Source organism: Cynocephalus volans, chromosome X (genome assembly GCF_027409185.1).
Source record: "Cynocephalus volans isolate mCynVol1 chromosome X, mCynVol1.pri, whole genome shotgun sequence".
Classification (NCBI taxonomy): domain Eukaryota; kingdom Metazoa; phylum Chordata; class Mammalia; order Dermoptera; family Cynocephalidae; genus Cynocephalus; species Cynocephalus volans.
In genome coordinates this window covers 124037132-124109220 of record NC_084478.1, presented here as the reverse complement: position 1 = coordinate 124109220, position 72089 = coordinate 124037132, and positions in this window count along the sequence as shown.

Here is a 72089-nt window from a genome sequence, read left to right as displayed (position 1 = left end):
GTATTGAGCAATGTGCTGGAAATTTGTCAGGTATTCAAGGTTGGCAAAAAGTATTCTAGACAGACAGAAAGCATGTTGCAGAAGCACAGAACCATGCCCTATTGGACATCCTGACATGGAACCTAGCTTTGACGGTTCCTAAGAAAATGCTACTTTTAGCCTCTGTACTGCTCATAGATTTATTAAATTATCAAAATTATTTTCTATTTAGTTGGGGGCTCCACTGGCCTCATTTTTAACTAAACACTATATAAAAGTGTCTTTCAAACCCAGATATTTATATAAAACTATATCAAAGTAAAATAAAAGGAAAGCACTGCAATATCCAGAAAAACAAAAAAAAAAAATACTAAACTAAACAACCCAAAGTAGTTCAGTATATTTTGATTTGTAAATCAATTCATATTGCATGTCCAAACCAAAAGCACCTTGTAGGCTCTGCCAAAACACACACAGAAAATTGTTGTTCTAATTCAGCATGTAGCTGGTGTTTCTGCCTTCCCTTGTAACCTTTATATACCAATTATCATTCCCGATTTTCCCTCTTGAACCAATCATTTTCCATCCTCCCTGGCTACTCCTGTCATCCTTCCCTCTTCCCTCTTCACATTTGCCCAATTTCCTTTTTTAAAGTAGTTCTTTCAAATTCCTCAGCCCATTCTCAATAACAACCAACAGTGCCAGCATGATAAAGCAGAGAACACAAAACTGGGAGGTTGCTTTTTATGCTGATGTGTGACAGAGCAATTATTACATTTCACTTAGCTGACTAGTACAGAAATTAGGTTGGAGATTGGCTGTCATACCCAAGTTTAGGTTCTGAAATATTTTCTACTGTTGTAGGAGTGAAACAGAGTAAGACTAGGCCTGTGAACCAAATCAACTCCATTTTCTCTGTGGAGGACACTTTGTAACTTTTCCACTTCTCAGTCATGAGACCCCTCAGGGTAAATGATTACCCCATGGGCCACCCTAATAAAATAGACTGAGATAAGAGAGGAAACAGATATTTACTGAATTGCACAACCCCTCCCCAAGGCTTGTTTACCATAATTGTAGAATTTACAGATTAACCTTAAGACCCATTTAGGAATTCCCACTCACACACAAAGCATCGGGGTGACTGCTACAATGACCCTCCTGGGGTAACAATGATGAACACCACTGCCATCTTGGACCTACTGAGCATGCACCCATGATGAAACCAGGAAGAACAGAATGGACAACCTCCAGTGACACTGGCCTGTACCCCTTAACTCCTTTCCCTATAAAACATCCTGAACAGCTCTCCTCTAGGGGCTAGCTTTACTGTCGCTACTCCCCTCACGCGTAAGTCTATCTCTTTTAATAAAGCGCTGCTTGCCTTACTGCTGGGTACATTGTTCATTTCTATGACTTTGGAATTGAAGAGTCTAATTTAATCATTGGAAAGCTTTGGGTACCAGAGAAGACTCTAGCTGCAAGAGGCAAGTGGCCACTGGGAGTATTTTGCTCCCATGTCTCTGCTGCTGGTAAGTCTCTCCTGGAGTCCCCAGCCTAAATTCTGATAAGGCAATGCTTTATTCTCTTTTACTCTCCTTTCTTCCCCTTTTCTTCCTCTTTAAAGTGACTGCCAGACAACTACAGCTTAAACTCCTCTCAACCCGTGAGAAGCTGCTCCCTCTGGCCGGCAGCAGCTTGCCTTGATGGGTGACTAGCAGAGGTGGGAAGGCCAGTCCTACACTGTGCAGATCTCACTTCAGCAGGTTCCCCCTGACAGGGGATTCATGAGAGTGGTGGGATTCAGTCCCATGCCCTGCAGTGACTGGAAGTCCGGAAGCTGCTAAAATTCTCTTTACCTTTCTCTGGTTTTCTGAGCCCTCTTCTGCTGTTTGGCTGGATTATATCCACTACTATGTAGGTGCACCCTTGAGGGCTCCCAGCTATGCTTTGTTTCTGATTTAAATCTAGTGGGTAATTTTCTTCTTTGTGCTGACAACAGTGGGGAGAACTGCTTTTACCAATTACTGTCAGTGGACTAGGTTGTTCCTGCCAATTGGGACTAAGATAAACTGGACCCCACTGCTCCTCTTTTCTCTTTGTTTGCTTGCTTAGACATTTAGTTGAGTATTGGTAATCTGAATAAACTTTCCAATCTTTGTACCAACTTTTGGACTTTCAGGTCACTTGTTTAATGCAAGAAGGCAAGCTGAGCCTGATCTGGTGGTAACAGGAGTATTCTACCTGAATTTCTCTTTGATAATTTTTCTTTTTCCCATAGAGAAGGTGATAGAATGAAACTGTTTTGCTGCATCTTTAATATTTTTCCTCTTTTTCTGCTTCACCAGCCTTGTTTCAACAATTGAATTAGGAATGAATTTGTGTGTTTGCCTATGGAAAAACACTCTTTATAGTAGTGACAGTTGTCAAGAGAGGAGGAAGAAAAGACTTCACAAATATTTATTGTACTTCAAAATGGCTCATATGCTAATAAAGCAAATGCCTTAGGGCTAGTTGAGAACCTATGCATAGATTAGAAAAGGATTAAGAGCAGCAATTAATTTTGTAAGGAGGATAAGTAAAATGGGAGTTTGTCTTGAGGGAACTGTTTTTAGGAAGTTTATTTAATTCATTCCCAGTTTCAAGTTTCCTTTTGTTACATTTACCTTTTGGCTTTTAGAAATTCAGAATAAAACATTGTCCTCTTACATTCAGCTTACCTTATCCCTATGCTGCATATGTTTGAGTTCAAGAGGGACAGTGTACCTATTCTCAAGAAGGTTCAAGTCACAGAAGGGAGATATTACATCTTATAACTACCTGTTTATTTGTTGTTAAAGAGCAACAGTATGTTACTGTAAGGCATAAGAAGGCCACCTAAAGTTCCTTGCAATATCCTGGAGAAAGTGATTTCTAAGAGAAACCTTAAAGAATGATTCTGAGTTAGCCAAGGAAAGAGAAGTGTAGGGCAATAGTTAGCTATCCATCAAAAATTATTGCACCTGACTCATACTGTAGTTGTATGGCTGGACAGTTTCTGCCCAGGTGAAGACTATATTTCTGGCTCTCTTAGAATTAAATGGAATGATTTGATTGAGTTCTGGCTAATGAAAACAGGGCTAAAGCAGTTTCTGTTATTTCCATACATGATCCATGGTCCATAAAATCTTCCTGTGTAATAGTACACCCTCTCTTTCCCCATCTGCCAGCTGGTTGTTGAATTCTAGGGTAACATTAGAGGCTCCACGTTGAAGATGAGAAAGCCTCTGACATCCTGAGTCCCAGAATAACTACAAGGGCATACCTTTCCACAACTACCAATTGTACTTTATATGAGTGAGAAATAAACTTCTATTGTTCCAATCCACTGAGAATTTTCAGTTTAATCTTCTGTCACCAAACTAGCAGACACAAATTTTATTATGTTTCTTATTGCTCAAGGTGTCATATCTTGTTTAGCCAAAACATAAGTGTAAGACTGGCCCGAAAGCGTGAATCTAACTTGTTGGGAAGGCTCATCTCGCAAAGACCAGGAGGGTCTGCAATAAGCAAGAGGTTTTTATTCCAGCATGCTGGGGTCACTCTGTTTTCAGGACAGAAGCAGCCCCCAGCTCTTAACACAAGCATTTTTTATACAGTTTGGTAGGCAGACTTTGGCAACAGGATTAGTTGTACACAGCTTATTGGCCACCTGGGGTGACTTTTAATTTCCTTGGTGGTCTTCAGTGGGGTGGTACATAGACGAGGAACTGGGGAATTGACTAATAGCCCACCCCTTTTGTGGTTAGGCCCCTCCTGGAACTGGGTGAACTTTGGGCTCTTTGGAAAGTCCCTTCCCCCTGGCAGTGGAAAGTCCTAATCTTCTGGTGATGGAAAGTCTCAAGCACCTGGTAACGGAAAGTCCTAAGTATCTGGTATTGTTTACCAAAAAGTTTGGGGGTTATCTCTACCTCTACATAAGTCCTAGATTTACTTTGCAAGGTTTGCCTTAAAAACTATCTTGCTAATTTACTATAATCTTTTTATTTTTCTATTTTTCCCCTGATTTTAATAAATGTTAATCTTTCTACAAACTATGGAGTGAGATTAATGGAGCTATTAATGTTATAATTAAATTCCAAGGCTTGTGCTGGTTATTTCTAGATTGTCATATGTTGAGAAGTGAAAGAGGAGAGAGGAGGTGAGACTTAAAGACTCTTTTCTTCAAGGACAGGGTCAATGTCTTACTCAGTTTGGTAAGTTTAGCATCTAGTACATGATAGGGTTCCTGACTGAGTAATTCCTCCAGTAGATTTATAAGATCAAAGTGGCAACACCAGGTACTTCCAGACACTTTCTTTGAACATGGAGAGATGATCATAAAATAACACTTAAAATTATGTTAGTTTAGGAAAGAAAGCTATGATTCACTGTTAATGTTTTGATTCTTTTGTTGTCTGCTGAATGGGGCCTAGCTTAAAATATTTTTATAGCAAAATAGTCTTTTCTTTTGAAGTATAATTTGCTCTTTGCTTGAATTTTACTGCTATTAATATGTCATTGCCCTAAATTGAACTCAATTGCATCCTGCAAAACATTCAATGTACCTTTTCATTTTCATCATTTTTATCATTTTTTTTTTTTAACATGGTCCTTCCTGCCTGGATATGTTCTCCTCTATTTTCCCTGTATCTCAATTCTTCCCTTATTTCAGAGAGTAGCTCAAATCCCATCAATTTCCCCAAATCACTGAGGACCCAAATGACTTTTTCCTGCCCTAAGTTCCTCTGACTCTACATTCCCTATATCATCCACGAATTGCAAATCTTAAACTACTTTGCTTTCTTATCTTTATAAGCATACATTTTCTTTCTTCAATTACACTAAAAATTTCATGAGAGTAGAGCCCCTGTCTTAGACTATTTTGCATTTCTAACACCTAGCAGAGCACCTTTGTCTTATAGATGGTATGAAAGAAATGTTTAAAAAGAGGCAGACATAAGGTAATGGAAGAAAAATACTCTAACTGAAAACAAAAGATGTAAGTCAGAATTTGTAAGCCAAATTCCGATGTTTAGTAGCTTGGAAAGGCCATTCAACCTCATTGGTTCTCAGATTTTTCCTCAATGAAATGGTGATTTAAAATACCTACTCAGCCTACTTCACAGACTGATTCTAAAGATCCATTGGGGCAGAATTCATTTGAAAGTGCTTTGTACATTGAACAGAGGTATGCAGAAGTATTTTTTCACTAAGTATAGTATAGCATAGCATAGCATAGCATAGCATAGCATAGCATAGCATAGCATAGTATAATATAGAAGAACCCCACAATGCCTAGCACTTAGTAGGCCCTCAATGCATATTTGATGAAAGAATGAATGAATAAATAATTTACTGATTAGAAAATTAAAACAATTAATTATTTCCACTTGAGATCCCTAGGCTACCTTGTTGAGACAACCATCTGTTATTTCAATTTTTATCTTTCCTCACTGGGGAACAAATAGCTTACCTGGCTCTTCATTTCTTCTCACTCAGATGTTCAAATAGGAGGAATGTGTTGGCCCAAAATATGACTGTAGGAAACCAGAATATGACACCCCAAAATACACCTTTTTGGCACATTGATTACTTCTAGCTGGTTGCTTTGAGAAACTGCAAACACAGGAGTAGCTCTGGAAAGCTGCCATTTTGTAAAAGAAATCTAGATTTGTAAAGAAAAATTTCATTAGTAAAGGTATCTACCAGGAAGAGAGCTACTCCAAAACAACTTTTATCACCTGAAAGACATTTATCTGCACAACAAGACAACCTTAACTCACCATACATTTCCTCCCCTTACCCTCCCATAACATGTCTTCACCACCCCCCAGAAGCTCCAAGCCCCTATTCCTTTCTGTATCTCAGGGTGCTATATAAAGTTTCAATCATCTGGCCCCTTCCTTGAGACTCATATCTTTGTGGGATTTACATGTGCCCATGTATAATTAAAATTGTTCCCTCTTTTTAATCTGTCTTATGTCAATTTAATTCATAGACCAGCCAAAGAACCTAGAATGGTAGAAGGAAACAATCATTCCTCCCCTATAGCTTCTATCAAATATTATTTCTCTTCACACATCCTGCTCTTCCAAGCTAACTTTCTTTCTTTTTAAAAATTTTGTTAGTCAATATAGAGGTAGCTTTTTCTACCATAGTAAGTGCTTCTAGCTATTATAAATCTCACTTTATAAGATGCTTAGAAATTTATTGTAACCACAATTGTTCAAAAGCAATAGAAATATAGTGCTTAAATGTGTAGACTCCAGAATCTGGGTTGCCATGTTTTATGGACCTGCTCTGTAAATTAGCAGTGTGTGACCTTGGCCAAGGTACTTAATCTCTGTGCCTCAGTTTCCTCAGCACTAACTTGAGGATGATAATAATAAACTTCACAAAGTTGTCATAACATTAAAATTAAATAATACCTATAAAAACCCTTAAAATATTGCCAGACTGATAGTAAATGTTGATAAATGACAACCATTATTAGAAAATAAAGTAGAAACATAGTGTAGGGGAAAAACGTTTCCTCAGCCTTTTAAAGTTACTGGCTATGTCTGAAAATAAAACCGACAAGACAGATTAACAGGAGAAGGCATACAAATTTATTTAATAAAAGATACAGGTGACACGGGCACCTTCAGAAATGAAGACCCAAAGACTCAGCAAAAACTGTATTTTTATGCTTAGTTTCATTGCATAATGGAAAGTAATGCAGAAATATGATTCGACAAAAAGGTATGGTCTAATATACCGAGGGGAAAAAACCAGCAATTCTTCTAGGTCTCACGGTGCAGGATTCCTTCATTTCAGTGTTTTGAATGAAACTCTATCAACTTAGCTGGTAATTACTGTCCCCAGCAGCTGAGAGGCCTGCACAAAGAGCACTAGCAAGATATCTACCTGCATGAGTCCCTTTGGGGTTTCCTCACCATCAGGGGTCGGATTGTGGGAACGAATGTGATGTGAAAGTTTAAGAGTTTTTAGTTTTGGAGACCCTGGGGGTAAACAGCATGCCTGGAGTAGGCCACATGCACATGGAGGTCAGGGAGAGCAGGCAGAGAGACAGCAGGGGCCAATGCTTTCAAGGGGTCCAGGAAGTTATACAAACAGGTTTTCTGTAGGGAGCTTTAATTGGTGAGTTTGAAGCAAGCAGGCACTGGTTCCAGGAAGTCATGCTATTACTGAGAAGTGGTCACTTTAAGTTTGTGGGCAAATGTCTAAATGGTTCATTTAAAGAAAGCTGCAGAGAGCCCAGCCTGCTAGATGGCAGAAATACCTCTAAGTGTTTATCTCTGACAACCAGCTGGAGTCATTCGGGTGGGGTATAGTGTTGGAAACTGTGTTAAGGGTGACTGAGTCCTGCTTCTGGTATAAAAAGTTAAACTTATATTTAAAAATGGATACCAAGGCAGTATAAAATTATAAGCACTCACTACACCTGGCTATGGGGCAGGACCTCTCTGGAATGAGGTTCTACATGGGAGAAGGGAAAAACGTGACCTTTCTAGGTTTTGTGGTTTGCTTTGGGGAAGAGGGGTTCCAGTTTCTATGACCAGCCTTGCGGGAGAGGGATTCTGGTTTCTATGACCTGGTTCAGGTAAGAAAGAGGGGAGCAAGACAGGAGGGCAAGAGATGTTCAGAGAGACCTTGCTTCCGAGGCCCCTTTGATTTTCTGCAGTTCAAATTATTCATCATGCCAAGGTGCCATACTTTGGGATATTGTGTTCTGAACCCTAACATTAGAAAGCTTTAAGCAATCTCTACTTTAATTCTTTCATTCTTAAAAAAGATTTCCTATAATACCAGCTGAATCTTTAAAACAAAACACTCTTTTCCTTCTCCCCTTCCCCACCTTATCTAGTTTAACAATATGAAGTACAATTTTGTACTAGAAACATAGCCTTTGAGCATAGGACAGACCTATGTTTTAAAACTCCTTTTGCTATGCTGTCTGATCTTGGGAATGCTATTTAATTTCTTTTAGCCTTAGTTTCTTCATTTGTAAGATGGGGACAGTACCATATCTCATAGGGTTGTGCTGAGGATTCAATGGTATAATTTTTATTTTAAATAAAGTAGGTGCTCGGTCTAGTGGCTGGTACATAGTAAATGCTCAAATATTATAACCATTGCTGTTAAATATCATAGCAATTTTAAACCATCTTCTGATAATTTTTTCACAATAATATCTCAGTGCCAGTTTATTACATATTACACAGTAAAGGAAACACTTGATTTGGACAAGAAAATAGATGTAGCAAAATAATTTAATCTCTCTTCCTCTGCATGATCCATCGATTAAAAATTATTGCCTGCATATTAGACTAATTTGATCATATTTAAATTGAGCTGGTGGGTGTTCTGTTGGGTGCAATTGGTAGGTGATTTGAACTTATAATAAGCAATCTTTACCACAATGAAATTCAAATACAAGAATTTGGAAATTCCCTTTTAGGTTCACTGTAGCATGATTTGAAGTATTAATTAACTCAACAAGTATTTATTGAACGCAAATAAATTTTAAATGCTGAACTAGTTCTTGGTATATAGTGGTCATTAAAACAGACATGCTTACTTTAACACTCATTTTCCAGGCATATTTCATTTTAATGGATCACAGGGAAAAATGGAAACGGCTAACATAGTAAAATTGTTAATTTTTATAGTAAACCTTCAGATGTGCTTTTAAAAAAACACTATATAAGCTATTATATAATAACTAAGAAACATTTTGTTCAGATTAGGAGAGCATGATATAATTTAAAAAACTAACATCTGCAAAGGTTACCTTTGGCTCACAAAAACTGAAAGTCAGATTTAACAATTTAAAACCATAATTCAGCTAAAATTAAATACTGTGAATAACATTGATTATTAAGAAATAATTTTTACTTGAAGATTGAATGGAAATTATTACACTGTTAAAGACATTTTTAAAGTATAAATGCTCAGGAAGTGTGCTTTCTGATACATATTATAGCTTACGGGGAAAAAAAAATCAACATGGACGTTGATCCCAATTGCACCTACGTTGCCAGCTTCATTCTTTGCCTCATCTGCTGCCTTTCACAGATTTTCACTTTACAAGGGCTTAAATATGGGCTTCCTTTATAGTCTGAGGGAGAAAAACTAGTCTTTCTTCAGCTTTTCAACCAACCTCTCATTATCACTTATCTGTATGTGTTCCAGCTGCCCTACTATGTACAGTCACAGGCAGAATGGCAGACCTCATCTGATGTCATCATGGTGATACAACTACATTCAAACATTTTTCTATGATCAATTTGAAAATTTGATTTGAAAATTTCAAAGTATTTCAAGTATTTTCACTCCCAGGAATTGTTGTCATATGCGAGCAAAGAAATATGTGCAAGGATACTATGTGTGTACTTTTTTGTACTAAAGATTAGAAACAAGTTAGGTGCCTATCAATAGAGGACTGGTTAAATGAATTCTGGTACATCCATGCAACAAAGTATTTTGCAGCAATTAAAAGAAAGAAGTCTGCTTTTTATATACGTGCAGGGAAATATCTTCAAAACATATTAAGTGAGGAAGAGATATCAAGATAGCATGTATAATACTCTTTGAATAATAAAAATTACACTTTTATAATCATAGAGATTTCAAAGAGGACATACAAGAGACTGTTAGTAGTAGTTATTTCTGGGGATTAGAAAGGAAGGCAGAAATAGCTATAGTTCTTAAATTCACAGCAAAATTCTGGTTAGGCAATTTGCCTGATTTATTATAGGAACTAGGTACATGAACGTGCCTATATACATAGTTAATTGACAACCGTCTCTCAATGTGATAATCAACAGGTACAAAAGGAGCATTAAAAACAGCCCTGTTCTCAACTGAATTATTATGTCAATTGGATTGATAGTAAATGCAATTTTAAACCCACACTCAAAAACGGTTCATTAAAAACTGTAAAAGCTAAGCACCTTAGCTAATAAAATTACTGAAGGACTGAGCTGTTTAACCATAGACCTCTCTTGATATTTAAGGCTTTTGCCATAGTCCTCTCCTGCCCCCAGCTCCTACCACTGGTTAAGAAATTATAAAGTATAACATCTAAACATTCAATGGAGAAAAGATCTACTAAGGAGTTCCTATGTTAAAGGAAATTATGTTTGTCCCTCCTTGTTTTGACAACAAAAGAGACAGAATACAATTCTGGAAAACATGATTTTGTGCAAAGCCAAAGGAAAAAAGTATTGAATTGGCCACTAGATGGCGCCCATATATATTTTCCCACTATTATAATGATAACGTGGAAGAAACGAGTGAAAGAGAAATATTTAATAAAATAATCTATGTTTCTTTACCTTTCACATGAGTAATCCCATACAGAAATTATGAATCCTCATTTACTACTTATTTAGCATAACTTCACATTTTGGAACTAGTAAAACTCTCCTGAATTTTATCAGTAACATTTCCAGTGGTACCTATGAAAATATCTTTTTTTTTTTTTTTTTTTTTTTTTTATTTTTATTTTATTTTTATTTTTTTTTAATTTTATTTTGTCGATATACATTGTAGCTGATTAATGCTCCCCATCACCAAAACCTCCCTCCCTTCTCCCTCCCCCCCTCCCCCCCAACCATGTCCTTTCTGTTTGTTTGTTGTATCAACTTCAAATAATTGTGGTTGTTATATCTTCTCCCCCCCCCCCCCCGGTTTGTGTGTGTATGTGTGTATGTGTGTGTGTGAATTTATATATTAATTTTTAGCTCCCACCGATAAGTGAGAACATGTGGTATTTCTCTTTCTGTGCCTGACTTGTTTCACTTAATATAATTCTCTCGAGGTCCATCCATGTTGTTGCAAATGGCAGTATTTCATTCGTTTTTATGGCTGAGTAGTATTCCATTGTGTAGATGTACCACATTTTCCGTATCCACTCATCTGATGATGGGCATTTGGGCTGGTTCCAACTCTTGGCTATTGTAAAGAGTGCTGCGATGAACATTGGGGAACAGGTATACCTTCGACTTGATGATTTCCATTCCTCTGGGTATATTCCCAACAGTGGGATGGCTGGGTCGTATGGTAGATCTATTTGCAATTGTTTAAGGAACCTCCATACCATTTTCCATAGAGGCTGCACCATTTTGCAGTCCCACCAACAATGTATGAGAGTTCCTTTTTCTCCGCAGCCTCGCCAGCATTTATCGTTCATAGTCTTTTGGATTTTAGCCATCCTAACTGGGGTTAGATGGTATCTCAATGTGGTTTTGATTTGCATTTCCCGGATGCTGAGTGATGTTGAGCATTTTTTCATATGTCTGTTGGCCATTTGGATTTCTTCCTTAGAGAAATGCCTACTTAGCTCTTTTGCCCATTTTTTAATTGGGTTGCTTGTTTTCTTCTTGTAAAGTTGTTTGAGTTCCTTATATATTCTGGATATTAATCCTTTGTCAGATGTATATTTTGCAAATATTTTCTCCCACTCTGTTGGTTGTCTTTTAACTCTTTTAATTGTTTCTTTTGCTGTGCAGAAGCTTTTTAGTTTGATATAATCCCATTTGTTTATTTTTCCTTTGGTTGCCCGTGCTTTTGGTGTCGTATTCATGAAGTCTGTGCCCAGTCCTATTTCCTGAAGTGTTTCCCCTATGTTTTCTTTAAGAAGTTTTATTGTCTCAGGGTGTATATTTAAATCCTTAATCCATTTTGAGTTGATTTTAGTATATGGTGAGAGGTATGGATCTAGTTTCATTCTCCTGCATAACGATATCCAGTTATCCCAGCACCACTTGCTGAAGAGGCAGTCCCTTCCCCAGTGAATAGGCTTGGTGCCTTTGTCAAAGATCAGATGACAGTAAGTGTGAGGGTTGATTTCTGGATTCTCTATTCTATTCCATTGGTCAGTGTGTCTGTTTTTATGCCAGTACCATACTGTTTTGGTTATTATAGCTTTGTAGTATAGCTTAAAGTCAGGTAGTGTTATGCCTCCAGCTTTATTTTTTTTGCTCAGCATTGCTTTGGCTATTCGTGGTCTTTTATTGTTCCATATAAATGTCTGAATAGTTTTTTCCATTTCTGAGAAAAATGTCTTTGGAATTTTGATGGGGATTGCATTGAATTTGTATATCACTTTGGGTAGTATGGACATTTTCACTATGTTGATTCTTCCAATCCAAGAGCATGGAATATCTTTCCATCTTCTTGTATCCTCTCTAATTTCTCTCAGCAGTGGTTTGTAGTTCTCGTTATAGAGATTTTTCACCTCCTTGGTTAACTCAATTCCTAAGTATTTTATTTTTTTGGTGGCTATTGTAAATGGGCAGGCTTTCTTGATTTCTCCTTCTGCATGTTCACTATTGGAGAAAAGAAATGCTACTGATTTTTGTGTGTTGATTTTGTATCCTGCTACTGTGCTGAAATCATTTATCAATTCCAACAGTTTTTTTGTAGAGGTTTTAGGCTGTTCGATATATAGGATCATGTCATCTGCAAACAGGGACAGTTTGACTTCATCTTTTCCAATCTGGATGCCCTTTATTTCCTTCTCTTCTCTGATTGCTCTGGCTAGTACTTCCAACACTATGTTGAATAGGAGTGGTGAGAGTGGGCATCCTTGTCTAGTGCCTGTTCTTAAAGGAAAAGCTTTCAGCTTTTCCCCATTCAGGATGATATTGGCAGTGGGTTTGGCATATATGGCTTTAATTATGTTGAGATACTTTCCCTCTATACCTAACTTATAGAGGGTCTTTGTCATGAATGAGTGCTGAACTTTATCAAATGCTTTTTCAGCATCTATAGAGATGATCATATGGTCCTTGTGTTTGACTTTATTAATATGGTGTATCACATTTATTGATTTGCGTATGTTGAACCAACCTTGCATCCCTGGGATGAATCCCACTTGATTGTGATGAATAATTTTTCGTATGTGTTGCTGTATTCTGTTTGCTAGTATTTTAGTGAGGATTTTTGCATCTATATTCATCAAGGATATCGGCCTGTAGTTTTCTTTTTTGGTTATATCTTTACCTGGTTTTGGTATCAGGATGATGTTTGCTTCATAGAATGAGTTTGGGAGATTTGCGTCTGTTTCAATCTTTTGGAATAGTTTGTAAAGAATCGGTGTCAATTCCTCTTTGAATGTTTGGTAAAATTCTGCTGTGAATCCATCTGGTCCTGGGCTTTTCTTTGTTGGGAGCCTTCTGATAACAGCTTCAATCTCCTTTATTGTTATTGGTCTGTTCAAATTTTCTACGTCTTCACGGTTCAGTTTTGGGAGCTTGTGTGTGTCCAGAAATTTATCCATTTCCTCCAGATTTTCAAATTTGTTGGCGTATAGTTGTTTATAGTAGTCTCGAATGATTCCTTGTATTTCAGATGAATCAGTTGTAATATCGCCTTTTTCATTTCTAATTTTTGTTATTTGAGTCTTCTCTCTTCTTTTTTTTGTTAGCCATGCTAATGGTTTGTCAATTTTATTTATCTTTTCAAAAAACCAACTTTTTGATTCGTTGATCTTTTGAATTGTTTTTTGGTTTTCAATTTCATTCAGTTCTGCTCTGATCTTAATGATTTCTTTCCGTCTGCTAACTTTAGGATTGGATTGTTCTTGTTTTTCTAGTTCTTTAAGGTGAAGTGTTAGGTTGCTCACTTGCCATCTTTCCATTCTTCTGAAGTGAGCATTTAATGCAATAAATTTTCCCCTCAATACTGCTTTTGCAGTATCCCACAGGTTTTGGTATGATGTATCATTGTTTTCATTAGTTTCAATAAACTTTTTGATTTCCTGCTTGATTTCTTCTTGGACCCATATGTCATTAAGTAGAATGCTGTTTAATTTCCATGTGTTTGTATAGTTTCCAGAGTTTTGTTTGTTATTAATTTCTAGTTTTAATCCATTGTGGTCTGAGAAGATACATGGGATAATTCCAATTTTTTTGAATTTATTGAGACTTGATTTGTGACCTAATATGTGATCTATCCTGGAGAATGATCCATGTGCTGATGAGAAGAATGAATATTCTGAGGTTGTTGGGTGGAATGTTCTGTAGATATCTGCCAATTCCAATTGGTCTAGAGTCTTGTTTAGATCTTGTGTTTCTCTACTGATTCTTTGCCTAGATGATCTGTCTAATATTGACAGTGGAGTGTTCAGGTCCCCTGTTATTATGGTATTAGTGTCTATTTCCTTCTTTAGGTCTAATAGAGTTTGTTTTATAAATCTGGCTGCTCCAACATTGGGTGCGTACATATTTATGATTGTTATGTCTTCTTGATGGATCAGTCCTTTTATCATTAAGTAGTGTCCCTCATTGTCTCTTTTTATGGTTTTTAGTTTAAAGTCTATTTTGTCAGATATAAGAATAGCCACTCCAGCTCGTTTTTCTTTTCTGTTTGCATGGTAAATCTTTTTCCATCCTTTCACTCTTAGTCTGTGTGAATCTTTATGGGTGAGGTGGGTCTCTTGTAGGCAGCATATAGTTGGGTCCTGCTTTTTGATCCAGTCAGCCAGTCTGTGTCTTTTAATTGGGGAATTTAAGCCTTTAACATTAAGAGTTGTTATTGAAAGGTGTTGATTTATTCTTAGCATTTTATTGGTTGTTTGGTTGTCTTAGGTGTCTTTTGTTCCTTGCTTTCTGATTTACTGTTTGGTTTCTTTGTTTGTTGGTTCCTTAGGTTGTAGATAGTGTTTTTGTTAGCTTGTTTTCTCTTCATGAATGCCATTTTTATTGTACTAGCGGGTTTAGATTTTTCTTAGGTTTTTATGGCAGTGGTAATTATTTTTCAGGAACCAAACCCAGTACTCCCTTGAGGATTTCTTGTAAGGGTGGTCTTGTGGTAGTGAACTCCCGCAGTTTTTGTTTGTCTGAGAAATATACTATTTGCCCCTCATTTCGGAAGGATAGCCTTGCAGGGTAGAGTATTCTTGGCTGGCAATCTTTGTCTTTTAGTATTTTGAATATATCATCCCATTCCTTTCTAGCTTTTAGGGTTTGTGATGAAAAGTCTGATGTTAACCTAATTGGTGCTCCCTTATAGGTGATTTGACGCTTCTCTCTTGCAGCTTTTAAGATTCTCTCTTTGTCTCTGAGTTTTGCCAATTTGACTATGACATGTCTTGGAGAAGGCCTTTTTGGGTTGAATACGTTTGGAGATCGTTGAGCTTCCTGGATCTGAAGATCTGTGATTTTTCCTATACCTGGGAAGTTTTCTGCCACTATTTTGTTGAATATGTTTTCAATGGAATCTCCATTTTCCTCCCCTTCTGGAATACCCATGACTCGGATATTCGAGCGCTTGAGGTTGTCTGATATCTCTCTCAGATTTTCTTCCATGTCCTTGATTCTTTTTTCTTTCTTTTTGTCTGCTTGTGTTATTTCAAACAGCCCATCTTCAAGTTCAGAGGTTCTCTCTTCAACTTCGACAAGCCTGCTGGTTAAACTCTCCGTTGTGTTTTTTATTTCGCTGAATAACTTCTTCAGTTCAGCAAGTTCTGCTACATTTTTTTTCAGGACATTGATTTCCTTGTATATTTCCTCTTTCAGATCCTGTATACTTTTCCTCATTTCATCATGATGTCTAGCTGAGTTTTCTTGTATCTCATTCAGTTTCCTTAGAATTATCACTCGAAATTCCTTATCAGTTATTTCAAGGGCTTCTTGTTCTATAGGATCTAGAGTATGAGATTTATTAACTTTTGGTGGTGTACTTTCTTGATTTTTTGTATTTCTGGTGTCTTTTTTTTGGTGTTTATTCATTGTGGCAGGGGGTTTCACAGTCCACCGGTTTGAGACTAATGACTAACTAGGATGTTGCTGTGGTTGCCAATTTGGTATGGCTCCCGCCGTGACTGCTCAGTTGGCCTCTAGTGTCTTGTGTGTGTGGTTGCCTCGGGTCTTGGGCTTCTCCGGGGATCCACCTTTCTGGTCAGCTTGTACTCTGCTGGGCTGGTGGATCACGTACCACAGGGTGTGTGATCTCTGTTGAGCTTTCACTTTCTGTACAGGACTTCTCCCCGTTCAGTGTGCTCTGGCCCAGGCTGTTAGATCGTGCAGTGGCGACCCCACCGGGTGTGTGGTTTCTGTCGAGTCTCCGCCTCCCTGGCTGCACGTCTCCCCCCTCTGTGCACACTGTGCTGGGTTGGGGCGTGTCTTCTGCACCCCTCGTCTATCAGCTGGGCCTTCAAGACCCTGCTCAGCACCGCCTCGCCCAGGAAGTCTACCAGGTTTCTGCTAGGCACAGACGACCAGTCTCTCTGGGTGCCTTTGTAGCACTGTGTAGATCTTTCTCGGGTCTTGTTCACCTTTGTATCCCCCCGGTATAAACCGAGTCTAGTGCCCGCCTGCAGCCTGCTCTCCGGCAGGTTCAAGCAGACCTGGGAACTCTCCAACCACACTATTCCCAACCAGAAATTCGTTAGGCTTTTTTCCAAACTGGTGGTCGCAGAGATGGTATCTGCCTCCCAGTAACAGGAAGTTTACCGGGGCCGGAGTCCAGGGTGTGGTGGAGTGACAGTCGGCCCGCCCGTACTTCCTAGCCCTCCCAAAACTGGTCGGGACGCCCCACACCCCCAGCCCTGCCAGAGAACCGTGGAGGGAGTGGGAGAGGAGGTCGGCCCGCAGGGTCCGGAAAGCCCCGCGCCAGGCCAAGCAAATGGGCTCAGTGATGGCCGAGCAGGGCGGAGCTGCCCGCACCTGGGAAAATGGAGGCAGCACCGGGGCAATGAGTGGCCTGGTGGTGCAGGCGGGGAGCCGCGTGGGCATCCACCCCCCGAACAGAGCTGTGCCAGGGATCACTCACAGTGCTGTGCCAGGTCGGGCGCTCGCTCTGTCTCTGGTTTGTTGCCTTCTGTGTTCTCGGCGCTGCCGCCTCGGGCTGTTCAGTCGCGGCGCCGCTCGGGCGCTCCCAGGAGTCTTCTTTAATGCCGGCCTGAAACCTCGAATCCTGGATAGGGCAGCTGGCCGCCTTCAGTGCGGCCCCAGCCTCCGGGATCCTGGCTGCATCCACAGCAGCCCTGGCGCCGTGTTCCCTGTTTCAAGACTCACTTTTGCAGCTAAGAATCAGTTCTTTTCCTGCTCCACACTTCAAAGCTGTTGCCTGTAAATGAGGCAGCCTCTCCTGCCGGGGGCAAAGTGGCGTTGAGCCCCCACGACCGGCCAGCAGCAGCAGTCCTCCCTTAAGAGATGGCCAGAGAAAGGTCCACAAGTTTCCCGGCTGCCTGAGACCCAGTGGCCACCTTTTCCACCTCAGCTACTCCGCGCCAGCCGCCGCAGCCGCCGCCATCTTGAAACTCCTGAAAATATCTTAAGAATTAAAAGTTCCAATATTTAACTTCTTTTGAGCAAAACCAAGATTCTTCATCTAATTTTGTCCCTGATCGCTAGCAAATAGCAATTTTTTCTTCCTTAGTTTATAGTCACTGTTATGATTCCCACACATGCCACTTCTCTATCTACTTTAAGTAAAGTCTACCCTTTTTAAAACTACGGGTTTAAATTTTGAACTGAAACAAGTCATTTACTTACAGATATGCATAGCTTTCTCTCATTTAACATATTGTATATATTAAAAGCCAATGCATTTTTTTAATGTAAAAATGACAGTTAACTTTGAGTGTAAGCTAATTTGTATTTTGTTTAGCTCGTAACAGATTTAACAATCAGCCACTTCTAAAGAGGTGCTTTCATTATTGTGCATTTATAATGGAAATATCTGATATTCCTAAAAATAGTAAAGAATAAGTGATTGCCTTAATGATTAATCACCTGTAGTTTGGCCAGTTACATAATACTAATGTGTATTACATTTCACTAATGATCATTGTCTTGATTTTTTCATTTTCTGCTTTCCATAAGGAAAGAACTAATCAGTCCCAGGTCCTGTGAAATTTTAAATAGTAAACAAATTTAACTTCCCTTTGCAAATTATATTTTCTCTATATGCTATCCAATTCAGGGACTCAAGTCTGGTTCTGTACAGCCAAAAACATTCCAGAAAAATCAACTGCTTAGAAAATCTGCAATTCTGACTTCACATTTTAACTAGCAATTTCCTGTTATATACTGTTTCCTGAGGGCATTGGGCACTATTGAAAAGACCTGAAATGCTGAAGGCTGCTATTACCACCTCTTTTCCTCTAAAGGTCAGGCTTGCTTCCTTTATTCAGCTCACTTTTGTTTCTCAGCCCTTTAAATCTGCTGAGTTCTGAAGAAGCTTTAGAGTGTGAGAATTAAAAATCATTGCATAGCATAAACACAACAACCCTAACATTTGGCCTTTGGAAAAGGAGAGGCTGGAAAAGTGATGGAAGCAGTTCTCTGAATATCTGAAAGATTTTTTCCCTTGCTATCCTATTAAATTGGCAATGAGATTTCAAAACAGCATTTCAGCAACCAAATCAGCAGGTTTTCTTTCAATGCACTTATATCTCTCTCTTTTCGCACGAGGGAAGTATCACGGGAAGACTAAAATAACCCCAATTTTGTTTGTTTCTTTGTTTTATTTTGTTTTTTTACAGTTAAAAAGTCATTACATGCAGTAAAACATGACTATGAAAAACATTCTCTCTGTATAGATTAATATTGCACTTAGTCCACATTCTCCGTCAAGTTGTGAAAAAAGCTTCTTGATTCTGGCAGGGCACTGGGACACTTGGACCACCTGTCAGTTCCCTGGATGATTTCAATGTCTTTTGCATATAATAACCTATTTTTAGTAATCTGTTTTTCTGTTCTTTTTATTGTTTTATGCTTTTTATTTTTCTTCATTTCTTCTTTGAAAGGTTAAGAATAATATCTGCTAATAGGTGTTTCATCAGGGGAAACATTGTAGAGAGAGTCATTTGAAGGACAGTCTCTTCTCAAAGGGCTTATCAAAAACCATTTGGAGAACACATTCTCTCAGGCAATTTCAATCTACTCAAATTCCCAGAGACCTTTAAAGGAGTTAGTTCCTAAACTGTTTGTTTTACTGTGTAAGGCTTTCAGATGGCCTTAGAGGAAAGGATATTGAAGAGAAAAAAGAAGAGTTCATGCCCCCACCCTCCAAAACTTACAAAGACACCATCTGAGAAATAAACTATCATCTGCATGGGCTGTATTTACCTGTGAACTTCAATTATTGAATCAGAAACTCACAGGGTAAGGGAGAATTGTAAAATTATTTAGTGCTAATTCCTCTCTATAACATCCCTATCAAGTATTTCTCTGGCCTCTCCATAATCACATTCAGTAACAAATAATTAACCACCTTGGAGGTGGAGCTTTCAAAAATGATCATAAATTCAAAGATAAGACTAAAACCTCTTAATCCATGCCCCACCCTTCATTCTATCTTAGTCCCCTCTCCAGAGGTATAACCTCTATTTTAATTTTATTACTCTTCTTGGCCTTTTTCTATGCTTATCATCACATATAAGTACTCATAAAGCATGTATAATATTACTTTTTTTCTCTTTTTTTTGCTATTTTTATTAACTAGTTTGGCTTGAAAAACTTTCCATGTCATATAGATATACTATGCAGTTGCATAGTAATCTATAACGTGAACCACAGTTTATTTAGCTAGTCTCCTTTTAGGTTTATTTTCCCCATTCTTCACTATTATAAACAGTGCTACATTCTTTCACATGCCTCCTTCTGTGCATCTTCACGTGTTTCTTTGGGGTAGATATAGAGATTTAATTTTTGGCAGTGAGTAGAGACGGTAACTAACATTACTGGATCACTTTCATTCAGCAAATCCATTCAAGAAATATTTCTTGAATGCCTACTAAGTTCTAGATACTGTTCTAGGTACTTGGGATATAGCAAGAAATAAGACAGACAATGACCATCCTAACATTTTCTCATTTAATTCTTAGAATTACCTTCAATGTTTACCCATTTTACAGGTGAGGAAATCAAAGCTCAAAAAGCATAAGTAATTTGCAAAGAAAAGAATTGTGATTTGAACACAACATCTATCTGAATCAAAAGTACAGGTTCTATACCTTCCCCCCACATTGTGGAGAGCTCTTACTGTTGAAAGGCTCTTTTGCCTGTTGAGATGCAATTATAACTCCTTATATATTTCTGCTATTTTCTAAAATGCCTTTTTTGGAGGTCAAGTCTAATCTCACTTTCACATTATAGTTCTTAAAACAATAATAGCAGCTATTATTTTTTAGGTATTTACTACCTAGCAGGCCCTATTCTAAGTACCTTATATATACTAAGATATTTAATCATGACACCTCTTGTGGTTTATTTTACTTGTCTTACAAACATATACCACAGTTGATATCTATCAGGTACTGTTTTGAGTGCTTTATAGGTAACAATTCAGTACATCATCATAACAGTTCTAAAGTACAGGTGCTATTATAAGAAAAATTTCACAGAAAAGGAAAATGAGACTTAAATAGAGGTTAAATAATTTGCTCAAGGTCACTGTCAGGGCTCAGAACATGATACCCGAAAGTATGACACCTTGGCATGCTGAGTATTTTGAGCTAAAGGAGATTGGGGGGACTTCAAAAACAAGGAGGTCTCTTTTACCTTTTCCCATCCTCCTTTCTCCCAGAAGTTGGTCATACAAACTAGAATTCCTTTTCCCTGAAGCAAGCCATATAAACTAGGAAGGTCATTCTTTGACCTCATTCGTTTTCCCCTGAAGACCTTCATGCAATGGATGTCCTGCCACGTGTTGAGGGAAAGGAATGTCATAGGCATTCCAGAAATAAAGAATGTGAGCAAACAGGCCTTGCTGAGTTCTTCCTAGTTTATTATCATTAGATCATACCCTTTTTTGTCCAATCATGTTATTCCACAACCATCTGCTTCTTTCATCAGACAGAGCATAAATGTACAGTTTTCTTTGGGCCTTTGGGTCTTCATTTCTGAAGGCTTCTGTGTCACATAAAACTTTGGTTAAATAAATTTTTTTTCTGCTTTTTTCTTGTTAATCTGTCTTTTGTGAGAGGGGTAACAGCCATGACCTTTGAAATGGGTGAGAAAAAGATATTACTTTTTCTGTTACTATAATATACTAGCTTTCTTTAAAATATTTGAGTTTGAGTGACATGTAACCGTCTGCTTCTGCCCTCCCACATTATTTCTATGACAATAGCAATGTCTTTAGTTTGATCTCATCAGCTGATATTAGAAATCAGTTTTGTCATTTTATTTGCTTTTCTTTCAATGCAATGCAATATGTTGATTATCTTTTAGAACTAGTTACCAGAATAGATAGAGTATTCCAGGTGATTATGGAACCAGGCAGAGTTAAGTTAACCTAACTCTAATGAGATCTTAGTTAACCTAAGATCTCATTATCTTTGGTAGCCACATCTATGTTTTCATACATATTGAATTTACTGTTGCTAAAACCTCCCTACTTACCTTTATTATATGTGAGAAATGCCCTCACCTGTCCAATGCCAAAGGATGGACATGGAGACATGAGGTATAATGAAGGGAGACTTTAATTATGGCCTTATAAGGTTTGGGCGCCTTAAGGGCAGGCACATAGAAAAGGGCTGTAGCAAGCAATTTATTTCCTAGTATGCAAGTCCCTCCCCCAACTTTCTCATTGGCTGAGTACTATGGGGCACACAATCTTCCCAAATGATGGCTAAAATTTATTACCCCCTTGCAAGGAATTCCTTTGTCAAGGGGCTCAGGACAAGCCCACAAAAAAGGCCTACCTAAGCCCTGTGAGGGGAGAAAACCAGAGAATGAAGAAAACAACGGGGCTAGTAACTAATTACCATCTCAATAAAACACCCTCAGATAAGTCATTTCTGAAAATGAATCACTTTGATTATTTTCTTACAAATTCCTTCCTCTACTTTTCTAAGAACTACTGATTCCATTTTCATTGTATTTTTTGTTCTCTTCAAATTGTCTTAGCATTTGTTGGCTTTCCTCATCATAGTCTGGGTCAGCTTCCATCAACATGAAGTTATTTTGAGCATACGTCATGTGCATTTGTTTATCAATTGCAGCTTCTATGAGCCTTTGTGTCAGGCCCCTGAGACATGGAGTAATGCGGCACCCTATTGCTGTTAAAACTCCAGCTACAATTATAAGTGAATTTAGGACCAAGGATACCACCCCCTTCCATTTCCCAAACCATCCTTCTAACCAGTCAGTAAAAGGATCATTAATGTCTGCATTTTTAGCCAATTCATTTGCCAATGCTGTGAGCCCTTGTGATGCTTTAGTAATGGTCCCATCTGGGTCAGTATTATTTAGAATAAAGGTGCAGCATTTCCCTCCTAGCATGACATACACTCCCCCTTTCTTGCCAGAATCATGTCCAGTGTGATTTGGTTTTCCCGGGCCATTTGTCTAACGGCATCCAATTGACTAGCTACCTCCCGGAGGGCATCTCTAGTATAGTTAATGAACTCTGTTGATTGTAATAAATATAATTAATTCAGTCTACATTTTTGTTAATTAGTGGACCACTAGAAGAGTGCTGACTTGATTTCTGCAGCTATTTGATTTCTGGCCTTGAATTCATTTGGAACTCCCCTTGGGACTCCTATTGAATCTATGTATACATTAGAGTCAAATGACCCTTCTAATGTCCTTTGCTTTCAATGGTGGGCACTATTATTTTCAACTGAGGGGTGAAGTGCCAAGGTAGATGGAATTGCCAATTGTACTAATGTACAAGTTCCAGTCCAGTTGGATGGCAACAGATTATTTAGGTTCCTTTTCCCACAATACCACCAAACATCTGCCTGGGGGATGTGTAGATTGGAATAGTTGTAACCTGGCTCACCAGAGACATTTAGGATGTGGGTGCAAGTCAATAGATCTCCTACGGGATTATTGAATTTTTTCCCCTGCCTGGAGAGGTAAGAGGAGTGATTCATCACCCCTATGGAGAAGGAAGGGTTCACCCTTGGATGTGACCTTTGTAATACAGGGAAAAGCAACGACAGGCTCCTGCAAGTTTCATTTCCCAATGCATCCTTGTCTTGGTATAGAGCCATCGTACAGCCCATTCCTATTGGGTCTGTGTTGTTAAAACAGAATAGATTGGTCGGGCCCTCGCCTTGGGTCCAGTTGGGTGTGGTTCAGCATCCTTTGTAAGCAAATTGTGTGTGTGGAGTTAGTGCGCATGTGCACCAATATATCTTTTTAGTTTTGTTGCTATTCTTGTGTTCTTTAGAGAATGAGAGAGAGAAAGAGAGTAGAGAGAGGCAGAGAGAGAGAGAGATTGGAGAGAGAGTTTTAGTGAAGCAGGCAGGTGGGCGTTTGCCTTGAGCATCTGCCTGGCACAGCCACGCATTCCAACCTACAGCTTCCAAGGACCTTTTGGCCAGTTACCTAGCTCACAGACCTGCATGAAGGGGTCTGGTGACCCAGCCTGGTGTGTGAGGGGTCTGGTGACCCAGCCTGACATATGAAGGGTTTGTGACCCAGTCTGTGAATGGGCTTGAGGGGTCTGTGGGCTCCAGACCCAGCCTTAGCCCATCAACTAGCATGGCCGCCTAGCTACAATTGGTGTCATGAACAGGATAACAGCACTACAGTTGGCTCTGTGAGGATTTCAGGCCTTAGCCTAACTAGACAGTCTGTATCCCACTCAAGAGGAAATGGAATTAATCTGTGCCTGTGGCCATCCTGTAGCACATGTGAAGCAGTTGCTCTTGTTCAATGTGTACACATAAAATTTAACCCATTCTACCCAGGCATTTGTATCCCCATAGCCTGTCTGTCCTCTAATCCCTGGTGTAACAGTCCATCCAATCCATATCAATTTCCAGAGGTAGTCCCAATCTCCAACCCCCATTTTGTTTTTGTAGAATGAGTCCACCTCCTTTTTAGCAGTTCATATAGCAGTCTTGGTAGTGAGGAGCACCTGGTAGGAATCTTCCTACCTCGGCCGAAGCTTGTCTTCCTTCCAGGTCTTGATTAACACCAGGTATGGTAAATTCAAGAGGAAGGGTCTGAGCAAGAAGCCTTTTTAATCTGGGGAAAGACAGAGTAGAGGATATGGCCAGTATAGAGTTTTTAAGAAATTGATCTTTGGTTTTTCCTGTGTCAAAATGTTGCCTCTTCTTCTTTAGATTCCACCCTTAAGTTTATCAAGAATTCCTGGTGGGACCTTACCAAAGGGTGAGCCTGACCCCCCTAATCCTCGTCAAAAGTCATGAGAGTTATCACCTGTTCTTCCTTTTCCCATTTGGGGCAATCTCTTTTAAAATGACCAGTTTTCCCACATTTATAGCACCAGTTGCTAGCTTGAGGTTTTTCTCTCTGAGGGCCCCTTTGGTCTACTTGACTGGCATCTAGAGTTCTTTCATCCCCAGTGAGGAGGGTTTGATTCCAGATTATACCATGATCTTTGCTTTTTGTTTCTGTTTCTCATCTTCACTCTTCACAAACACCTTTTGGGTCTCCCTGATAGTTCCTCAGTTGGTTTTTCATTCCAACCATCTAATTTCTTTCTTTCTTTTTTTTTTTTTTAAGATGACCAGTAAGGGGATCTCAACCCTTGTCTTGGTGTTGTCAGCACCACGCTCACCCAGTGAGCAAACTGGCCATCCCTATATGGGATCTGAATCTGTGGCCTTGGTGTTATCAGCACCGCACTCTCTCCCGAGTGAGCCACAGGCCGGCCCCCCAACCATCTAATTTCTGTAACTTTTCAGTAATATCAGGCCAGCTTTTAGTTACAAAATTAACTTTCAAGAGACCCTGTCCTATTGGTCTTCCAGATCTAACCCAGAGTATTTCCTCATTTGGTCTCTGAGCTTCTGCAAAAAGGCAAAAGGAGTTTTCTCTTTTTCTTGTTGAATATCAAAGGCCTTGGAGACATTTTGTGACCTTGGGGTGGATTCCTTAATTTCTTTGATGATTAACTCTTTGAGGTCTTGCATTTGGGCCCTATCTCTGGGATCATTATTATGCTATTTGGGATCCAAATTTGGGAACTTTTGTTCTTCAGACAGGACCCCCTGTCCAGGAGGGTGTTCTCTCTCCCAGATGGACATAGCCACTCTCCTAATCATTCCTTTCTTCCCCTGTAAAGAGGATGCTCATTATAGACATCATTTCAACCCAAGTGTAATAGCTGGGCCCTAAGAATTGGTCAAGCTGGTCTGCCAGACTGGGGGGGGGGGTGTTGTTTAATAATTATTTCATTTCCTTTTTAAAATTTCTAACTTCTATGCTCATGAGAAGGACATTCACAAATCCAATCTCTCCTTGCCCCATGGAGACTTCCTTAAGAGGAAACATTTTGGAGGTTTCCTCAGAGGCCCCTGAAAGGAGGGGAAAATTTAAGGTCTTCCTTACATTGTTTTAATTCCTTCCTTAGGCTAGGATATGGATTCACAGGGGCCAAGGGTTCAGACTCTGGTTGGGGATCTGAACATTCAGTCTGCCTAGGGCCCTCTTATCTCCCATTCTGTGAGGCATAAGGAGGAGGAAGACAGGACAAAGGACCTCAGGATTCTTTTTCGGGGTCTTCTCCCTCAATTTTAGGAGGAAACATGGGAGTTGCTCCTGGTAACCTGCATAGAGCATAATCCTTTTCCTCCTGGGAGGATGAGGATTTATCATTAACATAGAGGACAAGGGCCTGACAGACCCAGTCCTCTTCTGAGCCAGATTGTGGCCAGAAGACTGAAGGTTTACAAATTGGTTCCTTGGTCCAAATAAAATAACAGTACTTCATCATTTTCTGTTACTCCTTGCTCCTTGTCTGGGAATTCCTCTCCCAGTCCTTTAGCATTCCCCCCAAGGGACTATCTGAGGGAATGTTTGGAAGAATCTCCTTAGTTCCTCCCTTCCTTGTTTCCCTAGGCCTAGAATTCTTATTTCCCATTTTCATTTTAGGTCAGTGTTCCCCGAGTCTAAGTTTTTCCTGAGGTACTCAACCCCCCTTACTGGAGGTTTCTTGTACACATCAGGAACCACTTCGTCTGTCTCTGGCCATTTTCCTCAAGGGAGAAAGGAACCATAGATTGACACTCCATACCCATTTCATATCTAGGATACATCTCAGCCATACACTAGACCTCTGAAAATGCCCAACCACCAAGATAGTACTTAAAGTCCAATTTTCCTACCTTGGGTTGTGCATGAGGTTGCCTGGTTGCCAGGGTGTCTGCTCCCCTTCCCCCCCCCCCCAGCATTGCTTCTGCTGTCCTCAGAATAACAGTCTCAGGTATATCTGTGTTCCCATGAGAAGCTGGGCACCAGGACAGAGAAGGCCACTCAAAATCGGGTGGGACACATCTTCCCTTCTATTGGGGTCCCAGTTCTGCAGTCTCAGAGATCCCAGACGAGCCCCCAAATTGTGAGAAATGTCCTCACTCATCCAATGCCAAAAGATGGACACAGAGACATGAGGTACAGTGAAGTGAGACTTTAATTACAGCCTTATAAGATTTGAGTGTCTGAAGGGCAGGCATATGGAAAAGGGCTGTAGCAAGCAATTTATTTCCTAGTACACAAGTCCCTCCCCCCACTTTCTCATTGGCTGAGTACTATGGGGTGCACAATCTTCCCAACCAATGGCTAAAATTTATTACACCGTTGCAAGGAATTCCTTTGTCTGGGGGCTCAGGACAAGCCTGCCAAAAAGGCCCACCTAAGCCCTGTGAAGGGAGAAACACCAGGGAGTGAAGAAAACAATGAGGGCTGGTAACTAATTACCATCTCAAGAAGAGCCTTATCTGTTCGAAGAAAACAATCGGGGCTAGTAACTAATTACATCTCAGTAAAATACCCTCAGATAAGTCATTTCTGGAAATAAATCACTTAGATTATATTCTTACATTATATATATAGCCACGATAGATTCAGTACATTATTCTAGCTGGTGAAACATTTGAGGATTCTGACTTTGCTATTCATCACAGAGGCTCTTACTCCCAGTTATGTATTATCTGCATATTCTATGAGAATGTTCTCATTATATCTTTATCCAAATAAGTCACTGATAAAAGAATACTTAAATGCCTTGCAGCTCACAACTAGAGATTTCACCCAGATTGACACTGATTAAAAACAAGGCAGCTTTAGATATAGTTATTTAATTAGCAGTTAATCTGCTTAAACGCCCTTGCATTCAGCCCGTATTTGTCTATAGGAAAATAGTGATTAAGCATGCCAAATGCCTTGCTTTGTTCAGGTATAGTATGTGTTCTAAAATTACCTTACCTACAAACAGGTAAACTTATTATTCAAAAGATTGTGGTTTGTTTTTATATGGGACCTGATCCAAAGATATTTAGATTACCTTCTGTAAAACTTGTGTCTTCTCTACTGCTCAATAGCCAATCATTCACTTATTTATTCCAGAAATATTTATTGAGCTACTGTGTGCCAGAAACTCTTCTAGGTTCTGGAGATAAAACAATGAATGAAACAGATAAAAAAAAAAATTTAACAGCGTAGATATCACATTTTATTATAAACAACCTGAGCCTTTATAAAGGGTAAAGAAGATCCATAGAGTTTATTTATATTGGAAAGCCAGGTACTAACTACAACTCACTGCTGGTTCCCCAATTTTATAATCATTCATTTTGTAACTTCTAAAGCTGCAGACTGATGAATGCTCTGGGGCCAGATGGCTACTGCTGATCAAAAATGAAATAGACCCTAGGGGTCACCACTTCCAATGTAGACAGTATGTGAATCCCTTTTACAACATCCCTCAACATCTCTACTCAAACATTCTATGATTATAAATCCTGAGACTTGATAGTGTTGTAAAGATACTAGCTAGAGTATAAGACAGGATTTAGACATGCTTGATTTTGCTGTCAGACTTTTCACATGCTGTACTAGGGGTCTTATGCTACATAATCTCCATAATGAATCCATGTCCTTGCCTTTTCCAGCTTTTAGAGCCCACCCACATGACACCCTCATGGCCCTGTCCTCCCTCTTCAACACCAGCAACAATACTTCAAGGCCTTTTCATATCACATCACTCTGACCACCTCTTCTCCCTTGTCCTCTATTCATGACTCTTATGATTACATTGAATTTACAGAGATAATACAGGATAATTTCCCTGTCTCAATGTCTTTAACTTTATTACATCTGTAAACATGAGCTTTTATAGGTTGCAGGGATTAGGACATGGACGTTTATGAGGGTCATTATTCTGCCTACCACACCCTCTTTCTGGTCTGAGTTGTATTTTCTTTTTGAGTTAATATATAAATAACATTGCTATTATGTGCCTAAATAGTTGCCTGCTCTTCTTTTTTATTACTCCCACCATGTTATGGGCTCAGCACTACCCAGATCAGATCAACTTCCTTTCCATTCTCCCTGTTTTCACCTTTGCACTCGCTCCTCTGAAGCTTTCCAGGTTTTTTGCATCAAAAGGACTGTATCACTAATAAAAAGGTAACAAACACTATGAACAGCTTTAATCCACCTCCCTTGATATTTTCGTTTCTGAAATTGTTGCCCACAATCCTCAGTTCTTCCCTGCTTGGCAAGGATGAGCATAAGGAATATGAGAATGTGGGTCACAGTGTGTCTAGCGCCCTCATGTATCTAACCAGATAATCTGACTCTGTGTTCTGTTTCCATGATACCCAGAAGATATTCAGAATTTTTTCAGACGGTGGTTGTGGTGATATGTGTGTGTGTGTGTGTGTGTGTGTGTGTGTGTGTGAGAGAGAGAGAGAGAGAGAGAGAGAGAGAGAGAAAGAGAGAGAGAGAGAAATTCAGACTTAAATTTACTACCATGGCAATATCCAGTGATTTTCTTTGGGAACAATCATTCATTTTCCTTCCCTTTATTGCTATGCTCCTCTTTGTTGCTATGTCACCCTACCTACTCCCTTCACATTGTCTTTCTGCTAGGTCCTGAGTCATCATGACTGCCTATCTTCTTCTTACATCTGCTCAGACCTATCCAGTTGTATCTATGATGGAGTTTTATTGTAACAATTTCTGCTTTAATTTCTTGTACACCATTCCAATATTAGCTGCATAGTGGCTCTATTGTGGACATGTCATTTGTTCTTTGAATCATTCTGTTGTGTCTCTTCCTTTTATTGCTTTCCTTATATCTTGACTCAGCAGAACACTATACTGACTGGCATTGGGGAAAGTAGCCAAATTTCATACTGGCCTCTCAATGATCATGCTGCTGTTTTGATATTATTGTGCTCAAAGTTGAATTTGTTTTGTCCCCAATATTCCTCTGGCACACATCCCAGCTTTTGAGAAACTGACCTCTGCTGTCAGGATTGTGTGATTTCAAAAAAGAAAAAGAATGAAAGCTCAACTTCCATTTTGTATTTGTATATAATTTTAATAAGTTCTATAAATGAGTTTTTGGGTTTTTTGCATGCAAATTCCTATATACACAGGGGGAGGGAATTTATATTTATTAATCATTTATTATACACAAGGCACTGAGATGGGTGCTCCAACTCTATCATTAGTAGGCTCTTAATCTACTAATTTGCCTTAGAGAAATTTGCATAGACTTGATGAGAGACAACTACAAAGTTTGAGGACGCTTTTCAAAAGTCTCTTCAAAACTGAAGAAGTGCTCTTCCAAAAGTATCCTGTCATATGGGGAAATAAGTTAATAAAAACATTTGGATGCCTGGTATATACTGAGAACTTCTTGAGTATTTCAAATACAATAATTCATTTCTCTAAATTTTTTAGCCTTAGGTTAATATACAAAACCAAGAAAAGTAATGAATTTTAAGCTTCACCAAACATTTCAAATTTTCTAGTGGGTCTAGCTGTCTCAAGGGGAATGAGTAATGTCCAGAATCTGCCCCCTCTATACATTTCTAAAGGAACTAATATTTATTGAGAGCTTAATATATGTTAAGTACTCTGCTAGGCAATTTACATGTACAGTAGTCCCTTATCTGGAGAAGATACATTCCAAGACCCCATTGGATGCCTGAAACAGTGGATAATATGGAACCCTAAATGTACTATGTTTTTTCCTATGTGTACATACCCATGATAAAGTTTAATTTATAAATTAGACACAGTAAGAGGTTAGCAGCAATGACTAATAATAAAATAGAATGATACAACAATATGCCAGCATCACTACTCTTGGGCTTTGGGGCCATTATTAAGTAAAATAAGGATTACTTGAACACAAGCACTGCCATACTGCAACAGTTGATCTGATAACAGAGATGGCTACTGAGTGGCTCATGGCTGGGCAGGGAGTGTAGACAGTGTGAAGACACTGGACAAAGGGATGATTCACATCCTGGGCAGGATAGAGCAGGATGGCACAAGGTTTCATAATGCTACTCAGAATGGCATGCAATTTAAAATTTAAAAATTGTTTATTTCTGCAATTTTTCATTTTATAATTTTGGACTACGGTTGACTGCAGGTAACTGAAACTGAAACCGCAGGTAACTCAAACATCAGAGAGCAAAACCACAGATAAGGGGTAACTCCTTTGTACTTTTATTAGTATGTGTGCTCAAATAAGCTAGGATATAGTTGGGAAAAGAGTGTCATTCAAGGCAGAGCAAACAGCCAGCTCACAGACAAGGCATGAGTGAAACTGACTTTTCCGATAAAGGCGAGTAATTTTGGGAGGAAGGGATGACGCTTTTGTTACTCCTCTTTCTCCACCTTTTCCCTCTGAGTTCTTCATTACTTCTCTGTAGCATGCAGTACCACTCAGTCCTGTTCTGCTTGCTTACTGTATTAGTCCATTTCTGCAATGGGAGTGTTAATTAAGATTATCTTGTCACTTTCCCACTATGGTATGTTGAATATGTGAGAAGTAGAAAACTTATCTTTCTAATTTTGGGAACCATCATGGGCTCTAATGTAGGCAATCATTCAAAGATCTAGACTTTTTGCTCACTTCCATGAAGGGATGCACCATTTTGGTTTGTTTTCTCAGAGTGGGAGGATCTTAGCTTTCAAGAAGGATAATGAGCCAAATATTCATTAAACTGGAAGGGTGAACTGTGGTAGTGACTTATACTGCTTGACAAATACGTCAGTTCTTTTTCTTTTTTCCTAAAAGGAAAAAAGTTGAGTCTTTGCTTTGGATAATCCTGGCCAACAGTGACTAAAACATACCTCCAGTTTACTGAAATGTTTGTTTACTGAATGAGTGAAATAATAAATTTGGGATTTAATCCTCTTTAATTGTGCCTGTTTAGGACATAGAAAATAATACTCTGTGACTTAATCTTGTGACAAAATTAGAGCCTCTTCTAGACCGATCTATATTTAGGTCATTGATCCTTGAAAAGTCTTCAGTTTGATACTATTGATTGCCAACTGCAATGTTTTGAAATAGTTGTGATTTTTTTTCATTAATTCCATTGTGAATTAAAATTATTTGTAAAAACATCATTCATATCTTCAAAAAACATTTATCAGGAGCCTAATATGTGCTAGGTAGGCATTGTTCAAGGAAATTGGTGTATACAGCAGTGAACAAGAAAAATCCTTGCTTTTAGTGCAGCAATAAAAATGAAAATATATATATATGATTCCAAACCGTACTGAGTCTTATTGTCTTAGTTTGTTTTATGTTGCTATAACTTAATACCTGAGACTGGGTAATTTATAAAGAAAACAAATTTATTTCTCACAGTTCTGGAGGCTAGAAAGTCCAAGAGTGTGGCACGGGCATCTGGTGGAGGCCTTCTTGGTGCATCATAACTTGATGGAGGGCATCACATGGCAAGAGGTCAAGAGTGTGTCAGCCCAGGTCTTTCTTTTCTTATAAAGTCACCAGTCCCGTCATGGAAGTCCCATCCTGCTCCTCTTATCTAATCCTAATCACCTTCCAAAGGCCACACCTCCAATCAACATATAAATTTTGGGATTGTTTTCAATACATGAAGTTTGGGGGATACATTCAAACCATAGCACTTATGAAGGAGAGGTACCTCGTAATTTCAGAGAGAATAATGGAAAGGATCTAATTTAAATTGAATGTCAGTAGGGAGTATTGAGATAGGCCTTTTAAGGGAAGTGACTCTTTGCTGAGACCTGAAAGATAACTAGGACTTAGCAAGACAAAAATGTTGAGAAAAAATATTCCAGGCAGGAAAAAAAAAAAAAAAAAGAAACAAACAGTATTTTTTTTACTAGTAAAAATTAAAGTGCCAAAGATTTATAGTTTATTTTGTTGATGGAGTTTGGATGTATTGTCCTCCCAGAACTCGTGTGGAAATCTGATCCCCAATGTTGCAGTATTGGGAGCTGTTTGAGTCATGGGGGTGGATTCCTCATGAATGGATTAATGCTCTCCCAGGGGGATGGGAGTAGTGAGTGAGTTCTCACTCTATTAGTTCTCACGAGAGCTGGTTGTTTAAAAGACCCTGGCACCTCCTCTCTCTCTCTTGCTTCCTCTCACCATGTGATCTGCTTGTACCCACAGGCTGCCTGCTGCTTTCTGCTATGAGTAGAAGCAGCCTGAGGCCCATACCAGATGCACCTGTCTCAAAATCATGAGCCAAATAAACCTCTTTTCTTTATAAATTACCCAGTTCCAGGTATTCTGTTAGCAACAGAAAAACAGACTAATACATTTGTATTTGTTTATTTTTAAAAGAGGGGAATTTAGTTTATTCCTACAATAACTTTTAATTTCATTAGGATAGACCTTCTTGAGCAAGAAATAAATGGGTGAAATTATGTTCAGGGCACCACAAAGTGTGCATAAAAGTGTAATGTCACAGTTGAGAATCATTGGTATAAAGAAACCAATTTTAGAGTTTTACAATCTTTTCCATATTTGTTTTGTTGTATTATAGAACTACAATAATTGTTTTTTAATATTTAGCACATCCTTAGTGTTAGGCTTCTAATTTGCTGTCTTTTCTTAGTATTTGAGACTTATTTTTGTTTTGATGTTTATACTTTTGTGTTTTGAGATTACCATCATTTAAAAAGTGCTTACTGTTGCTTTATATTCTTAACGCTTTAGTACATATTGCTTAATGGAAATAAAAAAAACAACCTGTGTTTTTCTTCTCTACTCTACTTTCATCCTCAGTACTCCTCTTTTGACACAAAATGTGTGGTTTTTCTTCCTACACGTCAATGATCCAGTGGGCACCAACTGAGAGTCCTATAATTCAATTCAATTCTGATTCTATCTACCTAGAATTACAGTCAGATCCCACAGATTAAGGGCTCAGTCCCACAGTGTCCCTTACTCCAGATGTCAATCACAAGTCCAGGCCTCCAGTACTTCTGACTGGCCAACTATATATTGGGGGCTCCTACAACTCCCTCCTCAGGTTTGATCATTTGCTAGAGCAGCTCACAGAACACAGAAATGTGCCTTACTTGCTATTATCTATTTATTATAAAATGATACAACTCACGAATATTCAGCTGAAAGAGATGCATAGGGCAAGGTATGGGGGAACGGGCATGGAGCTTCTATGCCCTCTCCAGACACACCACCTTCCTAGTACCATACATGTTCAGAAACCCAAAAGCTCTCCAAACCTTTTCATTTGGGATTTTTATGTATGCTTCATTATATATACACGATTGATTAAATCATTGGCCACTGGTTATCAACTCAACCTTCAGATCCTCTCCCCTCTCCAGAGGTTGGGGGGTGAGACTGAAAATTCTAACACTCTTATCACAATATTGATTCCCCTGGCAACCAACCCCCATCCTGAGACTACTCAAGAGCCCCCAGCCATCAGTCATTTCATTAGCATACAAAAAAACACTGACCACTTTAGAGATTTCAATGGTTTTAGGAACTTTGTGTCAGAAAATGGGGATGACCAAATTTATATTTCTTACTATAAATCAAAATATCATAAGTGTTTAAAAATTTTTCTGAGTTCATGTAAGTTTTTATTAGTTGCTATATTCTAGACCTTGGAATGCTTTCAGTTTGATTTTATTTTATACACTGATATTCTTCCATAATTAAACCACTGATAATGTATTTTAAATCATTTAAGAACACATTACACCTTTAGACATTTTAAAACACAAGGTTTAGACCTTTTAAAACTGTGTTACCATTGACCTTCATTGAGTATAGAAACAGTTGAGTCAGAAAAAATAAGTCAAATATTAATCAGAACAATCATTATTATCTAACCCAAAACAACACAATTATAACAGATTCGTTAGCTCTATCAATCTTTTTGAAATAATATAAAATTACTGCATTATTTTTAAATACATTTATTGCTTAAATGTGAAAAACTTTGATTCCCAGAACAAGAAGTAAACCCCAGCAAAGATCCCATTTCAACTACAAAACCTTATTTACCATGTTTATATATTTAGTTCTAAATATTGAGAGTTTTTGTTGGTTTTTTTCTTTTTACTAAACTCTTTCACTTGATAGCTAAAATTCTCCAAACAAAATGAACAAAATAATGGGCTAAATTGAATTAACAATGTATTATTTCCTCTCAATGAGCAGTGCAAATAGAGTATGCTTTCTTCTGACTAAAATTCATAAAGACAGATGACTCATATTAAAGACAAAATGGTACTAAGTGTTCAGACACATTTTATTTCTATCAACATCCAATCACAAGCCACCAGTAAAATAGTCTAAGAAATTTTTAAAAATTAAAATTTATTTCACCAGAGTGGACAAATAAGATGCATTTATAGTTTCAGGCATCAATGAATATGGCGAAATTCTGTTATAATAATAAACCCAGGGTATATTTGGAAACTCAAGTCATAGGCTTAGAGGTTCAGAAAAAAGTATAATTCTTATTCAGTACCTACTGTGGCAGTTTAAAATAAGTGCCAAAATCTCAACACTCCCCCATTGAGATTTAGGACCTAATTCCCCCTCCCTTTAATACTGAGCTGGTTTAATTAAGAGAATTTGGCAGAAGTGAAACTCTGGGATTTTTGAGGTTAGGTCATAAGAAGTCTTGCAGCTTCTACCTTGGTCTCTGGGAACACTTACTCAAAAAAAAAAAAAAATTATTATGGTAAAAGGCTTAACATGAGATCTACCCTATTAACAGATTTTAAGGTATTGTTAACTATAGGCATAATGTTATACTTGCTATTGATTTGTAGGATTTCCTTATATATTTTGGAAGTTAACCCCTTATCAGACATATGGTTTATAAATATTTTCCTCCAATCTGTAGGTTATGTTTTCACTGTATTGATAATTTGCTTTGCTGTGCAGAAGGCTTTTAGTTTGATGTATTTATTTCTGTCCTAATCTTTATTATTTCCTTTCTTCTGCTAACCTTGAGCTCAGTTTCTTTTTCTTTTTCTAGTTACTTGAAGAGTAAAATTAGTTTTTATATTTGAAATTCATCTTCTTTTTTTAATGCAGTTATTTATAAACTTCTCAGTACTGCATTTGTTGCATTCCACAGATTTTGGTATGTTGTGTTTTGGTTTTCATTTGTCTTGAGATATTTTCTTTATTTTATTTTATTTTTTTATTCAAACATCATTGTACATGTCTGTGGGATACAGAGTTCCATATCAATACCCATGTGCAATATGTGATGCTCAAATCAGGATAATTAGTGTATTCAATATTGTACAATGTTATAATTTTCATGGCCCATAATTGATTCCTCTCTTATTCACCTCCCGCTCCCCTTTTCCCACCTCTGGTAACCTCAGTTCTGTTCTCTCTTAAAATATTTTCTAATTTCCCTTTCTTATTTCTTCTTTGACTCACTAGTTATCCAGGAGTGTGTTTAATTTTCAGGAATTTGTGAGATGGAGAGTTTTTCTTCTGTTATTGAATACTAGTTTCATTCATTGTGGTCATAAAAGATACTTGATATGATTTCAATTTTCTTAAATTTGGTAAGACTTATTTTGTGCCCTAACGCATAATCTGTCCTGGAAAATGTTCCATGTGCACTTGAAAAGAATGAGTATTCCATTGCTGTTGAATGGAATGTTCCATATAGTCTGTTAGATTCATTTGGTCTACAGTGTTGTTCAAGTCCAATGCTTCCTTATTAATTTTCTGTCTGGATAATCTGTCCATTTTCAAAAGTAGAGTATTATAAAGTACCCTGCAATTGCTGCATTGTAGTCTATTTCTCTTTTCATACCTATTAATATTTGTTTTATATGACAGTACTTCAAATAGTTTGAGAAAAAATAGAATTAAAATATAATACAAATCTTTCCATGAACTTTTTGAAGTACCCTCACATATTTAGGTGCTCTGATGCTGGGTGCATATACATTTAAAATTGTTATATCCTCTTGATTAATTGACCTTATTATTATTTAATGTCCTTCTTTGTCTGTTTTTAAAGTTGTGGATGTAAAGTTTATTTTATCTGATATAAATATAGCTACCACTGCTCTGGTTTGGATTCATATGCATGGAATATATTTTTTCATCCCTTCACTTTCAGCCTATGTGTGTCTTGTTGATTTATTTATTTATTTATTCTATCCATTCAGTCACTCTGTGTTTTAATGGGAGAATTTAATACATCTACATTCAAGGTAATTATTGATAGGTAAGAACTTACTACCGACATTTTGTTAGTTGTTTTCTGGTGGTTTTGTAGACACTTTGTTTCTTTCTTCCTCTCTTGCTGTCTTCCTTTGTTGTTTCATAGTTTTCTATAGTGGTGTGCTTTGAATCTTTTCTTTTCTTTTCTGTTTTGTACTTCTCCTAAAGAGTTTTGCTTTGAGGTTGCCATGAGGCTTACATACAACATCTTATAATACAGTATTTCAAGCTGATAACAACTTAACATTGGTTATATACAATGCTACACTTTTACTCCCCCCACCAAAATTTTGTTTTTGATTTCAGAATTTACATTACCTCACAATGTTTTTCTTTTGACAATTCATTTTAAGTAGAATTTTTATTAATAGTTTTGTCTTTTAACCCTTATAGTAGGGATAAATTGCCTTACGCACTATCATTACAGTTATGAGTATTCTGAATATGGCTGTTTTGTTTATACCCCTGAGTTTTTTGCTTTTGTATGATTTACATTATTAATTAGCTGGTTTTGTTTCAGTTCAAAAAGTTCTTTTAGCAATTTCTGTAAGGCAGGTCTAGTGGCTATGGACTCTAACTTTTGTTTGGGAAAGTTTTTATTTCTCCCTCATTTCTGAAAGATAACTTTACTAGATAAAGTACCCTTGATTGGCAGGTTTGTTTTTTCCTTCAGCACTTTGAATATGTCATTCCATTCTCTCCTAGCCTGCAGGGTTTATGCTGAGAAATCTGCGGAGAGTTGAACTGAAACTCCACTCTATGTTATGTGGTTTTTTTTTTTATCTCTTGCTTCTCTCAGAATTTTTTCTTTGCCTTTGATTTTTGATAGTTTGAGTACTGTGTATCTTGGTGTATTCCTCTTTGTGTTGAATTTGATTGGAAACCTCTGTGCTTCCTCTAGCTGGGTATTTCCCTCTGTCCAAAGATTAGAAAATATTTTAGCCATTTTTTTCTAAAGAAATATGCTTTTGGGCCCCTTTTCTCTTATCTTTTGTGTACTCCTGTTATGTGAAGGCTTAGTCTCTTGATGGTTTCCCATAATTTTTGTAGGCTTTCCTCATTCTTTTTAATTCTTTTGTCTTTTGCTCCTCTGAGTGGGTAATTTTAAACGTTCTGCTTTCCAGCTCATCTATCCTTTCTTCTTGATCAAGTCTGCTATTGAAGTTTTCTGTTGAAATGCTCAGTTCAGTTAGTGTACCTTTATCTCTAGGATTTATATCTTGGTATTTTTTGTTGTTTCTATTTCTTTGTCAATTTGTCAAACTTCTCACTTCATTTATGTGTTGTTTTCCAAATCACATTAAATTTTTTATCCACATATTTTTGTAGTTCACTGAACTTTTTCGTGAGTATGTCTTAATTCTTTGTAAGTCATTTCTTAAATCTTGATTTTCTTGGGGTCCATTATTAGAGCTTTATTAGTTTCCTTTGGAGGGCTCAGAATTCCTTGATACATCATAATCCTTATTTCCTTGTATTGTTGTGTGTGTATTTGAGAAGACAGCCCCCTCTCCTGACCTTTATAGGCATTCTTTGGCAGGGATAGTCCTTTACTATTTAGCCCATCCTATGATTATGAAAGGCCCAGCTGATGACAAACCCAGACAGGCAGTTCTCTACTTGACTGAATGACTGCCTTTGCTCTGATGTCAGGTGAGGCTGCTATTTGGGCTCTGTTCTCTAAAGAGATAACTGGCTTGACTCTGCTATCAAGTAAAGCTACTGGCTGACTACTACTATTTTTTTTTTGTCAAGCCAGTTGTAGTGGATTGAATTATGTCTCCCCAAACCTCATTAAAGCTTGAATTGTGTCCCCTAAGTTTTATGTATTAGAAAATTGAGCCCCACTGTGACTGTTAAGAGGGTGGTAAATCCTGTTATGGTGATTGAAGGGTGGAGCCTTGAAGAGGTGATTGGATTGTGTGACCATGCCCTAGTGATTGGATTAAATATGGTGGTCAGGGACATAGTTCTGAGGGCTTTAAAAGAAGAAAGAAAAGAGTCTCTCTTTGCTCTCTCTGCTCCACCATTTTTTGCCATGTGAGACCATGGGGTCACTGTTGCCACCACCAAGACCTTCATCAGATGTCTACCCTGCACTATGGACTTCCCAGCCTCTGAAACTGTAAGCAATAAATTTCATTTTATTTATAAATCACCGAGTTCCAAGTATTTTGTTATAAGCAACAGAAACAGACTAATACACCAGTGACAGGATTTATTTCTTGGCCAGGCAATTCTGATATTTGGGATCTGCAGATGAGCAGGGCTACAGGTTGTGCTCCTTGGTTAGGTGAACATGCTGTTTGGGATGGGTAGTACCAGAGGCTATGTTCCTTATTTATTTATTTATGATTTTTTTTTTAATTTAAATTTTATTTTCTTCATTGTACCTGTTTATGGGGTGCAATTTTTTGTTTCAATGCATGCCTATATTGCATAATAATCAAATCAGAATAGTTACCATATCTACCACCTAAACATTTATCATTTCATTGTGATTATATCATTCAAGATCCTCTTTTCTGGGTAACTGGAAATATACAATACAATGTTATTAGCTATTGTCCCCCTATGGTGCCAGAACTTATTCTTCCTCTCTTACTATAACTTTGCAACTTTGTACCAGTCTATTAACCTTTCCCCAGCTTCTCTCTCCCCTCCCTTTCCCTTCCTCTCATAACCACTATTCTACTCTCTAGTTCTCTTTTTTCCCTCTCTTTTTAACTTACTTTTCTTAATTCATCCATGATAATTTTATGTGTGTGTGTATAAATACATATAGTTTTTTTTTTTTTTTTTTTTTTTTATGGAGTGCAATATGGTAATTGGGGACATTCATACTATGTGTAATGAGCATATCATGGTTCTTGGTATATCAGTCACCTCAAGCATTTGTCACTTCTTTCTGTTAGGAACATTCAACATCATTTCGACTAGCTATTCAAAGATACACAGTATTTTCTTGTTAACTGTAATCTCCCTATATTACTATTGAACACTAAATCTCATTCTTCCAATCTTTCTAATACTTTTTATCCACTGATCACCTTCTCCTCATTCCCTTTCCCCTTCCTACCACCAGTCCCTAGTAACCACTATTCTACTTTCTACTTTTACAAAATCAACTTCTTTAGCTTACATATTTGAGTGAGAACATGTGGTATTTCTCTCTCTGTGCCTGGATTATTTCACTTACATAATTTTCTGCAAGTTCATCCATCTTACTGCAAATGGCAGAATTTCATTCTTTTAAGGTTGAGTAGTATTCCATTGTGTATATATATCATATTTTCTTTATTCAATCATCTGTGGAAGGACATTTAGGTTGGTTCCAACTCTTGACTATTGTGAATGGAGCCACAATAAACATAGGAATGCAGGTGATCCTTTGACTAGATGATTTCCATTTCTTTGGATGTATACTTAGTAGTGGGATTATTGGATCATTTAGTAGTTCTCTCTGTAGTTGTTTTGGAAATATCCATACTGTTTTCCATAATGGCTGTACTGATTTACACTCCCACCAACAATGTAAGAATTACCCTTTCTCTGCAACCTCACCAGCATTTGTTATTTTGTCTTTTTGATACTAGCCATTCTTACTGGGGTGTGATGATATCTCAATGTGGTTTTGATTTGCATTTCTCTGATGATTAGAGATGATGAATATTTTTTCATATGCCTGCTGGCCATTTACATGTCTTCTCTCAAAAAATGTCTATTGAGTTCCTTTGCCCATTTTTTAAGCCAATTATTAGTTTCTTTCCTATTGACTTGTTAGTTCTTTGTATATTCTGGATATTAAGCCCTCGTCAGAGGCATAGTTTGATAATATTTTCTCTCTTTCTGTAGGTCGTTTTTTTTTTGCTCTGTTGATTGTTTCCTTTGCTGTGCCAAATCTTTTTAGTTTCATATAATCTCATTTGTTAATTTCTGCTTTTGTTCCCTGAGCTTCTGAAGTATTATTCATAAAGTCTTTGCCTAGATCTATGTCCCGAAGTGTTTCTCCTATGTATTCTTCAAGAAGTTTTATATTTTGGGGTCTTACATTTTAGTCTTTAATCCATTTTGTGTTGATTTCGGTATATGGTGAGAGATAGGGGTCTAATTTTATTCTTCTGCATATGGACCTCTAATTTTCCCAGCACCATTTATTGAAGAGACTGTCCTTTCCCCGATATCTGCTCTTGCCTCCTTTGTCAAAAATGAGTTGGTCTTAGGTATGTGGATTTATTTCTGAATTCTCTATTCTTTTCCATTGGTCTATATGTCTGTTTTTGTGCCAGTACCATGCTGTTTTGATTACTATCACCTTGTAGTATATTTTGAAGTCAGGGAGTGTGAGATCCCTGCTTTGTTCCTTTTGCTCCATATTGCTTTGGGTATTTGGGCTCTCTTGTTGTTCCACATAAGTTGTTGGATTGTTTTTTTCTACTTCTGTAAGTATGTCACTGGTAATTTGATGGGGACTGCATTGAATCTGTAGATTGCTTTGGGTAGTATGGTCATTTTGACAGTATTGATTCTTTCAGTCCATAAGCATGAGATGTCTTTCCATTTTTGTGTGTGTTTTCTAGTTTTCATTGTAGAGATCTCTCACCTCCTTGGTTAAATTTATTCCTAGGTATTTTATTTTTTGTTGCTGGTATTGTAAATGAGACAACTTTCTTTATTTCTTTTTCTGCTAGTTTATTGGTGTTGTATAGAAATGCTACTGATTTTGTATGTTGGTTTTGTATCCTGCAACTTTCCAGAATTTATCAGATTTACGGGTATTTTTTTTAGCATCTTTAGGTTTTTCTCTGTACAAGAATATGTCATCTGCAAACAGGGACAATTTGACTTTCTCTTTTCTGATTCATATGCCCTTTATTTATTTTTCTTGCATGATTGCTCTGGTTAGGACTTCCAGTATTCATTGAATAGAAGTGGTGAGAGTCGACATCCTTGTCTTGTTCCAGTTCTTAGGGGGAAAGCTTTTAGCTTTTCCCCATTCAGTATGATGTTAGCTGTAGGTTTGTCATATACAGCCTTTATTGTATCAAGGTACTTTCCTTCCGTACCTAATTTTTTGAGAGTCTTTATCATGAAGCAGTGTTGAATTTTATTGAATATTTTTTCTGCATCAATCAAGATGATCATTTTTTTTTGTTCATTCTGTTGATGTGATGTATTGTTTATTGATTTGGATAAGTTGAACCATCCTTATATTCTGGGAAAATCCCACTTGATCATGGTGTACAATCTTTATGATGTGCTGTTGGATTCAGTTTGCCAGTATTTTCTTGAGGATTTCTGTGTTAATTAGGGATATTGTATTGTAGTTTTCTTTCTTTGTTGTGTCCTTGCCTGGTTATAGTAACAGGGTAATTCTGGCCTGATAACATGTGTTTGGAAGAATTCCATCCAATTTCAATTTTTAAAAATAGCTTAAGAAGTACTGGTCATAGATCTTTAAAAGTTTGGTAGAATTCAACAGTAAAGCCATCTGGTCCTGGGCTTTTCTTTGTTGGGAGACTTTTTTATTACTAATTCTATCTCATTACTTGCTATTGGTCTTTAGATTTTCTGTTTCTTCTTGGTTCAGTCTTGGTTGGCCCTAAAGGTCCAGGATTTTATCCACTTTCCCTAGGTTTTCATAATTATTGGTGTATGATTGTTCATACGTTTCTCTGATGATCCTTTGTATTTTGGTGCCATCTGTTGTAATGTCTCCATTTGTATTTCTGATTTTATTTATTTGGGTTGTTTCTCTTTTTTTTGTGGTTAGTCTGGGTAATGTTTTGTCAATTTTGTTTATCTTTTCAAAAAATCTTTTTGTGTGATTGAACCTTTGTGTTGTATTTTTTGTCTCAATTTCATTTATTTCTGCTCTGATTTTTATTACTTCTTTGCTTCTACTTATTTTGGGTGTGGTTTGTTCTTGCTTTTCTAGTTCCATGAGATGCATTATTAGGTTATTTATTTTAAATCTTTCTATTTTTTTTTTCAAGTAGGCATTAATTGCTAAACAATTTCCTCTTAATACTTCCTTGGCCATATCCCATAGGTTTTGTTTTGTTGTGTTTCTGTCTTCACTAATTTCAATAATTTTTTTGATTTCCTTCTTCATCTCTTCTTTGACCCTTGGTTGATTGGAAGCATGTTATTCAATTCCCATGTATTTGTTTAATTTTGTGAATTACTCCTGTTATTGATATCTAGTTTTATTCCATTGTGGTCAGAAGAAATACTTGATGTAATTACAATTTTTTTTATACTTGTCAAGACTCATTTTGTGGCCTAACATATGGTCCATCCTAGAGAATGTTCCATGTGCTGATGAAAAGAATGTGTATTCTACAGCTGTTGGATGAGATGTTCTATAAATGTCTGTTAGTTTTATCTGGCCTATGGTAGCATTTAAACTTGATATTTTCTTGTTTAATTTCTGTCTCAGTCATCCATTCAATGCTGACAGTAGGGTCTTAAAGTCTGCAACTATTATTGTGTTGGTGTCTATCTCTCTCTTTAGATCTGATATATTTGCTTTATATATCTGTGTGCTGTGGTGTTTGGTGCATATGTATTTATGATTGTTATATTCTCTTTCTTTATTGATCTGTTTATCATTAGATAATGCCTTTCCTCACCTCTTAGTACAGATTTTGATTTAAAGTTTTTTCATCAGATAGACATATAGCTACTCCTGTTCACGTGTTTTTCCATTTGCATGGAATATGTTTTTACATCCCTTCACTTTTAGTCTATGTGTATCTTCTTAGGTAAGGTATGTTTCTAGTAGGCAGCATATGGATGGGTCATGTTTTTTATCCATTCAGTGAGTCTATGTCTTTTAATTGGAGCATTTCATCCATTTACATTCAATGTTATTATTGATATGTGAGGTCTTACTCCTGTCATTTTGTTGGTTGTTTTCTAATTGTTTTGTGTATCCTGTGTTCCTTTCTTCTTTTGTTAATGTTTATCCTTTTGGTTTAGTGGTTTTCTGTATTGATGAGGCTTGATTCCTTTCTCTTTTTAATTTGTGTCTCTACTCTACCAGTAAGTTATATAGTTTCAGGTGTTTTCATGATGGTTTTTATTGTTCTTTCTCTTCTAGATGTAGAACTCCCCTAAGCATTTATTGTAAGGCCAGTCTGGTGGTGGTGAATTCCCTTAATTTTTGCTTATCAGAAATACTTTATTTCTTCTTCATTCCTGAAAGAAAATTTTGCTGGGTATTATATTCTTGGCTCACAGTTTTTTCCTTTAGTGCTATGAATGTATAATCACATTCTCTCCTGTTCTGTAGGGTTTCTGGTGAGAAGTCTGCTGTTAGTCTAATGGGGATTCCCTTATAAGTGACTTGACATTTTTCTCTTGCTGTTTTCAGAATTCTCTTTTTCTTTAACTTTGTATGGTTTGACTACAATGTGTGTTTGAGATGACCTATTTGGGTTAAATCTATTTGGGGATCTTTGAGTTTTCTGAATTTTGATCTGTACATCTTTCTCAAGACTAGGGAAGTTTTTGGCTATTATGTAATAAAATATGTTTTCAATCTTTTCTGTTTTCTTCTCCTTCTGAATGCCCATAATTCAAATATTTGTTCAATTAATAGTATCCCATAGATTTTGTAGGCTTTGTCCATTCTTTTTAATTCCTTTTTACTTTTTCTTTTCTTTTCTTTCTTTTCTTTTTTTTTTTTTTTTTTGTCTTTCTGTGTTATTTTATAACTGCTGTCTTGAAGATCAGAAAGATCAGAATTTCTTCCTTCTGTTTGTTTTGGTCTGTTGTTGAATCTTTCAGATGTATTTTTTATTTCATTCAATGAATTCTTCAATTCTGAGATTTCTGCTTGAATTATTTCAATGGTATCTATCTCCTTGTTGAATTTCTCATTCAGATCATGAATTGTTTTTCTGATTTTATTGAACTGTTTGTCCATATTCTTTTGTATCTCGGTGAGTTTTCTTAAGATCATTAATTTGAATTCTTTTTCTGTCAAGTTGTCATTTTATGATTCTTTGGGATCAGTTCCTAGAGCATTATTTTGTTTGTTGTGTGGTGTCATGTTACCTTGTATTTTCATGCTTCTTGTTTTCTGCATTGATATCTGTGTGTCTAGTGGGACAGTCACCATTTTGAGTTTTGTAGAGCGGCTCAAGTGGGAAAAGACTTTCACCTGTAAATGCATCCCAGAGTGTCTATTGGGTAGATTTCAATGGCTTTGGTCTGGATAGATGTAGTAGTATAATCTCTGGGTAGTTTCTTCAGCTGTAATTCACTTTTGTTATGTCTGCAAGTGACTCAGCAACCTATGCTTTGCAGGTTTGTGGCAGCAATGGCACAGCTCTGCCAGGGTTGGTGTTGCTTGATTGGATCACAGACTGTGAGTATTCACATACATCCTTTGGGTCAGTTGTCTCACAAGCTGGCTCACTGGGGATGTGGTTGCTGGATTGAGTCTCATGCTGGGGATTTGGCTGTATGGCATGTCAGTGTCTCAAGGAATGATTTTCCAGTGGTGGTGTCACCTTTCCACTTCTCTGACCAGGGGTGTGCCTGCCAGGGGCAGGTCAGTTAAGCTGGTTCTCACTCAAATCCATGTGCATGTGATGGTTCAAAGTCTTGGTGGCAGGCCTCTCAGGGCTCTGACAGCTGAACAGTTTCTCTTAGGGAGGGGCATGGGTGAGCTTTGGCTTGACTAGGTGAGTCTGGGTTTTCTGGTGGCCCTTCTGCTATTCCAGCTCTTTGTTGAGGCCCGATGCTAGGTTCTGCTTCTCTCTGCAGTTCAGGAGCTGGACTGCCAAAAGTGGAACTGCTGATCTGCTTCTAGGCAGTGCTGCCATGAGGAGGCCTGTTCAGCTCCTTCTTGGGTGGTGGGCAGGGCTGGTAGACAGGCCTGCAGTGAAGTGAACCATCCATTTTCTTTTGGGCAGTGGGCAGGGCCACTAGGCAGGCCTGTAGTGAGGGGGTGGTACAGCTGCTTCTGGTACTGTTGGCAAGGATGCTGGCAGGACTTCTCAGGATGGAGCTGGTTGGCTGCTTCTCTGGGAGGGGTGGGTGCACTTTATTTCCACCAGCCTGAGGGCGTATTTGTTAGGGTAGAGAACTGCGAGCTCTTTTTCCAGCTTGGGGGCTCAGGCCCACACAACTCAGTCAGTGGGGCTGGTGCGTAGGGGGAAGAATGAGGGATGGTCCAACTGAGGAGGTCTGCCTGTCTGATCTCTGGCTGGATATATGTGAGTGCATCAGTTCAGTAGGACTAGGGTTGGCTTTCTAGACTGCAGAACTTGTCACAGCCACTGTGTTCCCAGGCTTTAAGCCACCAGGAACAGGGCATTGTAGCTTCTCCTGCAAGTGTGCTGGGAAGTGTGCAGAGCCTTAAGGCTGGGGAAATACTGAGGATACTGGCCCCAAGGTAGGGCATGCTCCCAAAATGGCTCTGGTTTTGAAATGGCACTATCCTGCATTGGTTTGGGTCACAAGGGTGGGGGTGGGATATTGCTTTGCCTCCCACGGATTTGTCACCCCTTTTCCTCTGGGTGATGGAGCCACCAAAGATTACTCAAAGCCCATCTCTTTTCAGCAGTGAGAAGCCCCAGAAAGGGGTTAATATCCCCGGACCCTGAAGCATGAGGCATCCTTCCATTTGGGAAATTAATCACGAATTGGGGTTCTCTTCCTGCATTTATTCTCCAGACTAAGAAGTTACAGGAAAAGATATAGGTGGGGCTTTGCTAAGCACAGTTTAACAAGTTTAACAATAAAAACTGGTAACATTCAGTAAGTCAAGCAAGGTGACCTTCTGTAATGCAATTTGCAACAAAGGCTTGATTTAGCAAATATTCCTTTTCCCTCCAGCAGCTTTTTAGTAACTTTACATATCAATTAGTAACCTGTCTGTCTTTGAACCAGCAGCCTTGCTGTGTTATAATTCTTATCTTGCAGCAGAGACTCAATAGCCTGGGGAAAAATTTCCTGTCCTTTGCAAGGTCAATATTTGAAACTGCAAGGCTTTGGAAAACCAGGCCCTATGAGGTACATTTGCTTCATAGTATATTCCACATCTCCCCCCATTTTATTTATTTGAAAGAAAAAGCCAAAGCTATAGATCAGGTTGGCACAATTAAGACAAAAGCTAATGAGATATCACCTCACACCTGTTAGAATGGCTTTTATCAAAAAGACGAAAGGTAACAATTGCTGGCAAGGATGCAAATGTGGAGAAAAGGGAAATTTTATGCATTATTGGTGGTAATGTAAATTAGTAAAACCATTACAAAAAAAATAGAGGTTTCTTAAAAATCTAAAAATATGATCTAGTAGTCCCGCTTCTGGGTATATATCCAAATAAACTAAAATCAATATGTTGAAGGGATATATGCACTCCTATGTTCATTGCAGCATTATTTACAATTGCCAAGATATGGAATCATCCTATCAATAGATGCAAGGATAAAGAAAATGTGGTATATATACACAATGGAATACTATTCAGCATTAAAAAAAGAATGAAATTCTGTCATTTGCAGAAACATGGTTGAATCTGGAGAACATTAAGATAAGTGAAATAAGTCAGGCACAGAAAGATAAATACCAAATGATCTCACTTACACAAGTGTGGAATCTAAAAACGTTGAACTCATAGAAATAGAAAGTAGAATGATGGCTACCAGAGTGGGGGCAGTGGGGAGGTAAGACCTGAGGAGTTGTTGATTAAAGAGTACAAAGTTTCATATAGACAGGAGGAATAGGTTTTAAGAACTATTGCACTGCAGGGCAACTACAGTAAAAAACAATGTATTGTATATTTTTAAAGAACTAAGAAAGTAAATTTCAAATGTCTCACCATAAAAAATGATAGGTAGTGAGATGATGAATATGTTAATTAGCTTGATTAATTCATTCAGCATTGAATACAAATATCAAAATAACACATTGTACCTCATAAACGTATACAATTAAATTTGTCAACCAAAATTAATACTACTAATAAAAATAAAATAAACTTAATATTGTTTACAGAACACAATATCATTTAATTAGAAATCATTGATAATAAATTACTTTGAAAATTTCTAACTGTAAATAATATATTTTAAATAACCCACTGGTCAAAGAAAAATGTAGAGGAAAATTAGAAATATTATACAGTTGGCCCTCCATATCCACAGGTTCCACATCCTAGAATTCAATTAACTGTGGATCAAAAATGTTAAAAAGAAATTTAAAATATCAATTCAACAATAACAAATAATACAAATAAAAAATTACAGTATAACAACTGTTTACATGGCATTTGCATTGTATTAGGTTTTATAAGTAATCTAGAGGTGATTTAAAATATACAGGAGGATATGCATAGGTTATATACAAATACTATCCCATTTTATATCTGGGACTTGAGCATCCCCAGATTTTGGTATCTGTGGGGGTGGGGAGTTCTGGAACCAATCCCCCATAGACACTGAGGGACGACTGTAATGAGATAACACTACACATCTGAAAATTAAAATCCTGAACTATCAAATGTTGCAAAGGATGTGGAGCAAGGGGAACTTTCACACAGTTCTCATGGGAATATAAAATGATGCAACCATTTTACGGTTTATCCGTTTCTTATAAAGTGAAATATACACCTTCCATTTGACCCAGAAATTTCATAATTATTTATTCAAGAGAAATGAAAACCTACGTCTACACTAAGACATGTAAACAGATGTCCACAAAAGACTTATATATAATTTCTCAAAACTATGAATGACCCAAGTTTCCATTGACAGTTGAACACATAAAAACAAGTTGTCGTATATTCATTCAGTGGGATACCGCTAGCAATAAAAGGAAACAAAGTTTTGATACATACAACTACATGGATAAATTCACAAACATTGCCTCCATCAAAGGAAGTAAGATACGTAAGAATGTATGAGGGTACTTCAAAGAGTTTGTGGAAAAAATAGAATTAAAAGATAATACTAATCTTTCCATGAATTTTTTGAAGTACCCGCATATACTGCAAGAGTCCATTTATGTAACACTCTATAATAGTTAAAACTGATCTGTGGTGATTAGAAATCACAACACTGGTTGACTATGGGGCTGGTGTGGTTGGTTGGGGGCATGAGGGAATATTTTGGAGTAAAGGAAATTTGTGATATCCTTATTACAGCGGGGGTTGTGTCATGTGTGTATACATTTGTCAAAACTCATAAAACTGTAAAGTTTAAATACATGCATTTTCTTGTAAATGAATTATATCTCAATAAATTTTATGAAATAATGCTGTAATGAGATTGTATGTCTGGACATGGGAATGGTTGCTGACAGCTTGGATAAATTCCAGTGGCTATTGGTAGAATGAAGTGTGAATTTTCAAAATTTACTGGTCCTCCAAGTTTTCTAAATTTTCTGCTTTAATGTTCAGTGATGTGTTATCAGAATTCCTATTATTAAATATATTAGTTTATTTTTTATTATCCATATAAGCAGTATCTTTTAGATTGTATTCTTTTGGTTTGAGCTATTTACATGTTCATTTTAGCTAGATAATTCTAGAAAGCAAAATAACTGCATAATTGATATCATCTAGGATATGACATCTAGAAAACTATTTACGTAAATAAAGGAAAACATAAAGATGGTGAAAAGATATTTTAAAATGCACATAAATGAAAAGGCTTAATATCTGAAATAACTATATATGAATCAATGGATTGGTCATAGAGCTGTAGTTGTCCTCTGGTGAAATACATCTTCTTAATTTTCTCTTTGGTTTTAAATTTGGTTATTTCATTCATTTGATTAAAGAAGAGATCATTCTTTGTAATTTGCTTACTTTTTTAAACCTAAGGATTTTCAATACTATGCATTGTTTTCTTCTCCAAACAGCAGGCAATTTATTTTATACTGGATTACTCACTCTGGAAATAGGGACTGAGATGATCCATCATGATATGTAATTGATACAAAAGACAGAATGATTGGCTGCTTGATGACAATATGTTTCACAATTGGGAGTTAGTTTGAGAGTTGTGAAAATTAAAGGAGCTTATTCCTATAAAACACTTAGCAAGGTGCCTGGCATATAGTAAAGACTCTATAAATGCTAGCTGTTACAATGATGATTATAACACTTTCTACACAGGCTTTTTACTGTTATCATAATGCCAAATTAAATTATAATAATAAAATGTTAATAGGAGAAAAGTGGAGTTGGACAATGATAATTGAAAACTATATTTATGCACATGACTTCATTTTGAAAAGCACTTATTTCATGTTATTAAAATAGTGTTGAGTAGTGGAGATGGAAAATACCATAGTTCTCTGGAAGATGTCTGGCACCACTAGTTTTATGCCTAATTACATATCAAAGGACAATTACAAACTTTTTTTTCTATGACATGGTAGTAGTTTCTTAGAGTTTTTTTTTTTGTTTGTTTTAAGTTGGCAAAATAGAGGAAACATAAAGATGATGGAGTGTGTCATAAATACTTAAAACATAAAATGTATATTGCTTTTTTATGTAGGGTCTTTCCTTTGAGTATACAAAATCAATAATTTGAGTTCCACATTATCTCTCTTACATGAACTATATCAGATAATTCATTTTTTACAATTTGTCTGAGTTTCTTTAAAGTGGATAGGGGACTTAAAGAAAATTGGAAAGCAATCTGAGTTCAGAAATCTAAATGTTAATAAAATTTTCCCTACATTTGCAGTTCTCATCCACACCAAATTCAAAAGCAATATTTAGAAATGCATCTTTACTAATATTTTCCAAAGCATTCAAGTTAATCTTCCTAGAAAGAGCAACTCTTTTCTTGTATTTATATTTTATCACTTTACATAATATCTCTTAAATTACTTAACACGTTAACATACAACTGGCATAAATAAGTTTTGGAACAAATTCAGCAGACTCTTGGTAAGCATGGAATTCAAATGGTGGGAAGAAACTCATCTGAAGGTACTGAGAGTACAGCCAACTAGCAATACGTATTTAACCACCTTAGGCATCACTTAGAATGCTTTATAGAAGGAACAAGGAGCATTTATTGTTTTGGCAAGTCAGTAAACCGATAGTCTGATTAGGGAACTTTGTATTGTATTCTAATAAGATGACACTTTAAACTGTTATAGCTAAGATAAATGATCCACTTAGTCATTGTATTAGGGTTCTCCAAAGAGGGGATTTATTAGAGAAATTAGCTCATGCAGTTGTGAAGAAAAGTCCCAGTACAGGCTGTCTGCAAACTGGAAGCAGGTCACATGGCTCAGTCCAAGTCCAAAGGCCTCAAAACCAGGGAAGATGATGGTGTCCTTGATGTTAAGTCCTGGAACCCAAAAGCTGAAGAGTCTCGAGCTCTGGTGTCCACGGACAGGAGAGAAGAGTATCCCAGCTCCAGCGGATCAAGAGAGAGAGATTTACCTTTTTCTCTGTCTTTTGTTTGCTCTGGGCCCCCAGCGGATTGGATGGTTCCCATGCACATTGAAGGTGGGTCTTTCCCACCCGGTCCACTCAGGCTCTCATGCTAATCTTTTCTGGAAACACTCTCATGGGCACACCTAAAAAGATAGCTTTACCAGGTTTCTCAGAATTCCTTAATCTAATCAAGTTGACATCTAGAATTAACCTTCACAGTCACCATCTCTAAATGGTATAGATCTATGTCAATGAGTTTAGAATTTTAAATTTTTTTTCATTTTTATTGGAATGAACAAATTAACTAAATCTCTCTGAACTAAAAGTGAGCTCCAAAGAACCACTCATGTATTATTTTCCTCAACCTTTACTTAAAGATGCCCCCGCCAAAGGTAAGGTAATTTAAAATGTACCTAGATAACACCAAGGTCCAGGGTTTGATCCCTGTACCTGCCAACTGCCAATAAATAAATAAATAAGTAAATAAATATATAAGATAAAAATAAAATATACCTAGAACATAATTTCAAACTATACAAATCATAGAATAGTCCTCTTATAACAGAGAAGTGTTGGTTTTGTCCCTCAGGATGTGCTACTCATTTGGGAGAACAATGCTCTGTGAGCTTTATCTTAGCCCCATGGTCATGTGCATCCTCTCTTGGTGTCTTCCTGCACTACTGTTTAACCTTAAATGTATGTGAAGCCTTTCCAGATGTCCCTTAATTTCATCAAGAAAAAATGTATATTTCAATTTCACATTCTCCTTTTATTTGGGGGTGATTTTCAGAATGATAAAGTAGAAAATTCCCTTTTTACTCCACCATTTTAAAACCAATCAAATCAAAGACTTCCCAATCAAATCTTTGCAAGTAAAGTTAAATTTAATAAGATTTAAATAAGCGTCTAAAATCAAAGTTATTTCTTCACAGACACAAAGTTTTCATAATGGCTTTGGAAATTAAATTGTTATGCTTGATGAACTTATTTCAAAGGGCACTGACACAATGGTTTGAGTTTCCCAGGACTCAAGTGAACACCAAAGTGTGGGAGGAACCACTTCTTGGTTAAAATACAAATGATAGAGACTACCTTAATATTTTGTTCTGTTTTAGAATAATTTATGTTTTACAGTTCTGATGCTTTTTTATTATTGCTCACATTTTCTTTTGATTATTTCATTTAAGCCTGAAAAACTTTCTTCAGTTTCTTATGATGCAAATCTGTTAGTGACAAATTCTTTGTTTTCCTCTATCTGAAAATGCCTTTGTTTTTCCTTCATTAATGAAAACTGAATGTCACAGTTTTTTTCCCGGCATTTAAAGATTTTTTTTACTGTTAACTGACCTCCATTGTTTCTAATGAGAAGTCACTGTTCATTAAATCAATTTTCCCATTTTTTTCTAGATTTTTTTCATTTTCTTTTTATCTTTGGTTTTAAGCAGCTCAGCCATGATATGTCTAGCTGTGATATCTATCCTGTTTGCACTTCAGTCTCATGAATCTATAAGTTTATATACCTCACCAAATTTGAGATTTTTGTTTGCCACTATTTCTTCATACATATGTATACACACATACAAGTACGTATATTACTGTATTTGTTCTCTTTTTCTGGAACTCAAATTACACACTTGTTAAATCTGTGCTTATTTTTTCAATCTTTTTTTTTTTTTTTTTCTGCTTGTCAGATTGGATGATTTCTATTGACCTATCTTCAGATTTCTTGTCTTTTTTTTCCCCTGGCATTTCCAATCTGCTGTTAAGCCTATTCAGCAATTTACTTTCATTTAAGTTATTGTACCTTTTTTAAACACTAGAAGTCCCCCTTTGTTCATATTATAGTTTCTATGTTTCTGTTGAGATGTCTTTTCATGCATAGCAAGCATATTTTTTGTATCCTTGATTGTAGTTATAAAAGCTGTGTTATAAAATCTTGGGGTTTTATAGTTATCACATAGTTATTATATAGTCTTGAGTCTTGTCTTCATTGATTTTTTCCTTGTCTTTTTTTTTTTTTAGAATGGGTAATTTTTTTCCCAATTCTTTATATTATGAGTATTTTGAATTGTATCCTAAAGTTGTAAATCTTATCTTGTAGATATTCTTGGCTTTATATTTTTATGTTTTTCTAAAGAGTATTCAATTTTTTAAACCGGCATTTAACTTGGCTGAACTAATAATGTGAACAACGATTCCCCTGTTGTGGATGGCAGCTTAGATCTCAATTCAGCTCTTCTACCCTAACTTGGCTCCTTGTTGTCAGCCTCGCCCGTGTGAAGTTCAGGAGTCAGCCAGAAATTTGGTCAGAGACAATTCATAGTATTTGGGCATCTCTTTTCCCACCTCTCTCCTTTCTGTGATTTTTCTTCTTACTTGTCAGTGGCTGTGGCTGCCCAGAACTCTTTCCTCTGGTTTTTCAAGCCAGTTAGACTGCAGATTTTATCAGGGTATTTACCCAAAATGCTGGCACAAACTGGGGCCTGCTCTCAGGCTAAAAGCTATTAAAAGAAAAAGAAATCTCACCAAGTACCTTAACTTTCTTACAACTATTAAGACTGCTCCAGTTTCTGCTGCTTTGGGTCACAGTCTAATGCCTTAATTTTTAAAAAATATTTTGCCCAGAATTTATAGTGTTATCTGCAAAAGGATTGCTCTGACAGAAGATGCTTGTTCATTACTGGAACCTGAACACATCCTCCCTTATATGTATCCATAGTCTCACATGAGAAGACAAAATAGTTGTCAAAGTAGAAGTACCCAAGAATACCAAGTTCTGTTGCTTATGGGTTTGCCCTCAGAAGAATGTAAAGGAGGTGGTTTAGTTGTAGTTACTAGCTATTTCTCTCCACGTAGAAAATTATGGGAAGAGAGAGAATCATATGATGTCTCCAAAATAAGGCAGAGAGAGTAGACTATATTTGTGGAAAAATAGGTGTGAAAACAGATATGGTAGTTTTGTAGAGTAGTAACAACATATTACCAAATGTGTTTTGATATGCATAGACAGTTCCAGAGTCATTGATGTAGTGAATAAAATTTTAAATCACACATACATATGTACATATCTGGGGGGGGTGTTAAGGCACATGTTCTTCACATTATTACTCTATTCAATTTAAAATGCATGGGATACTCTAGTTACAAGTCACTGTTCCTTATCTTTGAGCATATCTTACCACATCGTGGTTTAGAGAAACGTGCACTTCAGTCTTAAAAAAGTATTATTATTATTATTTTTTCAAATGAGGTTTGCCCTAAATGCGTGTAAGAAAAATAGACAAATGGTCAGGCTTCCTCAGATGTTCAGAATCTTGCTGAGCATGACCTATCCTGTTTAATGCAATATGTTAATTGCGCATGTGTGCCCAGGTGTCCCTTGGTTATTGTCTGATGCAATTGCGCATGTGTGCCCAGGTGTTCTTTGGTTATCTGACTTGCACCCAGGTGTCTCTTGGTTATCTGACTTAAGTATAAAAGACGAACAGCTCTGATCCACAGAGTCCCAGGGATGCCCAGGGAGGCCATGAGGGTGGCTGTGGCTGCTACGGGGCTGCTGCTAGTTACCTGAGCTCGCATTTGAATAAAGCCTGTCAACTTTACCCATGGCTCCCAGGATCTTTCCAATTACCTAGCTCACAACCTGCATATGTGGGGTCTGTGACCCAGCCTGCATAGAACAGGTTTGAAGGGTCTGTGACCCAGACCAACAATGCGTCACTAGGTAATTGAAAGACTTATAATTTAATAAACAATAGTAATTAATACTTAGTGTATGATTATGTTTAAGTGTATGTGCTATAAAAGAAAAACTACACATGAAGTAGTATAGGTTTTCTCCAAAATGCTAGTAATACTGACAGTCATAAAGATATAATCAGATTCTAATACATCCTCAGTGAATAAATTATTAATAGCAGCTATAAAGGATTAGTTTCAGTTTTAATATTAAAGGTTTTTTTTTTTTTTTTTTGCACATTGATTCCCTAATGCAGGAGGTTATTTCACTTGGTTAACTTGGGTAAAAGTACAAGAGAGAGCTCTAATTGTATTTCTTGTATTATTGGCAAATTTAGAAAAATTGCAGGAACATGTAATCGCTTTTTTCTTCTACACTTTTATATAATCATTTATGAGTATTGTCTCATCAAGCTAGGTAATGGTGCTTCATAATACTCAGCAAATCCATTTTGCCAGTTATTCAGGTTCAAAATCTGAGTCATTTCTGTCTCAAATGACTTTGATTGGGAGCAATCACAGAGTCCCATTTTTACTCAACTCATAATGTTCTTCATACCTGTTCTTCCCCTTTGATTATTATTGAAATTGACCTAGCCCTGATGCTTGATACCTCGTGTACTACTGCCATAGACTTATCTTACTTTTCCTTGTTATTGACACCCTCACTTTCAGTCCATCCTGTACACTGCTGCTACTTATGGTAGTCCTAAATATTGCTCATATATATATATATATATATATTGCTAATAGTCCTAAAATATTGATTTTTATGTTGACTGTCTGATTATTAATACTTGATGGTTTACCATTCTATAAAAAGTTTAAACTCCTTAACCTGGTGGGAAACATCCTCCCAGTTCTAACCATCTGTTTTCACCAGTTTAGTCTACTCATTACTCCTCCCAAGCAAAGCATGAGCTTCCTGTTGCTGCAGAGAAGGGGCAATGTATTTCTCTTTTAAGTTTTAATGTTTTAAGACTATCTTGGTGTTTTTTCCTAATTCAGTATAGATAAGAACCACCTAGTTTATTCCCAGGCTCCATACACGGAGATTCTGATTCTGTAGGTCTAAAGGTCGGACCTGAGAATCTACAGCTTTAGCAGTGACCCTAGTGGATTCTGACGAAGATGGTCCATAGAACACAATGAGAAATGTTGCTTTGTCCATTTACTAAAACTCTACTCATCCTCCAAAGATACACGTTCTATTTTTTAATACGAAGCCTTCAGGATTACTATAGTCAAGAGTAAACACTCTATACTGTGAACTTTTACAATATATTTCTGTGACACTTATTCATTAATTCCGTTCACAGAAAAAGACTACCAACCTTTTTGGAATAGCTTTCCACCCTTTTCTTACTCAACCTACCTTATTTTCCTCCATTTCACTTATCATTGCTTGATATTGCAGTATATCTATTAGTTTCTTTTCTTAACTGTTTTCATGAGGGTAGACACATTGTTTTGTTCACTCCCATAGTATTATCAGAACTTAGAACAGCATAGTAGGTACTCAATAAATATTGTTGCACAGGTGAATATGACACTTAGCATATAGGCTTTTACTGTTAATTGTCTTTTCATGAATGTTCCTGATGATCTAACAACGTGGTATGCTCCTAGTGGAAAGCCTCTATAAGGAAAATGAAATAAATGGTCAGGATCCCTCAGATGCTTGGAATTTTGCTGAGCGTGACCTAGCTGTTTAATGTAAGTATGTTAATTGCACATGTGCACCCAGGTGTTCCTTGGTTATTGTCTTATGTAATTGCACATGTGTGCTCAGGTGTTCCTTGGTTATCTGACTCACACCCAGGTATCCCTGGGTTATCTGGCTTAAATATAAAGTACAAATGGCTCTGATTGACAGTGCCCCTGGGATGGCTCCAGAAGGATACCAGGCTGCTGCTGCTGGAGGCTGCTGTGGGGGCAGGGACTGAGCTTGCATCTGAGTAGAGCATGTCAACATTGTCAACAGCTCCCAGAATCTTTTCCAATTACCTAGCTCATGACATGCATATGAGGGGTCTGTGACCCAGCCTGCATGGCATATGAGGGGTCTGTGACCCCGTCTGCATAACAGGTTTGAAGGATCTGTGACCCATCCCCACAAGGAGTCTGTGACCCAGTCTGTACAACAGGTTTGAAGGGTGTGTGAGCCCTAGCCCGACAGCCTCCCTCATGCTTCTCTCTATTGTACTTTATAGCACCAATCCAGTGGTTTGCACAGTAAGTACACAGTGCAGATTTGTTGGTGTGTGTTCTATTAGCATATCTGAAAATGGCATTAATTGATAACTGATTTAATTTTTATTCTTGATGGATGGGAGTTTGTATGTATTGTCCTACCAGAACTCATGTGGAAATCTGATCCCCAATGAGGTAGTGTCGGGAGCTGTTTGAGTCATGGGGGAGGATCCCTCAGGAATGGATTAATGCTCTCCCTGGGAGGTGGGGGTAGTGAGTATAACAAATTTCTCACTTTATTAGTTCCCATGAAACCTGGTTGTTTATAGGACCCTGGCACCTCCCTCCTCACTCTCTCGCTTCCTCTCTCCATGTGATCTGCTTGTACCTGCTGGCTGCCTGCTGCTTTCTGCCATGAGTAGAAGCAGCCTGAGGCCCGTGCCAGATGCAGCTGTCCCAGAATCCTAAGCCAAATAACCCTCTGTTCTTTATAAATTACCCAGTCTCAGGTGTTCTGTTATAGCAACACAAAATGGACTAATACAATTCTTTAACAATGTGGAACACACAATAAAGACCCCTCAAAGATGTCCACATCCGAATCCGTAGAACCTGTTTATATTACTGTGCATGGCAAAAGGGACTTGGCTGATATGATTAAAGTTAAGGACCTTGAGATGGGGAGATAGTTAAGGATTCTCCAGGTAAATTCAATCTAATCTCAAGCATTTTTAAAAAGCAAAGAAACTTTTCCAGCTGCAGAGAATCAGACAGATGGTAGTATCAGAAGTATTAAGCTTGTTGATGGCTTTGAAGGTGGAAGAGGAGGACTGTATAAAGTTTCTTGAATTTTCTTCATGAGCCAAGGAATGTTGATGGCTTGTAGAAGCTGGAAAAGGCAAGGAAGCGGATTCCCCCTAGAGCCTTCAGAAAGGAATGCAGCCCTGATAATGCTTTGATTTTACCCCCAGGAGATCTATGTTGGACTTATGACCTGCAGAGATATAAGATAATATGTTTGTGTTGTTTTAAGCCACTAACTTTGTGATGATTTGTGTTGGGAAAGTGAAGGAAAATGGTCAGGGCTCCTCAGATGTTCAGAATCTTGCGGAGCATTTGATGTAAATATGCTCGAGCGCCCAGGTGTTTCTTGGTTATCATCTAATGTAATTGCGCATGTGCACCCAGGTGTTCTGGATTGTGGAATTAAGTATCGAGGATAAGTGGCTCTGATCCACGGTCCCCCCCCTTTCTCCCACTGGGATGGCCCTGGCCGGGGCGGGAGCACGAGGAGGCTGCCACCACCGCTGCTGCTGACTGAGCTCATATCCTCTGCCAATAGCTCTGGGGACCTTTCCCAATTACCTAGCATGGGCCTGCATGTGAGGGGTCTGCGGGCCCCACCTGGCATATGAGGGGTTTGTGTGTGACCCGATCTGTACAATGGGTTTGAAGGGTCTGAGCCCTAACTCTGTCAATATAAATGGAAACTTAGTATAACTAAAATAATGAAACATTTTGGCTTTAGTTATGATTTGCCTTACTCTACAGCTGGTGTAGTCGTGTAGCTTTACAATTTATGACAGGAATAGAAAACAGATGTAAACAATTACAACAAAAAAGCCCTTCAACCTTATTTTTCTCCATATAAGAAATAAAGCAGATTCCTGCAGGGCTGGAGCATTCTCCACGTATACTCAATTATAAGATCATTTTAAATATAAAGAATTTTTCTACTTACAGAGAAATTTTTTTTGGAAAAAGAGTTTACAGCTAACTTGAATATAGAAACCTGTGTAAATAGAAGTTAGATAAGCCAATATCTATTACTATGACTATGAAAATATTTGTGAAATTAACTACACATATATATTTAAAACCACGTATTTAGAAATGCTGTATTATTCCTCTTTCATGTTTAATGAAACAATTTTATTCACTCACATTCTACTGGCAAATCTATTTTTTAATTTTTTTAAAAAATTATTTTCATATGTATTTATGGGTGCAGAGTTGACTATCAGTATTTGTGTATAGTATGTGATGATCAAATCAATATTATTTGCATGTTCATCATTACAAATTGTAATTACTTTTTGTGTCCCTTACCCAATTACTCTCTATCTCCCCTTCTCTCCCTTTGCTACCTCTAGTAACTATAGGTCTGTTCTCTCCTTCTAAAATTTCAATGTGTTATTATGGTCTTTCTTTCTTCCTTTGTTTCTTAGCTCCCGCTTATGAGTGAGGACATGTGGTATTTCTCTTTCTGTGCCTGGCTTATTTCACTTAACACAATTCTCTCCAGGATCATCCATGTTGCTGCAAATGGCAGAATTTCATTCTTTTTTTATGGCTGAGTAGTTTTCTATTGTGTATATATAGCACATTTTCCTTCTCCAGTCATCCATTGTTAGACATTTAGGTTGGTTCCATATCTTGGCTATTGTAAACAGAGTCATGATAAACATGGGGGTGTGGGTATCCTTTTGATATGATGATTTCCATTCCTTTGGGTATATACCCAGAAGTGGAATTGCTGGATCATATGGTAGTTCTATCTGTAGTTGTTTGAGCAACCTCCATACTGTTTTCCATAATGGCTGCACTATTTTGCAGTCCCACCAAAAGTTCTACAGGCAAATTTAGCATCAGTTGTTATCATCACTGAAGTTTCTTCTTGAGTGATCTGACAGTTTTCTAGAGCGCAACATATTTACTTCTATCTAACATTTTAAAGAAAGCACTTTTTGAATCTGCATATGATGCTGTCACTAGAAATTTTATTCCAAGCTATGAGTATGTTTCTGATATTCTTTATTCCATAACATAACCACTTATCATATATTTGATTTTTATTATTTTTTTCTTTTATGCAACTGGCTGGTGTAGGGATCTAAACCCTTGACCTTGGTGTTATAACACCACGCTCTGATGAACTGAGCTAACCAGCCAGTTATATAGTTGCTTTTAAAATAGTCATATAAGGCTTGTTTACAGTGGTATCCAAAATCGGTAATTGTGAGGTCATCTCCACTCTTCACAAACAATAATTTTAAAATCAGTGTTAATCATTTTATCTCCCTTTTTTTCTTACCAATTCTGGCTGGTTATTTCTAAGAACATGCAAAACTAGCATTAACTGAAGTAATTTGAGATTAATGTATCTTCCCCAAGTAGCTGTTCAAAATGAAGTAATTGAGAAGGGTCCTCTAATATGAGAGGCTTTATATGGAATTTTTCTATGTGAGAAAATTTTGGCAGTAAAAATTGTTTATATTCAGAAAGGTAAACAATTTAATTCCCCTTACATGGTTCTCTTCCCTTTATATGGACATAAAGGTTTTTGAGACATCCTGTTTGTGACCTATTATTGTTCAATACTATCCTTGTATATTCCTTTCTATGTTAATACGTATATTTCAACAATATCCTATTTAATTGCTGTATGTTATTTTTCCAGTCCCCTTCTGATGAACCTTTAAAATGATTCTAATTTTTAACAATGACAAATTATGACACAATGACTTTACATACATTGTTACATAGTTGTATATTTGTAAAGGATAAATTCTTAAAGGCAGAATTGCTATGTGAAAGGGAATGAACATTTCAAATTTGAATACTATTGCCAAATTGACGTTCAAATACATAGATAAATTTATGTTGTCATACGCAGTGGCATGAATATGTGCTTCTCATATCTCTCATGGCATGGAGTATAATTGATCTGTCGCCCAGCTGCAGCACTTAGAAATCCATCAGTGTACTTGTGCTGTGCACAGACCACTCTTCCCAACGGCTGCTCCCAGACAGTAAATAAGTGAGCCCAGCAGAAATTCTAAGACAGGTCCATTCTCGAGAGATGCAGGACTGATCTTGTGGGGGATTTTGGCTCAAGGATTCCTGTCTTGCTACAGCAATAGCTACGCTAATTGTATGGCTAGGCAATTCATAACTACAGCCAAAACATCTCATTATTTTAGTTATACTAAGTTTCCATTTGCATTGTCAGGGCTAGGGCTCAGACCCTTCAAACCCATTGTACAGACTGGGTCACCAGACCCCTCACATGCAGACTGGGTCATAGACCCCTCATGCACAGGTCCATGCTAGATAATTGGGAAGGATCCCAGGAGCCATTGGCAGATGACACGAGCTCACTCCTCAGCAGTAGCAGCAGCAGCTTACAGCAGCAGAAGCAGCAGAAGCAGTGGTGGCCTCTCGGGGCATCCCTGGGGCACTAGCAGCAACAGCTTACACCAACAACCTCCAGCAGCAATAGTGGGTTCCCCATGGCCCCCCTAGGGGTATCCTGGGGGCAGGGGGTACCACGAATCAGAGCCACCCATCCTTTATACTAAGTCCAATAACCCAGGAAACCTGGGTGCACATGCACAATTACATTAGACAATAACCAAGGAACACCTGGGCACACATGTGTATTTGCATCCAATGCTCGGCAAGATTCTGAACATCTGAGGGGCCCTGACCATTTTCCTTCACTTTCCTTACAATTAGCAATCACCTTGCAGAATTCTCTTAAACCACACTGTAGCCTATAAATGCTTTCACACAAACTTTAATTCTTCCTTTTTTAACTTTCTCTTTCATCTAGAATCATTCCTGCATTGTGGACTGGCAGTTCTCCCAGATTCCTCCAGCTTCCTTCCCATTTTTCTTCACAAGTATTTCTCCTAATAAATCTCTTGCATAAATAACCATATCTCAGTCTCTGTTTCCTGGAGGACCTGGACTATCACAATGTATAAGAATATCTATATATTCATAACATCAAATTATAAAGTGTTCCAATTTGATAGATGTAAATTAATATTTTATTTTTAAAAATTTTGCACAATTAATTGTGTAGTTTAGCATATTTTGCATAATTACTAACCATATGTATTTTATTTGATGTGAATTTTATGTTGGTATAATGTACTGTTTTTCTCTCTATGATCTGCTTGCTTTTCTCTTACAGATTTGAGAATCACTTATCAACAACAATGAAAGTAATAGCTAATGAAAGTAATAGTTAATTGAGGGCATACTATGCGCAGGGCATTGTAACAAGTCTTTAATGTAAATTATCAACCTCCAACAATCCTATGAGGTAAATACTATTATTTTGTTAATATTAAGAATGGGGCAACACAGAGGATATAGAATGCATAATTTCACCAAGGTCATTAATGATTTATGTGGCAGAGTTTGAATACAGACCTAAATCTGGTCTTACTTAAGTCAAGACCAATGTTCTACTACAGTACAATTCCATTACACCACATTGCTCCTTCTAAACCAAAAGCTTTTGTGCTTCCTCTATATTGCAAAATATTTTCTTCCTTGTTATCTATTTATTTTTATTGAAACATAGTTGATTGTACATATCCATGGGGTGCAGAGTTGCATATCAATACCTGTGTGAAATATGTGATACTCAGATCATGATAATTAGTACGTTCAACATTATAGAATGTAATCACTTTTCATGGCCTTTTACCAATTCCTCCCTTACCTCTTTCCCCCTCCCCCTTTGCACCACTGGTAACCCTCAGTTCCATTCTCTGCTTTGGAAAGTTCAATGTATTGTTGTGATTGTTGTATCTTTATTTTTTAAAAAAATTATTTATTTTTTAGCTCCCACTTACGAGTGAGGACATGCTGTATTTATTGTTCTGTGCCTGGTTTATTTCACTTAACATAATTTTCTCTAAGTTCATCCATGTTGCTGCAAATGGCAGTATTTCATCATTTTTTATGGCAAAGTAGTATTCCATCATGTAAATATACCATATTTTCCTTATCCAGTTGTCAGAGAATAGACATTTGGGTTGGTTCCATATCTTGGCCATTGTAAAGAGAGCTGCAATGAACATGGGAGTGGAGGTGTCCCTCTGACACGATGATTTCCATTCCTTTGGGTATATACCCAGTAGTGGAATTGCTGGATCATATGATAGTTCTATATGTAGTTGTCTGAGAAACCTCCATACTATTTTCCATAATGACTGTACCAATTTACAGTCCCACCAACAGCGTAAGAGGGTTCCCCTTTCTCTGCATCCTTGTTGGCATTTGTTATTCTCTGTCTTTTTGATAACAGCCAGTCTACCCAAAGTCTAACTAACTGGATTGAGATGATGTCTCAATGTGGTTTTGATTTCCCTGAGCTGAGTGACGTTGAGCATTTTTACATGTGTCTGTTGGCCATTTGTATTTTTCCCTTTGAATGATGCCTATTTAGCTCCTTTGCCCATTTTTAAAATTGGTTATTTATTTTTCAACTAAGTTGTTTGAGTTCCTTGTATATTCTGGATATTAATCCTTTGTTGGATGCATAGTTTGCAAATATTTTCTTCAACTCTGTAGGTTGTCTTTTCCCTCTGTTAATTGTTTCTTTTGCTGTGCAGAAGACTTTTTAGTTTGATTTAATTCCATTTGTTTATTTTTCCTTTTGTTGCCTGTGCTTTTGGGGTTATATTCATAAAGTCTTTGCCCAGCCCTACATACTGAAGTGTTTCCCCTATGTTTTCTTTTAAGAGTTTTATAGTTTCAGTTTTATAGTCTTATACTTAAGTCTTTAATCCATTTTGAGTTGATTTTGCTATATGGTGAGAAGAACAGGTATAATTTCGTTCTTCTACATATGGATATATGATTTTCCCAGCACAATTTATTGAAGAGGCAATCTTTTCCCTAACACATGTTCTTGGTGCCTTTGTCCAGGATCAATTGGCTGTAAGTTTGGGGGTTGATTTCTTAGTTCTCTATTCTGTTCCATTGATTTGTGTGTCTGCTTTTCTGCCAGTACCATGGTGTTTTGGTTACTATAGCTTTGTAGTGTAATTTGAAGTTAGGTAGTATTATGTCTCCAGTCTTCTTCTTCTTCTTCTTCTTCTTCGTCGTCGTCGTCGTCGTCGTCGTCGTCTTCGTCTTCTTCTTTCTCCTTCCTCCTCCTCCTCCTCCTCCTCCTCCTCTTCCTCATTACTACTACTACTACTACTACTACTACTACTACTACTACTACTACTACTACTACTACTACTCAGGATTCCTTTGGCTACTCAGGGTATTTTGTTGTTCCATATGAAAGTTAGTATAGTTTTTTCTATTCCTGTGAAGAATATCATTGGTATTTTGATGGGGATTGAATTGAATCTATAGATAGCCTTGGGTAGTATGGATATTTTCACAATGTTAATTCTTCCAATCCAAGAGCATGGAATGTTTTTCCATCTTTTTGTGTCCTCTTTAGTTTATTTCAACAGTGATTTGTAGTTCTCTTTGTAGAAATCTTTTACCTCCTTGGTTAAACTTATTCCTAGGGTTCTCACCCCTCCCCCCTTTGGTCACTATTGTAAATGAGCTAGCTTTTTTTCTTTTTTTAAAAATTTTTCTCTGCTAATTCATTGTTGGAGTATAAAAATGCTACTGATTTTTGCACGTTGATTTTGTATCCTGCAACTTTACTGAAATCATTTATCAATTCTATGACATTCTGTGTAGAGTGTTTAGGCTTTTCTATAGGGTCATGTATCTGCAAACAGGGAGAATTTGACTTTGACTTTTTCAATCTGGATGCCCTCTGTTTCTTTTTCTTGCCTGATTGATCTGGCTAGTACTTCCAATAATATGCTAAATAGGAGTGGTTAGAGTGGGCATTCTTGTCTTGTTCCTGTTGTAAGGGAAAAGCTTTCAGCTTTTCTTCATTCAGGATGATATTGGCAGTGGGTTTGCCATATATGGTTTTTAGTGTGTTGAGATACTTTCCTTCTACAACTAATTTGCTGAGAGTCTTTATCATGAAGCAATGTTGAATATTGTCAAATGCTTTTTCTGCATCTATTGAGATAATCATATTTTTTCCTTTGATTTTTTTTGATGGGGTGTATCACATTTATTGACTTGCATATGTTGAGCCGTCCTTGCATCCCTGGGATGAATCCCACTATATTGTGGTGTATAATTTTTTGATGTGTTGCTGGATTCTATTTGCTAATGTTTTATTGAGGATTTTTGCATCTCAAAGATATTTGACTATAGTTTTCTTTTTTTGTTGTATCTTTGTCTGGTTTTGGTATCAGGGTGATGCTGGCCTCATAGGATGAGTTTGGGAGAATGGCCCCTGTTTCAATTTTTTGGAATAGTTTGAAGAGAATTGGTATTAATTCCTCTTTAAATGTTTGGTAGTATTCAGCAGTAAAGCCATCTAGTTCTGGGCTTTTCTTTGTTGGGAGACTGCTGATTACAGCTTCAATCTCATTGCTTGTTATTGGTTTGTTCAGGTTTTATATTTCTTCTGGGCTCAGTCTTGGTAGTTTGTATGTGTCCAGAAATTTATCCATTTACCCCAGGTTTTCAAATTTGTTGGCATATAAATGTTTATAATAGTCTCTAATGATTCCTTGTATTTCTGTTGAATCAATTGTAATGTCTCCTTTTTCCTTTCAAATTTTTATTTGAGTGTTCTTTCCTCTTTTTATAGTTAATCTAGCTAATGGTTTGTTGATTTTATTTATCTTCTCAAAAAAACAACTTTTTGTTTCATTGATATTTTGTGTCATTTTGGGGGTTTCTATTTTCATTTAGTTCTGCTCTGATCTTAATTATTTCTTTTCATCTACTGACCTTGGGATTGGAGTGTTCTTGTTTTTCTAGTTCTTTGAGGTATAATGTTGGTTTGTGTATTTGAAATCTTTCTATTCTTTTGATGTAAGCATTTATTGTGATAAACTTCCCTCTTAGTACTACTTTTTCTGTATCTCACAGCTTTTGAATGATGTATCTTTATTTTCATTCATTTCAGGAAATTTTTGAATTTCCTGTTTAATTTCTTCTTTTACCCAAGGGTCATTCATGAGTACGTTGTTTAATTTCCATATGTTTGTATAGTTTCTAGATTTTCAATTGTTATTGATTTCTAGTTTTAATAATGGCCATCTTTCTCTCTTTTTTGTTTTAAAGTCTTCTTTATCTGATATAAAAATAGTTACTCTTGCTTGTTTTTGGTTTCCATTTGCATGGTATTTTTTTTTTTTTCCATCTCTTCACTCTTAGTCTGTGAGGTGAGTCTCTTGTATACAGGACATAGTTGGGTGTAGCTTTTCATTCAATTGGCCAATCTGTGTCTTTTGAGTGGGGGATTTAATCCATTTACATTTCTGGTTGTTACTGAAAAGGTATTGTCTTACTCCTCACCTTTTATTGATTTTAATTTGGATGTTTTAAATATGTTTTGTTTCTTTATTTTCTCTTTTTTGTATGTCTTCTGTGTTTGTGGGTCTTTGGAGGTGGTAAGCTAGTTTCTTTTCTCTTTCTTGTTTGTATTTTTGTCCTATTAGTTGGTTTTGTTCTTTCTTGTATATTCATGGAAATGATTACTGTTTATCAGATTCCAGATGCGGGACTTCTTTGAGGATTTCTTTTAGGGCTGGTAGTGTGATGGTTAACTCTCATAGTTTTTGTTTGTCTGGGAAATACATGATTTCTCTCTCAGTTTTGAAGGATAATCTTGCTGGGTATATTCTTAGCTGGCAGTTTTCTTCTTTTAGTATTTCAAATATATCATCCCATTCTCTTCTGGCCTGTAGAGTTTCTGTTGAGAAGTCTGCTGTTAGTCTGTCAGGGACTCCCTTATAGGTGACTTGATGCTTGGCTCTTGCTGTTTTTAGGATTTTCTCTTTGTCTTTGAGTTTTGTCAGTTTGACTATGATGTGTCTTGGAAAGGACCTTTTTGGATTGAATCTCTTTGAGCCTCCTGAATCTTAAGGTCCATGTCTCTGTATACCTGTGGAGTTTTCAGCTATTATTTCATTGAATGTCTTCTCAATGCCTTTTCCTTTCTCCTCCCTTTAAGAAACACTCATGATTTGATTGTGTGCTTAAGATTGTCTGCTATTGCTCTTATATTTTCTTCATTTTTAAAAATTCTTTTTTCTTTTTGGTCTGCAGGTATTATTTTGATGAGACTGCCTTCAAGGTCAGAAACTTTTTCTTCTGCCTGCTCTATCCTGCTGCTTAAGCTCTCAGTTTTTTTTTTTTTTATTTCATTGAATGACTCCTTCAATTCCATGAGTTCTGCTACATTACTTTTTAAAGAGTTAATGTCTTTGTTGATTTCCTTCTTTATATCCTGGATAGTTTTCCTCAGTTCATTGTGCTGTCTAACTGTGTCTTCTTCCGTGTCACTGAGTTTCTTAAGATTTTTATTTGGAATTCCTTTTTAGTTACTTGAAGGGTTACTGCTCTGAGGGGTCTGTTACTTGAGTTACTGTATTTCTTTGGTGGACTCATATTTTCTTTTTCTTTTTTTTTCATATTTCTAGTATGTCTATGTTGATTTCTGGCCATCTGGTAGAACAGTTGCTTCTCTATTACTCTCCTTCCCTGGACTTTGCTGTTGGCACTCCTTTCATCAATGCAGTCGAGTGGTCAATAGTCTGCCTTCATGGTGGCAGTGGCTGCTGTGGGTGCTACTGTGGTAGCAGGTTGCCCTTGCAGTGGTGGTGACTGTGGTGGTGACTTTGGTGGGTTGCCTGCATGGCAGTGGGGACTCCAGCACTGATTGGTGGCTGTTCACACAAGGATGGTGGCTGCCTGGTGCTACTTTAGTGGCAGTGATTACAGCAGTGGCAGTTGAAGCAGCCATCTGCTTGGTTGTGGTGTCTACTGCATTGGCCTGTGCAGCTACAGTGCCCTCAGTGGCCACCAGGTTACCTCACAGTGGTGTGAGCACTGTCAGTGCCTGCAATTGCCTCCCTGGTGTCTGCAGTGTCCACAGCAGCAGTGACTTTACCTGGTAGGAGCCGCAGTGGTGCTGGTGGCTGCAAATGTAACTCCCACATCTGTGGTGTTAGCAACAGCAGTGGGGTTACCTTGTTGGGGCAGCAGCAGCACTGGAGCTACAACTGCCTGCCACGTGTCTGGTGTCTATAGCAGCAACAGGGTTATGTTGTGGCTGCAGCAGCAATGCCGGCGGTAGAAACTGCCTCCTTGGTATCTGCAGTGTCTGTAGAGGCAGCAGGGTTACTTTGTAGGGGAGGCAGCAACGTCAGCATCTGCAACTGCTTGCCTCACATCTTCAGTGTCCTTGATGGCAGTGGGGTTAACTCACAATGGTGACAATGGTAGCATAGGTTGCAGCCATCTCCCTCATGTCTGTGGAGTCCACAGCTGCAGTGATGGGCCACCCACAGGAGTGCTGCTCTTCAGGGAGCTGCTCTGTAATGGACAATGGTTCTGGGACTGGACAATGGCTCCAGTGACTGCAGAGGCAGTCATAATGGACCCATTTTGATCTTCTGTGGGAAGAATGTGCCCTGGGCACCTCTAGTCTGCCATCTTCCTCTTGCTTTTTATTTATCCAGCTTTTTTTTTTACAGTGTCTTTTACCCAATATAAATTTCTAAAATTTATGTGTTCAAATCTGATAAGTTTTTCATAATAATTTCTATGATTTGTTTCATGATTCACAAAGTCTTCATCACTGAATGGTAATAAAATACTGTTTTATGTTTTCATCTAATTCTTTCAAAGTTTTGTTTTTTATGTTTAAATCTTTAATCCATATAGATTTGTGGGAAAATTAAGTTTATATCCCCAGCCCTTATAAAGCACACACACATACCCTTGTACAGTTGTATAAAACTAGGTCCTGAAAATGAATGGAATTCATCCATGTTGTAGTTGGAATTATATGACTCTAAGCATTTGTCAAAGCTCATAGAACTGCATACCAAAAAGAGTAAATTTTATTGTACATACGTTTAAAAAATAAACGTAAATAATAAAAGGAATTTGAGAAAAACTTAGTAAACATAATGTGGGTGAAAACAATATAAGCAAGAAAATACAGCAGTTAAGTTAATTATGAAACTAATTAGCTAATTACAGTTAACACTTCACAAATTCTAGAAATGTGAATTGAAATTGAACCATTAATCCCTTCTCAATAGACAGTCACTTACTTTCTACTAATCTTGGGAAGATTCTTGTCTCAGTATATTTCTTCTAAGTGTCGGTCTCTCTTATTCCTTGATCAGAGCAGCTAAGCTGACCATCTTACCTCTGCATATCTCATTCAGTTGTGTTACTGAGATTTACAGGAGCTTTGTATTAGCAGCCTCTATATCTACCTTTCATTGTTACTACCAGTGTCGGCTGCTGTTTTTGCAGTTTTTTGTGATCTCCTTTCATTACTTGAATATTTTTTCCTTCTACTTATGCTAATACTAATTCCTGCTCTATTGCTGATTTTAAGCCCCCTTTCTCCTTCTCTGAATGTTATGTGCTCAGGCTCTGTCTTTATTCCATTTATTTCACAACCCTAAAATGTGATATAGCTACTCTTGGAAGGTAGATGCATATTAAAATAGTCAAATCTGGAGTGTAACTATAATATAGCTGACTAAGATTGCAATGAAAGGGAGCCAGTGAAGATAAATACAGCAACATGGATGAATCTGAAGAATACTACGTTGAGCAAAAAATGTCAGACATAAGAATACGTACTCTACTATTCCCTTTACGTGATGTTCTGGAAGAAGCAACACTAAGGGAGTAAGAAAATTTACTGGGAAAAGACAGAGATGCCTCACCACAATGGCAAAGTAATTTATGCCATTTTTTAGTCTGACATTTGAAGCGTTCTAGACTGCAATATTCTTGAGGGTACAGTTTATACTGTATTAATCACTGTATTCCAAGTTCTTGATACATAGTAAACAGTCATCAGTTAATATTTTTACTAACAAATGACTAAGACTCATTATAATCTTGTCGCAACCATTCTTCAGCCTTATTCGTCACTACCAAGAAGAAAAATAAAATTGACATTCAGTTATATTGTTATGCTCAGCCTCCTACAAATATCCTTTAAGTTTTTCTTAACTGTTTTCTTGCTCACAACATTTGTGTTCTTCCAATGTTGTGCATTCATCCACCCTTAATTTTGCTCATAGCAATTACAGTAATTCTTTAATGCCCATCTCAAATGGCACCATCTCCCTTTGCAGAATATCTTATTAATCCAAACAAAAGTAATGTCTCCCTCCTCCATAATCATCCAGCTACTTATTTTTACGTATCTAATGGCACTGAGTACATACTACTTAAAATTCAGTTACATATTAGTCATTCATTATATTATGAATATAGAGAGGGCAGGACCTAAGGCTTATGCATTTTGCAACTTTATCAGTGCTCACAGCCTCATGCAATTTCTTGCCAGTTAAACCTAGCAAACATTGTTGATTTATTTCAAAAATGTGTTGGTTCCTACTATGAGCCATGCACCGTGCTAGACACTGAGAATATATCAGGGGATAAAACAGAAATATCCCAGTTCTCTTGGACTAATATTCTACTGTGAGCAGGCAGAAAATATGATAAATATGTTAGAACACTATATGTGTTATTTTAAAAGTTAGAGCAGGGTAAAGATGATTAGAAATGCCATGTATTTGCCTCTTCAAAGGCCCTTTCTCCAAACACGGTCACATTTTGAGGTGCTGGGGGTTAGGGCTTTGAAGTAAGAATTTTGGGGGAACACAATTCGGTTCATAACAATCTTTCTGAAGGTTTCTTGGAAGACTCATCAGCAAGGTTGTTTTTGTTTGGCCTGCCTTGGAGCTTGCTATATATGATCAGCCTTTTTCTTAGGGAGTTTTGTTACAAACAATGAGAGGCAATTGTTGAAAGTGTGGCTGCCTGAGATAGTAGGTAACATCGGTGGCAAACAAACTAACCAAGAGGTTTGAAAGAAGAAGCTGGGGTATGAGTTGTCCATAGGGTGTTTGAAAAGCTCTGACAAGTTTCAGCAAATCTGTTATATGTATGCATACATAAAACTGTGTACATACACATGCTCAGAAAATATCTGAAAATGCCCTAAGCTTTCACCTCTCATTAACCTTGAGGCTTTAAGCAAAGAAGATATGCTAGTCAAGGGTTCTCCAGAAAAACAGAATCAGCATATATAGAGATAGATAGGTAGATAGGTAGATACAGATATACATATATATCTCCCCAGCTTCAGGTCTGCAGTAGCTGTCAATACCACCCATGCCTTTGACATTAGAGCCACTGCCATAGTGAACTAGCTCACACCCCAGACCCTGGAGCTGATGTCACTTCACATGTGTCCACACATCAGACCTCTGTGAGCACCTGCATTGTGAACACTGGAGCCACCACTGCACCAGGTGCATCTGCACCCAACAACTCAGAGCAGCAGTCATTCTGCACATACTTATGCTGTGAATCTCAGCTCCATGGCTGCTCCATGAGCACCTATGCCTGGGATACTGGAGTCACTGCCTCAGTGGGAGCTCTCATACACCGGAGCCATGGTAGCTCTTCATTTGCAACACTGTGAATTCCAGCTCTCCAGCTTCTCCACAAACACCACTTCCTTGCAAGTCATTACCAGCACTGCAGAGGCATGTCCACACCCCAAGCAACAGTGCCATGGCTACCTTGGACACTAGAGCCATGGTTGCTCCAGATGTACCTGCACTCCAGACCCTGGCTCCCTGGCCACTCCATAAGCACAATGCATCAGATATCACTGTTACTAGCACAGTGAGTGTACCTGTGAGCTGGACCAAGAGTCAAGAGGGATACCCTCAGCCACAACTACCCTTGGAGGAAAAAAAGAAATCAGTTAGATCAAAGTAGCCTTTGCCACTGAAGAATCCAGTAACCCATGCTGCCACTTCAGACACCCATAGCCTTGGCCGCTGAGGATGCCTGCAATCTTCACTAATGCTGACTTCAGGTGGCAGAGCTACATGATCACTATGCTGCTGCACCCTCACTGTAGCTGAAATTGCCACACCTCACACAGGTAGAACCTTTACACCCACTCATAGGTGAAGGTTTTTTCCTCACTGAAACTAGTATATGAAGTCTAAAAGAGATGACTGCACTGTCACACATGCAGATAACACCATAAGGCACCAAGAAATGAAAAACTGAGGAAACATGTCACCAGCAAAAGAATACAATAATTTTCTAGTAACCAACCTCAGAGAAACAGAGATCTACGAATTGTGTGATAAAGATTCAAAATAATTGTTTTAAGAAAACTACAAGATAACTCAGATGGACAACTCAACCAAATCAGAAAACAGTATATAAACAAAATGAGTTCAATAAAGAGATATAAAACACCAGAAAAGAACAAAACAAAAATTCTAGAGCTGAAGAATACAGTGAATGAAATTAAAAATGCCATGGAGAGCATCAACAGAACTCAGAAACAGGTCATTTGAAACTATCCAGCCAGAAGAGAAAAAATACAAAA